We start from the raw sequence: 69,065 nt of genomic DNA on the forward strand, positions 1-69,065 counted from the left end.
TTTCGGACACGGAGGCAGAGACGTCTGGATTTTCTGCAGCTTCCCGGGTATATGCTGACGAGAGGCCCTCCGGCTTGTCCCAGTGCAGCGGGCAGGTGTTCTCTCTGCTGCCGCAGGGCTCCCGAGCCGCTCTGTGTGAGCTCTAGCGCCTGAGAGACCCGGTGGGCAGTGCTCATTCGCTTCCTCGTGTGCCGGGTGGCCTGTTGGCCAAATACCTGGAAAGATCTTAAAAGACCAATTTAAGGTGGAGCTATTCATCGTGAGGTGCATCGCAAGCTCTGTTAGCCCATGTTTTACATTCTTTTTTGACTCTTTTTCCAAACTAGATTTAGGCAAACACTAAGGGACATACGAAGAAAGAACAAGAAGCAAGGAGCAAATGCTGTTAGATCTGCAAGATATTGACTCAGAAGGCAGAGGATAGAAGCAGGGAATGGAAAAAAAAAAAAAAAAGAATGGCAATAGGAAAAGGATATTTTTGTGTCAACCCCTGGTCATCTTTGGGTTCTCTGCTCTTTGTCCCTTGGGGCCAGCCGGGGTGGGGCGGGGCGGATGGCGTGCAGGGGCTTCCGTCTGTCCGAACAGATGTTTATTGACGACAGGCCAGTTTCAATTTAGTTGGAAACTATTAAAAATTAAGCTTTATTGGCATCTCCGAAAGGCAGTGATTGTTCTGTTTCCCTGCTGGCACAGCTATCCCATGTGGCAGGCTGCAACTCGTTCTGTTTGCCCAAGCCCTCGTGGAGTCTGCAGGGAGGCGACAATGAGGCCTATCTGCTTCCTGAAAGAACAAGGCCCTCTGAGGCGGTGCTTTGTCAGCTTCTCCCCCTTGGTCCCCAGAGTGGGGGCCTCTGCTCTGTGCTTGGCACTTTCTTCTCTGTGGACAGTCGGGCCTTCTGGAGAGCTCTGACTAGCTGTGTGGGGGACACACCCGTGTTTGTATGAGGAAGCCGGAGTTTAATGGGGGGATGATTTCAGAGGTTCCAGAGCAGTCTTCCACAGACGACGGCTCAAACCTTTCACCACCAGAGAGTGAGTACAAAGCACAGCTCTGGTGTTCTTCAGACCCAAGCCCGGGTACTTACTGACTGGGTAACAGTGGGCGGGTAACTTGACTTCTCTGAGTCTCAGACTCCTGATTTTGCCGTCAATGTTACTGTGGAGATTGCATGAGAGGAGAGAGGACTGAGAAAACGAAGGCAACTCTGGCACATGGGGAGGGCTCCGAAAATGGTAGCCGAGGCCAGGACCAATGGTACCAGTATTGCCGCCATTGTGCAGAAACTTGGGACATGGAAAACGCCCCCCGGGCTGCAGGGATTCACTGCAGGGATTCGATCCTGTGCTTTAATGCCCTCAGCAAACAGGATTGAACGGTAGAGTCTGGCATAGGTGGCTTAAGTAGCTCCTCTTCACCCTGAATGACAGTTGGGCTTGTTCAAATAATCAGAGGCGGTAAACTCTGAAATTCAGTCGTAAACAACGTGGTCAATCGGCTCAACCAATCTGCAAAAAACGAGCGATGCAATGCACGTTTGACTTACTGCAGAAATTTGGAAATCTAAGGTAACAATGATTCCAAACTTTGTGGTCCATCAACAGTATGGAGGCTTTCAAGAGAAAAAAAAGAGCAAGTATTTGCCCAGAAAGTTTACAAAACAACACCTTGGACATGAAAAAGAATGATCTATGGGTTAATATTGCTGTAGGCAAGATGTGCCATTTGGTCATATTAATATTTCGTTGACTAATGTTAGATATGAGAAGCTAATGATTCATAAATGTCTTTCTCTGATGTGGCTCCAAGATCTACACCCTCATTTGGAGGTGAGGCTGCCTCCCCTTTTCAGCCATCACAGCTGTGTCCACCCTCCATCTCTACGGGAGCCGAGGCATCTCACCAAATTAAGATAATTTAAAATTCAAGAATAAGTGAGATTAAACTACTGAAAAATAATTGGTGATTTCCAGAATTAGTTATTATTCGAACCAATTGGAAACTATCAGAAAATTAAAAAAAATAATAAGCCAATGTTTAATAATACAAAATTTATTAGCTAAAAAAATTAGAATTTGTTCATTACATAGAAAAGTAAAACAACTGACCATTCCCTACAAAAATTGTAACTGTAAGCGTACAAAGTAGGAGTGGCACAGCGACCCGGTCTGAGGACTTGATAATAATGCGTAAGTGACCATCAGAACATTGCAAATGTGACATGGGAACCGGGCTTGTGATATTTTGTTAACAGGCTGCATACTTCCGGTTGTCATTTGGTGTGGCCGAAAGACAGAGATATTCACGCCATGTTCCAAAGTAACGTAACTGCTATTAACTATAGCAGATGTCCCAGTTTGTTCCCCTCTTATAGAACTCGCTGGCAGTGGCTGCTGAGGGGGCAAAGTTCACATAGTCTGCGCTGGGGTAGGAGAAGTACTCTGCGGCTCTGAGGGTGTCCAAGTGCTCGGCCTCGCAGGACGCGCAGTAGCAGACGGAGCTGCTGGCTGAGGAGAAGCAGTCGTACTGCGTGTACGAGAGCAAGTGCGAGGAGGCGTAGTCTTCCGGGGGATAGCCACAGTTTCTGGTGTCCAGAGAAGGGGGAGAAGTGTAATTCTCCGGCACACACGAAGATGCCTGCGCCAGCGAGTAACTGTAGTCTAAGGAACCAGACAGAGTGGAGGAATCCGAAGGCGATCCTGGGGTCTAGAGAAAGCCAAGGAACAAAGAACTTGATCATTCAGACAGGATTAAAAAAGCTGAATAGAGAGGATTTATTAACTCCGAGAAAGAACATGAGGGGGGAAAACACAACACAACACAACACCCAGCCCAACCCAGGGCTGCAGAAGTAATTTTATTTGCTGACTGCATGATTTCAGGACACCTTATTCTGTATTTGCCTTTTTCTTCCCCAACAATAAATCGCCTTGCTTCACTGGCTTCCTTTGTTATAACCAGGCTTTAGAGGATGCTTTGTTCTTAAGCCACAAAATCCCATTGTGCTCTAAGTCACCTGCACGTCCAATCTTGCTGTGGGCCACAATATAAGCGGCAGGTGGCCCCCTGGATGTTCCTCCACACCCTTGACCGTGGAGAACAACGTGAGCGCACACAGGTGCTACTGGGGTCTTCAGGGAGCCAGTGTCTGGGAGACTCCAAGACGTGCATCTACTCTTACAGTCGCGGAAGTCTTGTCCCCAGAGGAGAAAGGTACCTTCTGCTTTCTCTTAAGCAGGCCTCCAGTTATTACTGAGAAAGCCTTCTTTGGAAGCCAGAAGGGAACTCGATGACTGGGGTCCTGTGTGTGTATCCTGTGGAGTTAATTTCTTATACCCTGAAAATTTAGTCTGATACCTACACAGACTTTTGACAAAGCAAAAGAAAAAAGTATGTATGTTAAAAAAAAAGTTTAAAAAAACTATATGAGTATCTAAAAGACATTGCAAACAACTGGTGTCTACTAATGGAAATCCTACTCCATTTTAAATACCATATTTTCAAACACATGAGGTTCATCAAGAATAGAGAATCCAAATTCTTTGAAGTATGAGGGCTCCTTTTTTACTAGCTGTCTCAGACCCAAATGAGTTCTTGTGTCTACACCAGACCCAAACCACCAGTTAGTGGAGCCAGTTCAGTTCCAGAAGGAAACAAAAGCCCCTCATTGGAATGACGGTTTGGTACTGTGTAGACGCAGCCTTAATGCCATTTTCCAGAAAATCCAAGGACCACTGTTAAAATCAATGATTTCCAATTCACAGATGTCTTAACTAGAGTTTAAAAACATTCAGTGAATATTGCCAGGAAACCTCTTTTTATTGCCACACACCACTTGACTTGGGCGTAGCCGCCTTGGGAAACCATAATCACTCGTGTATCCAGAGGTTTGCCCCCTGCAATGTGTGGTTACCCCGACCCCCACTGAGTTTTCAATGGCTCTCTGCTCATTTCCTGGATGCCTTCCTGGTTGATAGTGTTCCTGTGATTTCTCACGAGATGATGCAAACCCTCTTACAAAGCATTACTACCCCAGAGTAGGCAACAATCAGGTTTTGTAAAGAACTGAGATAAATTACCAGGCTCTGGTTAAAGCAGAAAGGGGCAGCTTGGAAGCTGTCAGGGCAATAGTGCGGAGTGCTCTGCGTGGAATTGAACGAAGGGTCCAGGTGTGTCTCTGTCTGAAGGTAGGAATCAAAGATCTGGTCGAGGCAGCTTGTATTTTCTTCACAAGAAACACAACTGGAAAATTCTCGGGGTTGAAAATAATTGGGCACAGAAGAAACTGGTTCAGTCTCAAAATACATCCCTAGAAGAGAAAGGGGAAAAGAGATTTTTGTGATTGTTGTTGTTGTTTAAAAATTATACTTACGACTTTGAATAAAATTCTATATTCTGAATATTTACCACGTCTAGGGGAGAAGGGGGTCTTATGAAGTTCTAGAAAAGTTAACAGGCAGGCAATTTGTATTTTTTCATTGCCCTCGTGAATTTGAGTCCCAGTGGATCGAATCTGGTTAATAATGTGGAAAGTGGCTGTAAATGTGGCCAGGGCAAAAATCAAAAGAATGACAATCCGACCTGTGTCCAACTGTCACAGTCAAATAATGGCTCAAGGCTCTATTTTCTTGGACTATGAGGCATCAACATCCCATCTGCAGTTCAAGTAAACCTCACCTCTCAGAAGTAACATACCACACTGTGCGAGGCTTTAGGAAAGCTTCTGAGGTCATGGGAATCAATTCTCTTGATTTAGGCTTATTGCTTTCCTAAACTTTTCATGCTTACTCAGTAACTTAAACTTCGAGGAGTGATACAATGGCAATGCAAATGATAAAAACAGAAACCAAGAATGTGAAGTGAATCAGTAGTACTTGCTACAAATTACAAAAAGCAAAAATGTTTCCTTAGGAAACATGTTCACATGCTAACAAAATTAAAATAAATTGTTAGCTACCAAACAAACCTATTCTGAAAACAAGACTCCTCTGCCTTTTTATTATTAATAGGTTCGCTTTCTGATCGCTGGCCTTAAATGCTCAAAGAAGACAGGCTTAGAGTGCATCCATCAGAGGACAATAGAACACTGCATTTTTTGAAGCCTCAAGGTTCCTTCAGGTTAAAAGAAAGTGGCACGGTCAGTGGCGAGCTACCATAAGCACAGATTTCCTTGTACACGAAGCACCGAACTGCTGGCTGGCACAGGTAACACAATTATTCGAATTGGGCTGAGAACACTCATAGTTGTTTGAGCTGCTTCCCGGCGAGAGAGAGAAGGGGAAGGAAGCCCCGTTGGTGGCTGGCTAGACACTTAATCAACAGGAGCAAAGGCAGTATTCTAGAACCCGAGGGTGTCCTGTATACCACCTAACAGTGCATTAGAAAGGATAACAAGTTTCTGAAAACGATTCTGATCTGTGAGTCAAGTTTAGTGACTCGGCGATGAGGGACTGCAGTACATGCGAAGAACCAGCTCTCAGGACAGGACAGGAAGCCGCAAACAGATGTTGCAGAAGCAAGGACAAAAATGTGCCCTTGCTGGGCTTGTATCTGGAGTCCCTATGCCTCGTTCACCTTCTGATTGGTTGGATTCCAATTAAATAGTGGTGTCTATCTTAACCCCCGAATCAAGCACTGAGAGACTTAGAGATGGACTTCTGAAAGAGGTTTGGGGGGAACGGTGATGCTGGTTGTACTGACCTGCAGGAGATGGTGGGACTGGGTCTGGAAGGCGGATGCCGTTGCCTCCGGGCAGCTGCGAAAGCAAGAACAGGACCACAGAGCTCATGAACTCAAAGTGCTCTCAGGGGAAAGCGAAGACATTCTCCCATGAACTTTGTTGCCTTCTGTTCTAAGGTAAGCCAGATTCTTTCTTCCAAAAAAAAAAAAAAAAAAAGGTGGCTATCGTGACATACAACCAATGTTCTGTTTTTTTTTAGATTCAGCTCTTATGTCGGCTTGGGGTTATTTCCCCCCAATATCAAATTTTCCCACTTAAATTTTAAATTTAAATTTAGATAAAAATGAATGTAAATGATTTGTATATTACAGAGAAATGGAATAGTTCGAGAATACCCAGTAAACAGCCTTTCTATTAAATGATTCAATTTAAAATGAATAAGAGCTAACTTATTTAATCCCAACCATTTGTGACTTAGTCCATCATTTTCTTCAAAATTTTCATATACTCTCTGGCTGCTTAGCGTTAGGAATTTGTTCTCCCAAAAGGACACAATTTCTAACTTTGCTAATCCTGAAGAGCTAAAACTATGCACGTGTTTACTAGCTACGAAATATTACAGTAGAAAATACTTTCTTCAAACTGTAGTCAGTGAGCTGAAGCCTCTCTACATTCTAGGTAATGCTCGGGAAGTATTTCAACTCTTTATATGAGTTGCTTTTTTCACTACTCTATCTGAATACCTGAGATTTAGTGACATTTATGAGATTAACCCTCTTAACTATTTAAAATAAAGCAGCCTGTCTCTTCCCATTGAACTGATAATTGTACTGAGTAATTCAGGATTTTTTTTTTTTTTTTTTTTTTTAGGGTTTCAGATGGTGCCTTTAAAGTTTAAAGGGACCAGCATTGCTCTGCGGTCTATGCTGGGAAGCCAAGCTCACCCCACCTCTCTCTGGGATCCCCAGCTGTACTCACTCCCACAGCGCTCCGCCAGGGCACCCCTGCCAGCCGCTGCTGAAACAGGAGGTGGTGTTAATTTTGAAAATGATCCATGCCGTAATGTCATGAACCAGGAAGCTGGAATCCTTCACCAGCTCTTCATGCAAATATTTGGCTGCAGCTTGAGCTGAAGACCTTGGAAGGAGTGGGTTTTTAAAAAATCTGCTTCACGGCAGAGCTCACATTAACCCCATTCCTCCCCGGGAACGGTCTGTTTGTCCGCCTACCCACATTATCTCCCTCAGGTATGTTTACAGTCTCCTGCTCGATATTATCTTTCTAGTCATGGGTTCACTTCCTACTTTGCTCCAAGAATACAAAGAAAGGCACCTTTCTCTTAGGTTTCAAAACGGCACAAAAATCCACACTCTACAATTTATAAAAACACATCAAGGCTGTTTTTAAAAAATTGGTTATAAAAGGGTAAAGTGTATCTTTTCAGAAATACTCAAGTTTCCCTTTCTCCTAAAGGTAAAAGAAGAGTGTGTGTGTGTGTGTGTGTGTGGGGGGGGGGTGTTTGTAAATTGATCTGGCCAAAATAAGGTTTTTTTAGATCAAATTTAAAAATCTGGCATGCACACATTTCTCCCGGCACTCTTTGTCACCTGGCATTTGCCTCGATCTATAACTTCCATTCATGATTGCCTTCTTAAAATTTCAAATGGTGGATACTATTCTGACTGTATAACAAATTAAGATAAATAGCTTCCTGCTTTGTATATTTGATAGAATTAACTCTCTCCTTGTCTTGAAGCTTCCCAGAGGCATCCTTTGACCACTGAACAAATTGGAGATCATCTCGGGAAACCAAAAGGTCCATACCAAGAAGCAGGCATACAATTTCCCCTGACAGCTGGCCTCCTTGAGGCTGAGTGTACCCTCACCGCTTTCCTAGAATCCCAGATCCTTCTGATGGTTCTGAGTGAGGGGTTTTACATCTGGCTCTCCTGATTAAATCATCTGTGTGTTACTTCTCTGTGCCTGTGAGGGCACGGGCCGATATAATCTTCCAGGAAGCCAAGAGCAGGCTTTCTGTGCATGTCCCTGCAAGGCATTGGTTCAAAAGTACTGCTTTATTATTTCTTGGGGGTGGTGGTGGTGGGGGGGAATTCAGAAAAACTTCGATAAATCACAGAGCTCCAGGAAACGGATACTGGTAAGACACACAAGTGAAATGTTTTACCCTTTGCTTTCATTCCCGCAGTTAGCTAACAAGGGGAACAGTGGCCAAACCAACCTGTAAGAGGCCAACAGCAATAAAATCACCATGCCCACGTGGGACTTCTCCAGGTGCATCGAAGCAGAATTCTACCACATACCAAACTCCTTAATGAAAGATTATACTTTGTTGTGACCATCCTGATGATTTTTTTTTTTTTTTGCATCAGAGGAATTTCCCAGTTCCCTTGTTCCTGGTTTTATTAATTTTATAACCATCTCTGTTACTGAAGGAAGTGATGGTTGAGACTACCAGACTTCCGCTCAGCAGAGCTGGATCTGCAGAAGGATGAATTTAGGGAGCCCAGAGGTAGAAATGGTTTTTGTTTTTGTTTTGTTTTGTATTTTTTACATTAAGAGTAAGACGACCTTGGCCCTATTTTTAGCTCTGCCTTTAGTAACTGTAAGACTTTGAACTTCAGCTCTAATAGAAGCATGCAGATCCCTATTTACCTCACTTGGTTGTTATAAGAACTAAATGAAATAATGAGTGTGTAAGAGCGCTTTCTCTTAACCACTGTAAAAACCCTCTGCAAATGGGAGGAAGCTTTATGGTGTTGGCTAGAATTCTGTACATGGAGGTACTAACTTCTCCAATGAATGTAAAAAAAAAAAAATCTGTGCTTTACAGGCTAATCACAGCAAGCTTACACCTGAGCTCGAAACTCTGAGCAAAGGGAGCGAAGGGCCATTACTGGATAGCTGGCTTTTAATTCTTGGTTGTAATTTTATTTTAGTTGCTTTTCACAAGTAATAATAATGACAGCTAAGATTTATTGAGCACTTGCTAAATGGAAAGCACTCTCCTAAGTGCTTAATATGCAATAACTCATTCAACCCTCAAAATCCCATCGTCTCCAGCTTAAAGATGTGGACACAGGTGATGAGCCCGAGGAGTTGCTCCAGGACACGCACATACCACGGAGAAGCTGAGACCTGAACCCAGTCCACTGGTTCTAGAACCTGTGCTCATCACTCCTGTATCATTTGCCTCTGCCCACAAAGGCCCATTTCAGGAAGCTGTGCATTGCATACAAACAGCGCCAGGCTCAGAAACCATTGTGGGGAGAATGCCAATAAGCTGGAGACGGGACCAATCCTAACACTGGCGATGTGGGCTCGTCTGTCACGTCCCACATCCACACAAGCAACCCACAAGCAACGGTACGATCAAGGGCTTTCAGCGATGAATTACCCTCTGTTGGAGGAAAAGCCCAACTAGGTTATTTAGTTTTGCTGCTGCCCTGAGCACTCTTGGCAGTACTGTCTGCTTTAGAAAGTATATACAGTGGCAGGGTACCCTTATGCCTGCCCATATCACCTCGTGATAACCTGGAACTGCTTAAGGCTTCACATGAAGGAGGTGGTTCTATACCCCGACTTGTCTCTTCTGCAGACGCATGGCCCATTTCTGCTGGGAACTTCCTATGCCTGGTGATTTACGGATAAATGTCCTCAGAGGCTGGGTTTCATAAGAATGAGAAGCAGGGGGCATTTCCACAGAGCTTCTCTCCTTGAAGGGTGCGCTAAATTGAAATGAGTTTCTGGGAGAGAGTTTCTTTGCGCGTGTGAGGGCACACGCACGGTCTTCCCACCAGAATAACACCCTGCTGACCTGCTGGCTGCTGCTCTCCCTGCACCTGGCCGACAAGCCCTTTACATTCAACTATGATCAGTGAGGGAGGAGCTCCCCCCAGATCCTGAGCCCCACAGCACGCTCTAGCTGTTCTTTGTGGCTTCCTGCGCTGAACTGGGAAGACATGCAGCACAAAAGTTGGCCAGGTCTGGGGATGGTGACTGAGCTTACTGTGACCTCCTACACCTTTCCAGACACAGGGTTAGATGAGGCCGAAGGCAAGGCGGGGAGCAAGGGAAGGGCTTATGCTTACGGTTCCCCCTGAGGCAGCCTGGTGGGCCCTTCTCTGCTGCAGCAGCTCCTTCACGGTTATCTTCACCCGGACACCTTGATACACCTTTGGTTTTTCTGGGGAAAGGCAACTGAGTCAGTGGTCAAATGGGAGGTTTGGATGTCAGACTGGGATGTAGGGGGTCCTCCTTATAGGCTATGAGGAGGGAGGCCAGGTTTCTAAGTTTGGAGAATGCTGAAAGACAGGTGGGAAGGAACCCCAAATTTCACCAACTTGAAAGGGTGAGGAGAAGCTGGGCAGGTTTCAGGGCCCTAGTGGGAACAGAACCTGTGAAGATCTGTGGGGCCACCCGCCCCAGGCTAGGCCCTATCCCTAGACCAATAGCACACAGGGTTTTCTGCTCAGGAATGTGGAGAGCAGCCTAGGGAAGCTCACCACCTTGGCTAAATTAGGGGAACCGTGGGCTCTGGGCCCAGCCTGGGAGAGGGAATTATGGGCCTGGGAGGGGCCCACGGCCAAAGCAGGGGCGCCTTCTCTGATCTGGAGCGGGTGACGCAGCCCACCCCACCGCGATGCTCCCACCCGTGTGTTAGATCTGAGTCCTCATCTTCCCCACCAGGCCAAGTGCGGCTTCTGGGGAGGCTCTAACCTCTACATGCCCTTGGTCTGGAAGCCAGCCCTGGGACAAGCGGCGGGCGGGGGTGGGGGGCGGGTTGGAGAGCCCTGTCCTCGGGCAGCTGAGGGACTTGCTAGACCGACCACAGGAAAGGGACCAGGCCCGGGGCACGCACTCCCCCCCTCCCGAATTTGTCTTCGGCCCTGTCTCCCTGGCCCCCTTTCTCCGCCTTTCCCGCTCTCCATCTTTTCCTCCTCCCTCCTTGGGCCCCCGCTCCAGCTCTCCCTTCTTCCCGTCGCTCCCCACGCCCTCCCCTTCTGGTGCAGGCGTCTCTCCGCAGCGCACCGAGCCTCCGGCCACGCCGAGCGGGGCTCTCGGGACGGCGCAGCCCGCGGGGAGGCCGCCCTCGGGGCTGGCGGGGCCGGGCCCGACTGCGCGGCCCGCGGGGAGGCCGAGCGGCGCCAGAGGGTTGGCGGGGAGGGAGTCCGGGCGCGCCAGGAGCGGGGCAGCCGCGGCCCCGGGTCGGCCCGGCGGAGCCGCAGTGAGTAGGTGAGACTCGGCGGGCTGCTGGGCCATGCGGGGCCGGGCCGGCGAGGTTTCGCGATCGGGGGCGGCCGCGGGAGCGCGGGCGATTCCGGCGCAGACCTCGACCCTGGAGTGAGCGCCGGGGCAATTGCGCGGGGAGGGGCGGGTAGCCCGGGCGCCGGGCCACAGAGCAGGGCCGCCAGCGCCGCGCCTGGTCACAGCCGAGACCGCAGCCGGACGGCAGGGAGCCCCCGCGCCGGGTCCGGGGAGCTAGGGGGTCTCCCCGGGAAAGGAGGCTGCGCTGTTCGCCGCCCAGACCTACGGAACCCCGCGCCTGGCCCGCAAGGCCTGGGCTCCGCGCCTTCGCGGCGGTCCAGTCTCGCCCAGCCGCCCTCCCCGAGCGGCTCGTGGCTCCGGTGGGCAGTGGGTGCAGCCTCGGGGCCGCAGAGGGGCTGCCACCGCCCACACCTGTGCGGCGGGCGGCGCGCGCGGCTCGAGTCCCGGGCTCACCGTGAGCCTCTAGCTCCGCCCGCCGCCGCTTCTGGGCACGCAGAGTCCGCGCCGAGAAGTGCCAGGGTCACAGCCATGGTGAAGTGGAAGGGCGGGTGGGGGACCGGGGTACGCGGACGTCCGCAGTGGCCCAGCGAGCCTCTGGGCCTCTGGCCTGGGGAGCAGGCGCCGAGTGGGAGCGGCCAGAGGTGGCCCGTGCCCTCTCGGGATCCCCGGCTCATACTCGCATGCCCTGACTTTGTGCCTCTCTGTTCTGTGCAGGAAAAGCTGTGGAAATACACCCGGATCGCAAGGCCCCTGGCTCGCGTGAGCCTACCCCAGGAGAAGCAGCCCAGTTACCCGACATGGTGGTCAGCAGACGCTGGGGCGCTGGCTGGATGCTGAAGCTGCAGGGACTCGGCGCCTCCCAGGGCTCCTGTGCAGGGAGAGAAGCAGAGATGCAGCATTTTTAAAGTTTCACAAAGCATCCAGCTGCACCCAGGTTCCTGGAGCAGGAGACAAACAGAATTAATGTTTTATACCTTCGGGTATAGGTTTGAGTTTTTTCCCCCTCATGCCAAGTATTTAAAACCTCTAGAAACCCATGATTTGACAATCAATGATTGCGCGATACTTTCAATTTGAATATTCAAAGGCTTCACAAAATGGACTATCTTCTGCAGAAATCCTGCACACAGCCTCCCCACAGACAGTCCAAAGAAACAGGGAGTGAGACCCCTTTGGGTCCTGGGCCTTGCTTTTAGTGTATTTTAAACATTTTGCCCACCTTTCCACAGACAGAGCAGGAGTCCTCAAAGATGCTCTGTATTTCTGCCTCAAAGGCAGCTCCGGGAGCCCCGAGTGACTTAGGGGGCCCTTCATGACCGCCCGAGCCAGGCTGGCCCATCAGACTGATTCCTGTATCCCTAGTCTCTGTTTTAAGGGAAAATCTCGGCTTTCGGGGAGTGAACATGGCAGCCAGCAGGTTCGGCATAGGAGGGAGTCACCCTGGCTCCAGGTTATAGGCCTCAGGCCTGGCAGAGGCCTCAGCTCTGTGTCTCATCTCCTTCTGGCCCCGCCTGGCCACCCGTGGCTTCCCTGCCTTTGGTCAGCTCTCTGCCTGGGCTCCCGACACTGCCGGTTCAAGTCAGAATGCCTGCCCATTCAGACCCTTTGCTCCTCCACCAGGAGCTGGGATGTCTGTGGGGCCTCACCCTCGAGATTTTCCAAGGCTGGCGTCTCTTGCACTGTGAGGTTCCCCCTCCTCTCCTCTTTCTCTGTCTTGAGCCGTCCCTGCCCTTTGTGCTGCAGGAACATGTGTTGAGAAGCAATGATTAGGTTGACTCCTGCTCATTTTGGCTGAAAGGACATGGATTTGTGTTCAGGCCTTCTCACTTTGCGTGAGAGGTAGGAAATTCTTGACACCAGGCTGCCAGGCTGGTGCAAGCCTGAGCCCCTCCCAGACGACACAACTGTGCTGGGTTATGTTGTCGGAGGACTTGTGGTGCCTCTTCCTTGTGATTGGAAGCTCAGGAAAACAGGAGTGGTCCAGAGAGGAAGTGAGTGCCAGGCCAGACCCCCTTCTAGTCCCTGAGGGAAGAGGGCAGCCCCAGAAGACAGAGAAACCGGCTGGGGTTCCCTTTGCAAATAAGCCAAGACATTCCCAGGATGCCAGGCCAGGTGATGGTTACGATGGTTACAGGCCTCTGCTCCCTGAGTTCTCTGAAATGCCAAGAGTGGAGCTGAGCCCCATAGGCCCCAGAAAAATCATCCGGATTCCGGTAATGGGTCCATTGCAAGGTAGGACAGGCCCAGATGGGGGAGTGGGGTTCTCCGAGGGGACCAGGCATTGGAGTCTGGGGTGGGGAGGAGCTGCTTGGCAGGGCACTGGGGCTGGGAACACTTGAGATGGCACCTGGCCCTGGAGGGCAGGACAGGGGTGTGTTTGTCTCTAGCCCAGCTGGAATCTGTCAGCCTCTGCAGTCTCTTTCCGTGGAGGCCTCTGAGCCTGTGTCCTGAGTTTTCCTGATGGGCTTCAGGCCTGAGGACCAGACTCGGGAGGAGGGGAAGGACACTGGGAGCTCAGAGACCCCCTGTTTCCTCTCTCCCTGCCCTGCCCGTCTGGGGAATAGTGAACAAAACTGTGGACACAGGGAGGGTCTCTTGTCCTCAAAGCTTCATCCATTACTTCTTTTCTCTTTTGTCTTTCTCTTTTCTGTTTTTCACTTATTTTTTGTTTGCTTTGTAAAATCTTTCTTTTGGACTTTCTATTTACTTTTTTCCAAGTTAGTTTCTTTCTTTCTCTCTTTCTTTCCCTTCCTCCTCCCATCCTCTCTTTTCTTCCTTCCTTCTTTTCTTCCCTCCCTCCCTCTCATTCTTTCTTTTTTTCTTTCTTCCTTTCATCCCACCTCCTGTCACTGCCTTCCCCGTTTCTCGCCTGCATTGCTGTTCCCCCCCGCCCCCCCCCCCGAGTGTGTCAGTTTCCCTCTGTTCTGGGTGCTTTCTCATTTCTTCAGGCTTACTCTCTTTGCTAACCTCTCCTTTTGCGTGGAGATGGGCAGCGGTGCCAGGAGGCCACTGAGCTCCCCCGGCCTCATCGCTGCAGCTGATGCTGATGTTTGGCTCCAGGGTATTCGCAGAAGGCGGGCGGAGGCTGGGGCCACGAGAGATGAGGTCCTTGGAAGTCACAGGGTCTGTGGAGACAACGAAGACCTCTGTCCCTTCCTTGAGAAGCCTCTGCCTGAACCACGGCAGCAGTTCTAGGGGCTTCCATGTTGGCCCCTGCGCTCGGCATGGGTGTTCCAGCGCCATTGCTGGCCGGCAACCTCAGAAAACCGGGTTTCCTCAGGCCTGAGCCCCGTTTTGAGAAATACGTCTCCCGGTTTTTACCCCGACATGAAGGAGTTTGGGTTTCTATCATGTGTTTCTATCCTTGTGAAACCCCAGCACAGATAGTTAAGATCCAGTCATCGTGCTTGTGGGTGCAAAGGAGAGTCCTTTCTAATGAGTTCCGTGACTCCTACAGATCCGTGTGTGTCATGAGCCTGGAGCAACCAGGTCTAGCCCGAGACCCCGTGGAGTTGGATGGTCCTCACAGGAGAATTTTCTAAGCCGTGTCATTTGTTGAGTGTTTACTGGACATCCGGCACTGTATTGTATAGACTCCGCGTGTCACGGAGGAGGCTCGAGGGGCGAGGGCCACGCCCAAGATTTCCGAGCACAGGAATGGCAGGACCGGGTCTCAAACTTGGTAAATCTGCCACCAAAGCTCTTGCTCTTCACCATCAATGCTGTCTTGCTGATCCTTTATAACAGAGGCTTTCGGCCTTTTTTGACTTGAACCCACGATCATAAGTCCATTTCACACGCTCACATACTGTATCACAACCCTTACGTGTTTATGTAACGAATCTCTCATGAAACAATGTACACCTATGTATACGAGGCATTCTGACCTTTCCTATCCTATTTTTTCCCATTTCATTCTATTTGTAAAAAATATATGCTGGTTGGGCATCATGAAGATAATTTGCTGACCCACGAATGAGTTGTGACCAGCACTGGAAAAATTCTGTGAGATGGGCAAACATGCTTGTCAGCTCCGTGCATGTGAAAGTATTTGGTTGTGCTGTTTGTGTTCCTGTCAGGGTGTGTGAGGAGACCCAGGCAGGACAGCATGCCGACTTGAAAGGACTCTGTAAGGATTGGGGGTGCCAGAACCCCTGAAGGGGAGACCGGCTAGAGGAGAGGGTGAGCTGTTCATTAAGCTAATTACAGTTTGTGCTTCTCAGACTAGGGACTTTTCCTTCTCGCTGGGGGCCTTGTCACCTCCAGGGTGTCTGCCCTGAAATCCTGATAATCAATCTGGGGTTTTAATAAAAGACTGAAAAAAAAATGTTGTGAGCTTTCAACAGGCTTTAACAGGCTCACTTGCTTAAAAATATAACACAGGGTCCTGATGTTTGGATGTTGAAAGGGACCTTTGAGCTGTTGAATGAGTCTTAGAGTCTTTTTCCAACATTCCTGCTGGTGGTCAGCCAGCCTCTGGCTCCCTCCACCACTTGGCTGAGCTCCTGGCCTATGGGGGACATGCGTGGAGGAAATGGGAGCCCTGTCTTTGTAAGCTAGCCTGTTCCACCATTTAAATAGAATGATCATTGATTGAACCAAAATCCAATTAGGTATTAATTGTGTACCAACTATGTACCAGGCATGATAGCAAGCACCAGGAACACAAAGGCAAATCAATCCTGGTTTCTGCCATCAGCTGCTCTGTAAATAACATGGGATACTGATCACCTCCTCTGGCCAGGTCCCATGCTAGGCCTGAAGAAGTCATGCCCAGCTCTGCCCCTGCCCCAGGCCATTTCTTTTTGAGGCTTATTATTTGTAGTTTCTCTAGTTTTTCACATATTCTAGTTTTCCAGGCCTCTGGGCCACTGAGCTCAGAAACCCTCTAGTTTGTCACTGACCTTCTTAGAGTCACTGAGTACCCAGAATAATGGGAATAGAATACATTTATTTTAAAGTTTTAAATGGAATATTTAACTGAATTTTTTGGCAGGCTTTCATATGCAAATGACACTGCAGAGCATTTTATTTTCCCCCCAAAGTAGGAGATTTCATGAATATGAAAAGACTTTCGGTATAAGGAAAAAGGGGGTTTATTCCCTCCAAATTTGACTACAGCTATAAAATTCTCTTTATTAATGCAAAGTTCCTTTGTCATTTTGACTTTGGGACACTGTTACCAAACCTTGTGGGAAATATCAAGTTCCAAAAACATGGCAGAAACAAGCCCTTCCTGGGCCCAGAGTGAACGTTTGGTCCATATGAAAATGACCAGGAAGACTCACAGATGGAAGGTGTTTAATGACTGGTGGTCACTCAGGCTCTTCCCGTAAAACATATCCAAAGTGTTAACTTTCCCTTAAGATGCTTCTGTAGGGAATAAACATTTGATAATTTATCGTTTAAGTAAGGAAAATACTGTCAGATACTGCTTGAAAAGTTTACCTTTTACTTAAAACAGTTTTATTATGCAATATTTGAGACATATGAAAGCATATGAAGATGACTGTACTAAAAGCCTATGAATATATTACCAAGGTTCAGAAGGAAAAAAAATGAAATGATCTTTCACTTATGACTAAATTAATTTACTAAGCATTAAGCTTTTGGATTATTCCACTCAAGTATTTCGTTAGGAAGAAGGTCAGTTTTCCTAAGACACAAGAGCTAATTCTCAAATATCATTTGTTTTGTCCATATTTTCTTCCTTTTGGAACTTGTAAAGATTTTTTACTGTCCCCTTCTTTTGGCCTGTAATGTACTAACAATGATAGTACGTATTGCAAACCCACACCCCTTATTTGTCAGAGGTTAAGAGTAGAGGACACTTTTGTATCCAAGATCAAAGATAATATGGTATCATCATTTACAGATAATATTATAAGATTTTCTTCTTATTTACTTAGCCTGATCTTTAGGGATTCTAGTTCCATATCTATTTATCATATTTGTTTTATTTACACCAGAGATAACACCCAACTTCGAATAACTTTTATTCATCAGATTTCTTAGCAACAATACGCGTAGATACTAAATGAATACATAAACATTCTTCCGTCCTATGTCAAAGTTCAGTAGTATTCCTTCTTAGAGGAATTTAAAAATACTAAGCCAATCATCTTAGATATAGTACCACTCCTACTATCAACATTTGCAGAGACTATGGCTAGTGTGAAATACTAAACGCGGTTGGGTTTTCTTACACATCAGTCTCAGAGAGATGTGACCCACAGTCAGGTTCTAAAGAGTTAATCATTTTTGTGGTATAATTTTAGTTCAATTTAACAAGAATTTTAGTGAGCACCTGTACTATGCTGGGCACTAAGCCAGATGCTGGAGACACATCGCTGAGCCATTCCTGAGTCCCCTGGTTGGTAAGTCTGGTCAGAGACTCGCTCTTCGGCTCCGGTGGAGATCCTGCATCTAGGCTGTCTAGGGTCGGTACTTACCAAATAGGGTCTGTGAAGGATCAGTGTAATGTTTTGAATAGAAAAGATACTTGAGACAGAACCCAACGGTAGGACCTAAAGAAAGTATGATTTTGGTGTGTGGTTGGTAGAATCACTATAATGTTAAGGTGACTTAAACCTGGGAACCGTCAATAGTTTTTTGGGGTTTTTTTAAATTTATTTATTTAACAGAGAGAGAGAGACAGCCAGCGAGAGAGGGAACACAAGCAAGGGGAGTGGGGGAGGAAGAAGCAGGCTCCCAGCAGAGCATGGAGCCCGATGTGGGGCTCGATCCCAGGACCCCGGGATCACGCCCTGAGCCGAAGGCAGACGCTTAACGACTGAGCCACCCAGGAGCCCCTCGTCAATAGTTTTTTAAGCGTTACTGATGTTTTATTTCTTGTGAATGTATTATTGAGATTTACATATTTTAAAAAAAGAGCACAAAGATACTAGTAATGCTTATTTTTTAAAAGATTTTATTTATTTATTTTTGTGAGAGAGAGAGAAAAGTTGGGGGGGGCAGAGATTGAGAGAGCACAAGCAAGAGTGAGGGGAAGGGCAGAGGGAGAAGTAGACTCCCCCCTGAGCAGGGAGCCTGACGCGGGGCTCAAGCCCAGGATCCCAGGATCCGGACCTGAGCCAAAGGCAGACACTTGACCGACTGAACTACCCCGGTGCTCAAACAGTTATATATATATATGTGTGTGTGTGTGTGTGTGTGTGTGTGTGTACATCGGTATGTATGTACGTGTATATTTTACTATTGGGATTAGGAATTCTCTTCCCTTTGTGGAATTTCTTGCAGAGAATTCTAGTACTTTAGAGTACTAGAGAATTTCCTCCCCTACCACAATAGTACCATTATATTCTATTATTAACGAAGCTGTAGCAAGTCATACTGCTCATTTAAGAGCATTTATAAAACAAACGAGGTAAAGATGCGGTTTTCTTTCATTGCCTGGAGTTTGCATAACATTACAAGAGGAACACAAACACTCTCAACTACATGCTTTTACTGTCTGTTTCCAGTGATTTTGGGGAGGATTGTGTATACTTCAGTGTTTGCAGGGGCAAATTCGCTTTCTGGTTCTTCTGACATTATTATCTAGCCAGCTTTCTTGGGGAACATGAACTTGCCACCACCATTTCTGCTTACCTTCAACCTTAAAGGACCTAAAAGAGATAGTGTTTTGAACCTGAGTTCTCTGATTTTCCCTGCTTTCTCCAGGAAAGTTAGGGATCTGAGGATAGCAGGTATAGGGAAGGAAAGGGAGATGAGGATGAGCATTTTTCCCCCTGATGCTGGCATCGTGCATTATTATGACCAGACTAAGTCCCCAGCATGCAGAGGGACATAGAGCATACTTGAGTGGGAAACAGGATAGAGAAATAGGATTCATTTCTGTGTCGTAATTTTGTAGCTTGGTTTCACTTTTTGACAAAGTATTGTCAACTCCCAGAACAACAAACCTGAACCAAACTGAAATATAGTAATAACATAGAAACACATTGTCAAGCTCACTAGAACTCCCCCAAATCATTTACCACTTGGAATTACTAACACCACTCCCCAGGCCTCCACCCCCTTTAGACCAGGTAGCTTAAATGGATACTTGATGCAATATAAACCTTTCTTGTAAATTAGTTCTGTGAAGCACCATGAAAGGGCTTGGAGGCTTTAAGAAGAACGCGGATCGCACTGCACTCCCTGCATTTACCTCCGCTCGGAGGTCTGGACACATGGTCTACACAGGAGAACTGTGTTGTGTGCTACTTTGTAACAATGGTCAGCAGCGGATGACTGGAATTATTATGAAATGTATACAACCAATTTAGAAAAAAATGGCTTTTGAGACCCAGATCTCTTCTTTCAGATGCAGGGACCTGGATGACAGATGCCTCTGCCAAAGATCCTGGGACCAGGACTGAGGAAGTCTCACTGGACTTAAAGAGTAGCTTTCTTGCCCACAGTGGAACTTGACCCTTTCCAGTGAAGAGCTAATATGGAGCAAATAGAGATCAGGCTGTGACAAGGTGTGGTGAGAGGGAGGAAGTAGGGCAGGGGACCCGGGGGAGGGCAGCCCAGTGTCTGGGGACCATTAATGTTCCTTCCTGACCTGCTCCTTTGGGAATGCTCTGTCCCATGAGGCTCCGTATCCAAGCATTTCCATGCGCACTCCATAACTTGGGAGTGTATTTGCTTAGCCAGAAGATATCCACTAAGGCACAGAGAAGGAGGAGTATCAATTAGCCACTTCTAAGTGTGAATTACTGTCCGTATTTGTTTTTTCTGGACTCCTACACCAGGGGTAGAGCATAGGACACTGTAAGAGAAGATGTGATAGAAACTGTATTGAGTGGCTTTAGACAACCGGGTGGAACCGGGTGGAACCAATGGGCCCCCAGGAGATGGAAGGAAAAGGCATTGGGTCAAGAGGGACCAGAGGGGTCAGGAAAATGTGATAAGGGAATAAAGGAAGGAAGGTGGCAGGAAAGTAGTAGAAGGCATGGGGATGGGACCCATGGGCCTTGACCTATGCTTTGCAAAGTCAGTGTGTGTGAGGTTTTATGACAGGCTTGACTTACAGCCAGGCCCGCTGTTGGGTGGGAGTTGCTGTCAACTCAACTGGCAAAGGAATCTACCCCGATCAAATGTACAGGAGACAGAGGGAGGCTCCAGATGTCAGCGTCTTCATTTATACGTGGTAAGAGCTGTCTGTTTTGGACCAATGAGCCACCAGCAAGGTCTTTCTTCAAACGGCACATGTTGTGGGTCAGGCTACTGGTGCACACCTGGCCATAGGTCCTTCTCCAAAGCCCCTGTACTTCTTGGTGTTTTGTGGTCTGTTGTTTCTTGCCAACAGCCCAGCTATGCTCTCGGCATTTTCTTTCTTTATTCTTATTGGATCACAGAACACTGCTTTTACTAATCCACTCTAACGACTATGGGTTTTTCCATCAGAAAAACAATGTCTGGCTTAATTAAGGCTACGATGGATCAAAGAAAGTTTTGGGCCCATATCATTTTTTGGATTAGACCCATTTTTGGACATCCTAGACTCTAGGGCAGGGTCAAAGCTATGTATTTACGAAGCGACAGTCTCCTGACCTCATCGTATTTTAACCACAATAAAGCATTTACATATGGTGCCGTATTTGTTGCTGGGCCTTTACAAGTCACTAAGGAGAGAAACATATAATAATACTTCCCTCTTTTTAAATAAATTTTTAAAAAAGATTATTTATTTATTTAGAAGGACAGGGAGAGGCAGAGGAAGAGGGAGAGAGAGATCTCAAGCAGACTCTGCACTGAGCACAGAGCCCGACGTGGGGCTCGATTCCCCGACCCTGAGACCACGACTGGAGCCAGAATCAGGAGTTGGACGCTCAACTGATTGAGGCACCCGGGCACCCCAATACTTTCCTCTTTAAAAAATCACATGGTATAAAATGAGTTTTGTTTTATGTGCCCTAATCTATATTACATCCTATGCTTTCTCTCTTATTATAGAACACACTTAGTTCATAACTAAGAAAAACGGAACAGGAAAATCAGTATATTTCACAATCCGCACAAACTTTTTAAATGTAATTTAAGAAAAATATGAGCGCTAAAAATGGTATTTCAAAGCTAACAGAAATTCAGAACGTAATGGGTTACTAAAGGTCCAACGACACATGAGTACCCGGTGTCTCACTAGAATACAGTCCCTGAAATCCTGAATTAACGTCTCGTTGTATTTCAGTGGGGTTGTGGAAGGAGGCTTACAAATGAATGCCGTGGTCCGCTTACAAAGGGTGGCATGATGGCCTATTCTAAAATCCAGCTCTGAATGAGCTGGAAACACCCTGCAAACGATCTGTGAAATACAGAACCCAGCTCAAAGAAAAGCACGCAGGAGTCCTTTGGGCACCCCTCAGTAAGCTCTGCGGCATTCGTACGACCCCCACGCCATGTTCCCCTCTTCTTTGGTCCATGAAGTAGGGTCCTGAAGGCCGGAGGTGTCTGCCCCCTCATCTGGGGAGAGGGGCACCACCTTGTGTGGTAGGTCATTGGACATCGTCATGAAAGGGGTGAAGGGATAGGGGGGTGGCGTGGGGTACCCCGGCACGTGGTACAGATCCTCCAGCGCATGCAGAGAGTAGGACGGAGCCCCAGCCAGGGGGGCCCCCCAGCTGGAGCTCCTGTGCGGGGTGGTGCTCCCTGACTCCAGCTGGGAGAGGCAGCCAGCGCTGGGTGGCAGGGTCTGCAGGGTGTCGGTGGGCACGGGGTCGGCCTGGCTGAGACCATCGGGCACCGTTTGCTCCCACGAGTCCCTCTGAGGAGAATGGAAAGGTCACTGGGGTTAGTCACTAGGGGGTACTCTGGTGCAGACAGATTTCCTCAGCAACACTGGCTGCCAGTTTCCAGAGCGGCCTCAGTTTCCGGTCTCCTCCCTCTGCCGTCCCCGCCTCCTTACCAGGTAGTTCCCTCTGGTGTTTGACACCAGCAGTGAGAGCTTTAGTTCCTTTCTGACTCTAGCATTAGACTCCCTATATACATTACAATTCCTTTCCCAGAAAACAACATTAAATGAGTAAAATGAGAGAACAACAGAATGAACATTTATACAGCATTTTACCGTTTCCAACAAACTAGGTCTTGCTTTCCTTTTGAGCCTCACAACACCCGGGGTCCTGAAATGCCCTTTCCACACTGGGGGTGTCAGCTCCGGCTACTCCCGAAAGAAGGAGGTCTCCAAGCTACATGATGGGCTTCTGCCCACCGTGAGCCAAGGGGTAGGAGCTTCCATAGGCTTGGAGCTGGAAAGATCTGGGTTCTGTCCATGTCTGTGCCAGTTACTACCTTCCTGACTCTGAGTACCTCACTCCGTTCATCTGTAAAATGGGGCTTTAATAAGGATATCTGGCGTTGTTGCAAGTTTTAAATGAACAAAGGCGCACAGAAGTTCCTGGCTGGAGTGGATACTCCATAATGTTAATTCCCAGCCCCTTCACCCCCCTTTAGTCTAAAGTCCCATCTTTAGAGAGTCATTCCTTTGTAGTTGAAGGCTTTACAGTTTTCCATAAGATGGGTGTCAGTATTCTTCAGATCTTTATGAACTCACCTCTTTGTTGGGATCGGGGGAGAACCAGATTCTATAGGGTAGAAATACGGTGGGGAGGGGCGGCTCGGGGACTGGGAGGGCAGAAGGCCTGAAGCGCCGGCTCCGGCGGGCAGATTACAGCCCAGTCTGCGGGAGATGGGACCTCAGTGTCTTCCCTTGTGTGAGGGAGGAACGATGGGGGAACATCGGGCAAAATCAGCAGAGTACTAACAAAACGGATACAAACCCTGCCATATAGTCGTCCCCTCCCAAGCCCCTGGGGAGACCCACTGGAGGTCGTGGAAGCGGGAATCCTTGAGGGAGGCCCCTCGGAGCCAGTCCTGGTGGAGCAGCCTCAGGGGTGTGCAGGGCGAGCAGACCCGGCCTCCACCTGGGGCCAGGCGCCCGGACTGCCCAGACGCGCGGGCCCAGCCCTCGGCTACCCCCTAACCGTGGCAGAGCTGCATACTCACAAGCACGAAGTGCGTCGTGGGGTCCCCGGGGAAGGGCGGCGGCAGGAGCGGTGGCAGGGGCGAGGCGCTGAACAGAGAGCCGGTGCTGGGGGTCAGGCCCGGGGGCCGGTGGTCTCCGTAGGGCTCCGGGAAGTAGGGATCCAGGAGGCCTGGGTGGCTCTGCCCCGCGGGGGCCTCGCAGGCAAAGGGCTTGGCCGCTGGGCCCGAGGTGCACATGTCGCTTGCGAACTGTTTAGTGTTGTGGAAGTCTGAGTCGGAGAGGAACGATCTTCTGACCCCATAGTAACCTGACATGACCGGCGAACCTGCGGCCAAAGGGAAAACAAATGGGCAAAAATTTCCACCATGGGAAGTCTGGGCATGTCTGTGGCAGCTGACACTCTCCACGGGGAAGCGGTCTGTCTAATGCAGGCCGGTCACCAAGACGAACATCTAAGTAGAGACAGGTCTTGAAAAGCATTAAATATTGCTGCATTGCCCCGTTTAACTGGTCCAGCCCAAATAACTAATATGTTTAACCTTCTCTCTGCCTTTGGAGATGAGTTCATTTGAGATGGTGCAGTAACTCTTCTCATTCACTCACTCAACATACATTAGGCACTTCCTGTGTTCCGGTTACTGCCCTAGGAAAAGTTTGGGCGTGAAGAGAAAAGAAATCCCTCGCCATTCACATTCTGTCGAATGAAGGGTCTTTTTCCCAGCGTCTGAGTCCGGTCCCCATATACGCAGGACGGCTAGCAGCAGGCTGCCCTTGGGCTCGGTGTCTGAGACTCAGGATCTCTAACCTCGCGGCTACTACAATCCCACCCCCATCGGAGGCAGGTTGCATGCTTCTACTTCTTCGTATACTGACCTTCCAACGTATGTCTCGTACCTAGCACGCATCAAGAAATGGCTCGCTTGCTTTGGGATGATAGAGCTTTTGCGCCAAGTCAGAGGACTACAAAAAAAAATGTGTTTTCTGGCTTTGAAGAGTCTCGTGTTATTTGCTGCCCTCTTGTGTCCATGCAGAGTCCCTGACTCAGTTCACCTGGGCCCTGGGAGAGTTTGGGAAGAGAAGACCTCGCACAGAAAGGTTCCCTTGGGGGAAAACAGGGGAAGAAGCTGAAGCTAAGAAGAGTCTCACTCATGGCAAGGCCAGTAAAATTGTCCCATAAGGGAAGAGAGGTGTTTGGTACAGCCTTTCAGACCCAGCAGCTCCGCGGTAGCAGGAAACACATCATCATTTAGAACACGTTCGGGGACATAGACTCAAGCTCCGTAAAGTGGGTGGGTTAATGATTCCAGCTGGTGGCGGACGTGGTCTAATTAGCTGAGACCTACACCTTGAGGTCACAAAAGGGCTGAGCGGGGAGGAAGATGCAGGCGCTTGTCTTTCTTACCTTCCCCCAACCAGAGTGGGCCACTTGTGGACTCTGTCCCCGCCCTCTCTGCTTACGCGTCCACAGGGAGAGAAGACCGTTCTCCTTTGTTATTACGACACAGTCACACATTACTCCACCTACACGGCTCTTTGGCCCTTGCCACACAGTGTGACACTTTATATTATGCTCACTGCTCCCTCACCTGAGTTACACCCCTCTTTCTAATCCACAGGGCAGTTCCACGGGGCAGGGCTTACGTCTCATACATTTGCTGTAAATCCAGCAGTATAATACTGTGTTCAACAATTATATGTAAATTTATGCATGCATTCAGAGGAAATCAAAACTCCCTATAGAAACTTACAGCAAATTCCACTCACTCTACTTTCATCTTAAATTCCATAGCCCCAAACTTCTAATCTGCTCATGAATTTGACAGCTGCGGTTAGGGGTTTCATCATAAGCATGCTTCCATAGAAGAAAAATATCTGTGCAAGTGAAAATTAATATCAATAGATAAGATTCTGTTTCATGCCATGAATTTATATCCATGGGAGTCATTAAGGCTGAGAAGAGAATGAGGAATAGGTAAAGAAGGCATCCAGGATCTCACATCTTCGCTTCCAATTTCCAAATAAAAACAACCACCAAGAAAAAAACCTGTGCTCTCTTAAGCATATATTTTTCTCCTTTAAAAGGGGAAGGACAATTTGAGATAGCAAGAGAAGCTGCAAAAATGTCCTTCTATAGATGGGAGCAAATGTAACCAGATTCGGTGATGGTAAACACGATTAGAACATACACCATGAGACATTCAGATACGTGAGATCTCCTATTGCTCTCATTCCTCTCCTTATCCAGCTCTGAAGCTTACTAAAATTATTGAGAAAGCCTATGCCACTTCTGAGTTTGGGATCTGAAAGGAGTGTGTGTGTGTGTGTGTGTGCGCACGCGGGCACACGCACATGCACACAGGTGGATGGGAACCCCCAACCCTATTACTAAGAATAAGAATGCCCCTTTCCCATCCCTGCAGGAGTATTTAATGGGACCTATGTGTTGAAATGAGGACCAGATGCTTATCTAAGTGCCTGACCTATAGAGAGCACCCAATAAATGGTAGTTCCTCCATCTGCCCACCAGTCTCTTTCTGTTCTAAAGCAGGTGCATAATCTATCAGATCACCGTGCCAGCATTTTAGACATTTTAAAATTGTATCAAGGGGCTGATTACTATTGCTTCTGCTCACTAAGCTTCTGCTGGGCAAGGGATGGAAAGGCTGCCTTCAAGACAGAAGGAACTTTGAATTCAGGAATGACTGAATTAGGTCTGTCTTCCCTGATTTTATATTTTAAAAATACCTAGTTTGAAAAAGTAAAGTTTCCAAAGTGCTGTAAGGCCGTTATAAAAGAATGGAAGCCCCAGTGCCTGACTTACACGCAAAAGGGAATTAATTAGCTGCTGGTTGGACTCAAGCACTCACCTGGCATGTGAGCAGACACAGGCGGGGCGTCGCGGGCGCTGCTCTGGAAGGCAAAGAGAGCGCAAGTGTTGTCCTTAGTTGCAAGTGTGAATTAAAAAAAAAAAAAAAGATTAGGAATACATTTTACAAGCTTTATTTTCTGATACTAAGAAACATATTGGGGGTTCAACAAGGAGGGCAACCAAGATTAAGAATTCAATACCACGGGGCGCCTGGGTGGCTCAGTAGGTTAAGTGCCCAACTCTTGATTTGCACTCAGGTCATGATCTCAGGCACTCAGCGGTGGGGGAGGGCAAGGGGTGTGTGTGCTCAAGATTCTCTCCGTCTGCCCCTCCCCCCACTCGCATGCTATCTCTCTCAAATAAATAATCTTAAAAAAATATTCAAGTATCAGAGAACAAAGTTTTATGAGAGACAGAGAGAAACCAAAGTTAGATTCTGGTAAACATGCTAAAAGTACAGGTTAGATGAAACGGAATAATTTGTCTTTCGTTTTTTATTGTTCGTGGGAATATCAACTATAGATCAAGTGATTTATAGCCATACAGGACCTTTGAAGATATAACTAGTTATATTAAGATGAAGTCATATTGAATTGGGGTGGGTTCTAAATCCAACATGACTGGTGTCCTAAGAAGAGGAGTGAGACACACAGAGACAGACACAGAAGAGAGAAGGCTACGTGAAGACAGGGACAGAAGTTTGAGTGATAGGACCTCAGGGTAAGAACCAGCAACACCGGCAGCTGGTAGAGGCAGGGAAGTATGCTCCCCTAGAGCCTTCGGAGGGAGCCTGGCCCTGCTGACACCTTGATTTTGGACTTCTGTCTCCAGATTGTGAGATAAAACATTTCCGTCACTTGAAGCCCACCCGACCATTTGTGGCACTTTGTTACTGCAGGCTTAGGAAGCCAACATAGCTACTGACGAAGAAACAGACAATGCAGTGTAGTGTGAGAAGTGACGTGGTCGGGGACAGATGGAGCGAGGGGGGCATCTAAGCTGGTGTCAGGGATAGGGCAGGGAACACATCCGGGGAACGGGGGGAGGTGATGCCAAAGCTGACCTCTGGAGGAAGGGTATCTAGGTGTGAAGAGTCCTAAAGTATACGATTGCAAATTCTGGCTCCACGTTGCCCAGGAACAAAGTCATGTAGGAAAAAATAGCTGTTGCAAAAGTTAAGAGTCCTCAACATCTGGTTCTTTGGATCTGAGCCCCTGTCCCTCGCAGTGCCACAGACTCTCAAAAGTTGGAAGAGATGTTATAGAGAGCCTTGTGTAACCACCCACTCAATGCAAAAATCCTGTCCATATTATCAACACTGGTACAGTTAGCCTCTAGGGCTGCAGAACCCAGCACCCTCTCCCAAAGCCCATTTCTTCTCTGGGCACTTCTGGCTGTCACAAAGCAGGCAGAAAAGAATCACTTTCTTCTTCTTTTTTTTTTTTTTTAAAGATTTTATTTATTTATTCAACAGAGATAGAGACAGCCAGCGAGAGAGGGAACACAAGCAGGGGGAGTGGGAGAGGAAGAATCAGGCTCACAGTGGAGGAGCCTGATGCGGGGCTCGATCCCACAACGCTGGGATCACGCCCTGAGCCGAAGGCAGACACCCAACTGCTGTGCCACCCAGGCGCCCCAGAATCACTTTCTTCTTTCTCATCTTTTTGGTCCATAGGTTTAACCCTTCTTCTATATATGGCCCTTCAAATATTTAAAGACAACTCATCATTTCCCAACTATCTTCATCAGTTTGGGCTGCTATACCAGATACTATAGATAGGGTGGCTTGACAAGAAACATTTCTCCTGGTGCTGGAGGCTGGAGGCTGGAAGGGTGTCCGTGTGGTCGGGGTCTTGGTGGGGGCCCTCTTCCTGCTTTGTACATGGCTGGCTTCTCACCATGTCTTCGTGTGGCAGAAAGAGAGATTGTCTCTGTCATGTATCTCTCCTATGAGGGCACTAATCCCATTCACCAGGGCTGCACCCTCACAACCTAATTCCCTCCAAAGGCCACATTTCCAAATACCATCATGTTGGGGCTTAGGGCTTTAACTTAGGAATTCTGAGGGGACACAAACATTCAGTTCATAGCACCAAAACGGATTTCACTCTTCTCCAGGCCAAATATTGTCCAACCACAGGGCACCTGGGTGGCTCAGTCAGTTAAGGGTCCAACTCTTGATCCCATTTCAGGACTTGATCTCAGGGTTGTGAGTTTAAGCCCCACACTGGGCTCCTTGCTGGGTGGGGAACCTACTTAAAAAAAAAAAAAATCCTCCAACCAGTCAGAAGGAGCATGGGTTCTTTAAGTGAAGACTCTGGAGCCAGAGTGTATGTGTTTGAACCCCAGCTCTGCCTCTTACTAGCCGTGTGATCTTGGGAACCTGAGATTAAATGATATCACGTATGCAGAGCGCTCCGAATCGTCCCTGCCCTAGAAGCATCAGGAAGTGTTAGCCCTAATCCCTCAGATGCATCTCTATGCCCCTTCAGATCTATGGCATATTCCTCTAAACCCTTCCTGATTTATGTGTCTTGCTGTTTAAGAAACTGACACTTTTAAGTGGGAGAAGGGGACCTTGGGCAGGCAGGATCAGAGGTGGGTGTAGATCGGGGTGCCCTACATCTTACCCGGGAAGGAAAGGAGGCGGTGATTAAACATAAAGCCCTGGGGTGGGGGCACATTTCCCCATCTTGCCAGGGCCCATCTTATTCAGCTCTGTCTGGCGGGGGGCGCACACCCTCCGGCTTCCGCCTGGGTGTCCTTATGTATGTACAGTGTGTCCTGAGTGCTGCCAGGGCGATGTCCTGTTGCTCTTCTCCCCCCTGCTCTCTCTGCCTGCTCCCCAGAAACGGCTCTGGCCTAAGCTGGGCCAGGCTTCTGTGAGATGCTGGCACATGCCCCACCCGATGGACAGAAGTACCAGCACCCTAGTCTCCCCTCAGCATCAGTGGGCTGCGCCTGTATTTGCTGGAATGGCTCTGCCTCCAGACTCTTCCCCCAGGCGGGGATAAAGCTCAGTCTAAGCTGACATGGTCCCTTACAGCTTCCGGCGTCTCTGCTGAGAAGGCTTTCCTCTTATTCTCTTGTACGACCCTCAGTCTCTGGAATCTTCTTACACTCCTGCTTCTGTCGAGGCTTCTTTATCACTGTGGGACAGCCAGTGCTGCCCCTGCCCCCAGCCCAGCTCTAGCACCTGAAGACCCTACAGTGATTTCCCGATTGCGAGTCTAGTTGATTCTATTTACTATTTGATGAAAAGAAGCCTCTTGTGTTCATTTCTCCTACACGGTGTTACCTTCTACCTGTGGTGGAAATTGCAACCCTGTTTTCATTGTTTATGGTTACCCGTAACGTTTTACCTTGCATATGTAACAAAGACTACAAACGATATCTGAAAACTCCCACTGACAAAATCCTTAGAACGCTAACTCTCACTATGCCTCTCATAACCCACGTGAGTATGCTGTTCTCTTGTATTTTAGCTTGTTTCTCTCTATTACATCTTCCCAAAGTAGACATCATAATTGTCATCATTTTATTAAGTATATCTGTATTAGATTTTCTTACGTGTTCACCATTTTCTTTGCTTACTCTTTTTTCAGGCTTTTTTTTTTATTATTATTCATTTTCCATCTTCTAAAGTAATCCTTTAGAAAATTCCTTTCCTGTAGGTGATGGTGATGGTAAAATGTTTCAGTTTTCATTTATCTGAAAATACCATGTCTTTTTCTCTCGTACTTGAAAGATAATATTGCTACATTCACAATCGTAACTTTATAGTTATTCCTCTCTCAGCACCTCAAAGATATCGCCTCACTGTCTTTTGGCTTCCATGTTGCTGTTGACCTTGCAGTTATACTTTGGACAATTTTTCTTTCCTTTCTGACTGCTTTCTAAAAAAAATTATTATGGAAGTATAGTTGACACACAATGTTATATTAGTTTCAGATGTACAATGTGGTGATTTGTCAATTCTATACGTTACTCAATGCTCAACCGTGGTAAGTGTAGTCCCCATCTGTCACCCTACAACGTTACTACAATGTTATTGACTATGTTTCCTGCGCTGTACTTTTCATCCCTATGACATTTATTTTGTAACTGGAAGTTTGCACCTCTTAATCCCCTTTACCCATTTCACCCATCCCCCCATGGCAACCACCAGTTTGTTCTCTGTTTTTAAGAGTCTGTTACTCACTCAGCATTATACACTCTACCTCCATCCATGTTGTTGCAAATGGCAAGATTTTATTCTCTTTTATGGCTGAGGAATAGTCCACTGTATATGTGTGTGTGTGTGTGTGTGTGTGTGTGTGTGTACACATCGTCTTTATCCATTCCTCTATTGAAAGACACTTGGGCTGCTTTCATAAGTTGGCTATTGTAAATAATGCAGCCATAAACAGAGTAATGCAAATATGTCTTTGAACTGGTGTTTTTGTATTCTTTGGGTAAATACCCTGACATGGAATTACTGGATCATAGGATAGGTCTATTTTTAATTTTTTTAAGGAACCTCCATACTGTTTTCCACAACGGCCTCACCAGTTTGCATTCCCACCAATGGTGCACGAGGGTTCCTTTCTCCACATCCTCGTCAACACTTGTTGTTTCTTGTGTTTCTGATTGTAGCCACCCTGACAGGTGTGCGGTGGTATCTCAGTGTGGTTTTGATTTACATTTCTCTGATGATGAGTGATGTTGAGCATCTTTTCATGTGTCTATTGGCCATCTGTATATCTTCTTTGGAAAAAAAAAGTCTATTCAGGTCTTCTGCCCATTTTTTAAAATCTCTGTTTTTTATTATACTCCCTTTGTCTTCAAGTTTCTTCAAATTAATCTCACCTTACCTCTGGAAAAGTTTCAACTGTCCTCTCTTTATATATCGCCTTGTCTGTATCATCCCCATTCTCTCCTTCTGGGACTCTGTTTAGACGTATGTTAAACCTTTTACCTTTATTATCTATAACCCAAATTTCCCATTATGTATTCTCTATATCCATGATTCTCTGTTCTGTATTTTGCTATAAATTGCTATAGGCTTCTTCAGATCTACATCCAATTCACTAATTCTTTCTTCAACTGTAGTTAATTTGTTGTTTTACTCATATACTGTATTTTAAAAGTTATCAATGAATACATATTTTTTAATTTCTATAAATTCCATCTGATTTTTAAAAAATCTGCTTGGTAACTTTTGATAGACTCTAGTTGACCATTTGCTACTTATTAAGTTACTGTATATTTTGTATTTGGTAATTCTAATATCTGAAAGTTCTAGGAATGTAAATTTATTGTTTATTGTTTATGCTGACTCTCACTCATAGTGGTTGGTTTCCTTATGCATTTGGTGATTTTTGGTTGAAGCTTATAGCTGGTTAACCTTAATCTGTAAAAATCTGGTGTCCTAATTTGAGACTGCTTTCCTTCAGAAGATTTACATTTATATTTCTAGGGAGCCAGCTCCCTTCCAGTTTCCCCAGGTTAATCCTGGAGTCCCAAGTTCAGCTCCCCAACCTTGGCAACCATTCAAGGACCAGTTGATGCATAAAGCTGATTTGGACATCTGTTCTCAGAGGAACTTGCCTTTTTGGTGTAATCACCTTCTCATCACTCAACGGCTTAATTTCTGATAAAATCTTTCCCAGCCCCCCATGCCAACACTCCTTCCCCCACATCCCCTGCCCCTCTGCTTTGGAGATTTCCTTTACTTCCTGCCAGGTCAACAACTTATTAAAATGTGTTTTAGGCAGGACCCAGTTTTGTTGTGGGTGAGATCTCCCCACCCCCAGACCATCTAGTCTGACCAAAACAACTGAGTAGCTAAATATCGCAACTAGATGTAGATACCTTTCTATTTTTGCACAGCATAAAATATTTTATTTTCCCATAATCTTCAAATTCTCTTGCAGAGATTTAAATTATAATAGAAGTAATTCATAAACCCATACTTCTGATTTCATAAGCAAACTGTTTACCACATGCCCAGATGTGTTATACATATTATCTAATTTAATTATCACCACAATCCTCAAAGATAAGTAATATTATTCTCATTTTAATGATGACGGACTGAAGAACAGAGAAATAAGCCACGTTATTGAGTAGGTGGAACTGATAGTGATGGTGGTGGGTGGGGTCAAATAAGGACCTTTGGAATTTCAGAGTCCGTTTCTTAACTAAAGCACCATGCTGCCTCCCAAACGTTTTAATATCTCAAAAATGAAAATAGGAAAATATACGTAGCTTAAACTTTTTTTTTAGTACACAGGAGACTTAGGGACATCCAGAGAGAGCATGTAATTATGCGAAAGCTCACAAAGAGGACTTAGTGAGATTGATACTTCCCTGTCTGATGCATACATATCCTTAGTCCTTCAGTGGATACACTATTTGGGGAGGGGGGTCAGCTTTATTACAGTACAATTTACATATAATAACATTCCCAAATTTTAAACATACAATTTGATGAATTTTGACAAATTTTGATAGACTCCTGTGACCCACTACTATAATCATTTCTATCAAATCAATTATTTTACAGCTCTGAGTGCTGCCCTCTCTATGGTGACCTGGGAAATACTTAAGGGGGTAAATATGAAGGGCGATGATAACGCACCACGTCAGTTTGCCTCACAGAACATCGAACTGAGTTCTAAAGGCCCTGGGTACGGACCGGGAAGGGCTTCACTGGACAGATTTCAGAGCTGGTACTTACTCCCCCAACTCATTCTCGGATTTTATAAGTTGAGAAAGAACAACCTAAAATATGAGTCTTTAGCATGTCACTAGTTGTCGTTAGACATACGAAGGGAAAACTCTCATTCCTTTCTTCCTTGTTCAAAATATTATGTTCATACAGTTGCCTCTTATCATATGAATCCTCCAGGAATAATACTGAAATTAATATTGAGGAGCCCATAACTTTTGACCAAGCAAGATGGTATATAATTTTTATTTTGCATACTGCAAACAACAGGATCTTGCAATGCCAGGTAGCCAAATTCGGAGGTTTATATTTGAATGAAATTTGCCAGTCTGCAACTTCCTGTAGCTAACACAGCAGCCTCGCAGCTGCCCCAAAAGCCCCTCCATGAAAATGAGTTAATTTGAACTAATGGGTCACCGAGGTAGTAAAGTGATAAGATTAGGAGTTTCACCTTGAGTACATTTATCATCATTTTTATGACCCTATAATATTTTAGGTGCCAACGGAGTTAAAGAAATATATTGAAATGTACTAAGGAAAAGATCTCCAAATAGCATTAAGATTTTTCATACTGGTATATAATTTATTTTTAAATTCTAATGACATAGTTTAGAAAGCATCTCTTTAATTTTTGCTACTAATGCTAAAATAATAGTAATCACAGCCCCTTATGAGTAGCTGGGCTCCCTTTTAAAGGAATTCATAGCACTTTATATATTTAATATCTCACTGTCATCCCACCTATGGTTGAGAGATGGGTCAAGATGGTGACACTATACTGAACATTCTAAAACCATGTTTGTTTGGTTTTTTAGATTTATATGTTTATTTATGAGAGAGAGAGAAAGAGAGAGAGAGAGAATGGGTGGGAGGGAGAGGAAGAAAGAATCTAAAGCAGACTCCATGCTGACAGCAGAGCCTGACGCAGGGCTGGATCCCACGAATGTGAGATCATGACCTGAGCCGAAACCAAGAGTCAGATGCTTAACCAACTGAGCCACCCAGGTGCCCCTAAAACCATGTTTTAAGATCTGGATTTAGACCCACCATAAGTCATATGATTTTCCTCCAACTTTGAAATGAATGTACAGTTAATGCTGGATGTAACACAGTGAGTCTTCAAATGGTTATCCATGTTAGGTTGGAATACCTTATTCTTCCAGAAGAAAATGGGCATAGAGAATCAGATGCCTTTGTTAATGTTAAAGCATGTAGTAGAAGCAGGGGCATTCTGATTGGTGTAATATCTTATACCGTGAATGAACTATGCCAAACCCATTCTAATTTTATTCGTTTTGCAACATTTGAGGAAGGTTTTGATTTATGGGCTACTTATCTGAGCTACATAGTAATTTAACCATAAATAAAAAAAAAATCGTCCATGATGAATGGGAACTATAGTTCGAAGCATCTATCTACCATGTGTCAGGTGCTTTATATGAGGTTATCTTACTATAAACTAGATATTGCCACCTCAGGTTAACAAATAAGGAAACCAAACATCGGAGAAGTTACGTAAGGTGCCCAAGATTGCCCATCTAGTAAATTCCAGAGCTAGATTTAAACCCAGAGTCTCTGACTCCCAAATTTCTGCTCCATCAAGCTCTTAATGATGGAACAAGAAAGTTCTCTGCACCTGCCCTTCCATCAAACCAGACATTTCCTGGGCACCTCTGACGCGAGAGGCATAGTGCCGAATGTTGCATGTGCGAGACAAAAATGCAACCCCGGAGCTTCGACTGGGATCTACCTGGGGAGACAGGCCATTTGTGGTGGATTAACTATGGCCCCAGTTGCTTTGCTGCCTCTTCCACCGAGAAGTGAAGTCTGTCCCTCTACCCCTTGAGTCTAGGATGGTTTTGTAACTTGATCTAATAATGTAACAGAAGTGATGTGTATACTTCAGAGTCTAGGCCTCAAGAGGACTTGCAGCATTCACCTTCTCCTGCTTGAAATACTGCCTTATGATCTCTTAAGGAAGTCAGTCTCGAATCCTGAAGGATGAGTGACTGTGGAAGTGAATTCCAATGCTCCTGCTGACGGCCAGTACCATCGGCCAGACATGTGAAGGAGGCCATCTTGAACTTCCAGCTAAGGGCAGCTGCGTGACTGAGCCCCAGGGACACCAGCAGAGGAAAATCCAGCCAACCCACAGAATTGTGAGAAATCATAAGTAATAGTTATCACCTACTAAGGTTAGGGTGGGTTCTCATGCAGCAACAAGTAACTGGTGCAGACATACCCCTACTCATGGTGCAGAGCTCGTGGATTCCAATGCAGGCTAGATCATATAATGTGGAGGTGCGCTGGAGGTGAGCTGCTGCCGGGGGGGAGGGCAACCAAACACATTATATAGTGGGAGATTTTGGAGTCCATGCACCTGGTTTCCAAGGGCATGGCCCATGCTCTACATACGCTGGAAGTCCGACAAGGGGGAAACAGAGACAGAGGATTTGAAACGGACACTGAAGGATGAGGGGATGCAGATAGGAGAAAGGAGGCTCCCAGGTGTGAGGAATTTTGTGAGCCAAGCACAGAAGTGGGAAAGTGCAACCCTTCTTCAAGAAATAATAAGCAAGTTGGTTTGTCAGGAGTAAGAGTTTCACTTAATTGGTTAAATAAAAATGTATTGTGTGCCTACTATGTATCAGGATTATGATAGTTTCCAGAAGTAAAAAGAGGAATAAGGCAGGGTTCTGTTCTTAGGGAGCACACAGTTTTATAGCGAAGACAGTAGCATAACTGTATAAACAGGGTTGAGAGGAAGCATTTCACGAATACTTACTTCATGCCAGATTCTATGGCAGGCATTTTGAGTATATTAGTGTGCGTTTCATCATTTTTATTAAAGATTCATATTTATGTGGTTTATGTACCCTGCACTGTGCTGAATGACGGACATGTGTTATCATCACATCCTCACTATTAACTAATGAAATAGATTGTTGTAAGTTATCTCTAGACTGTAGACTGGGAAACTAATCAGACAGTATAAAGGACTTGTCCAAGGTTGCAAAGCCAGTAAGTGACAGAGCCTGATTTCGTGCAGGTAGGGGGTGGGGGTGAGGGGCTGCCTTCTTGGGGGAAGGTGGCTGAACACACTTATTGTGGGAGAGATCTGAGTCTGGTTTTGAAGGATGAGAGGAAGTCAGGAAGCAGAGAGGATATGGGCCATTGTATTTGAGGAGAAAAGCAAAGGCTCGAATGTGCGGCCAGCATCGACGACATGGAAATGTGTGCAGGAAGCTGGCCGACAGAAGGCTGAAGAGAAGCTGGTGGAGGATGTAGGAGCCAAGTTATAAAGGACTTTTATGAGCCATGCTGAAGAGCTTGGACTTTGTCCAGTAGCAGGCAATGGTCTTTTAGAAGCTCCTCAGCCGTGTGGACATAGTGGTATTGGCATTCCAGCAAATTTAATCTGGTGCTGAAAATGGTGGGTCAGGAATGGATGATGGGTGAGTATATGCGCTACTGCAACTGAACAGAGATCCAGCGATGAGGGGGTCCGATGGGCTCTCCACGGGGGCGGAATGTCAGGAGGTCAGCAGGTAACGTTTATATCAAACTCGATCTGGCTTTGTTTTAGAGCCTTCCAAAGGCTGACACTCGCTGTGTGAGTGCTGCCAAGGGCTGCTGGCCACCTGTCCCAGTTGTACCAATTCCTGGGGCTCTTTCTGCCTTTTCTTCTTTATCACCAACTTCCCCGCTGACGCCTTTGTATGAAGAGGGGGCTGGCACGTCCCCCTCAGACTGCACTATTTACAAAGAAAACCCCCCTACATTCTTAAATGATTTAATAGTATATTGTATAGGTCCAATAAACAATGGTGAGGAAGGAATATCGACACATATATCCTTAAAAGCATCTGCCTTTTCTCCACAAAGCCCTCGACTGCAGGAGATGGACCTCACAAAGCACCTGCTCACCTGTTCTGTGCTTGGCTTTCGTTACCGCCGGTCTCTGGCGAAGTAGGACGTACTATGCAATTGGTATACAACGGAGACAAAAGCGGGTTAAATGATTTGCTTATAGTCTTCAAATAGTATACAGTTAACACTGAAGACTTAAAGTCTTGTTTAGATTCTCTCTTGGGCGAAGGGAATTTACCACGAGAACATTAATTTATGAACGTTTGTAATAGGGCACGTAAATATTGAACATAGATTTTGATGTTCATTGACCTGTTAGTACAACAACGTTATTTCTTTTTAATAAAATGTCACAGCAAAGTTCTGGAAGATCGTACATGGAGCTAAGTGTGTTGACCCTGGGGTAGTAGGACAAGGGGATGGGGAATCAGAAGAGGTCAGCAGACTTCTATTTTTACTCTATACCCTTTATTCTCTTGGAAATTTTACCATGCATTCTTTTGTAATTAAAACAGCTCCTTAGTAAAAGTTAACAAAATGGAATTTAGGTCATATCTTTATTGTAAATCTCAAAATAAAAAAAAAAACTATGATTCCAAGTGTCTTACATTTCTGTGTATGAACTATTTTATGTCCTTTGAAAAACTAACACAATTACAGAATTCTAAATTTCTGACAGTTTCTTGACATTCGACTGTTAAAACTCTCCTGCTGGTCACAAAATGATGTCTGGGCTGTCTCTGTGAGAAAGTGATTCCTGTTGCCTAAGTTACAAAATGAAACACATTTCTTTTTACCCCTGGTGCGCCTTCGGGACGCTCTGTGTATTTACGTAGCTAAGTTAGACAACAGGAGCCACAGGGGCTGCTCGGTGACAAATAGTCCAGTACACTGTGGCTAGAACGGCATATGCAGACCTTGAGCCCGGCCAGATGGACTTGCCATGGCTGTTTCACTGCAGAACCTGATGATTTTTACAAGCTGCAGGAAAGAATTCACCACTAGGAAATATTTTAGACGTCATGATATTAAAAAAAAGAAGAAGAAGAAGAACTACAGGACCAATAGAACAGCTGAAAAAATAAGTTGCTTGCAAAAGGTTCACCTTTATTATTGTTTTTAAAAAATTTTTGCAATTGTGAAAGAGCAGGTGGTTGGGTGGGGAACGTGGAAAACCCTGGAAATGTGGTTCAGTTCTACAAACAAGGCAGGATAGTGGGCTAATTAATGTCGGACAATGGGCTATTTTGAAAGGCCATTATATATAAAGCCTTCATTCAAGCGAATGCCAAGGACATAATATGTACGTCTGTATTCAAACGTGCGCATTTTGAGTTGACAAGGCATTGCCTGCTCAGAAAATGGTTTTTTTTTCTTTTTTAATTCTTTCTGGGCTCACAGAGGGGGTGAGCTGGCAACCTTAGCAAGCAATATGCAAAGCACTGCAATATAAGAGGAAGCAAAAGGTGTGGGGGAGACACTCCTGGGATAGACACTGATTACCTTGAAAACATTACAAATAAGTGGATCCTTCTGCTGGCAATTCAGGAAAAAAGTAGCAAGGGCAAGTGAGATGCACTTGTTAAAGAAAAATAATAGTTTTCCTAAGAGATTTAACAATCAAACACAAGAGGAAGAGGTATTTCTAACAAATAAGAAAATAAAACACTAGCAAAGCAGGAAGACAAACACTGGGTCATCTGATGACCATTTGCTGTGTCCAGGCAACCAGGAAAATCTTACTAAAGCCAAATCACCTTGTAGGATGGGTTCAGTTCATGAGAGCTGAGATAAAAAGTAATTTTAAGAAATCAGAGAAGAGCATGGGTATTTCTTGTAATAGATGTACAGATATTTTTTGCACTTGTATGTCTTCAGAGCTTGGGACCACCGCCCAAATCTTCCCCTTCTTCAACCATGGATTCAATTTAACTTACAAGTGCTCTGTTCTTTGATTTGACAAGATAGTCACAGATGCAATGGCTGGGATTTTTTCCTTGAAAAAGGAAAGTATGGCCGACTCCCTAAATTTAAAGCATGGGTAATCAGTTCATAGTCTTCTTTCTTCTTTTAGCCTCTTCATTATTGTAGCACCACATCAGAATACCAAAGAAAAGTAGCACAGTCTATAAACTGTCCAAATTTCAGCAGGTTTTGGGGGGTATATCTTGATTAAAATTGGATTTTGATATCAGTAAAGGCTGCCATCTGTCTTTAGCATGGAACACTAAAAACTGGCTTAGTGTCTAGGAAATGAGACCATTGGTGGTCCACCTCTCTTCATCTTTTCCCAACCTTTCATAGGAAGTTAAGAGCATAAGGAGAATACTCTCCCTTTCCTTGGTGGCTGTTATATTTATCAGGCATATGCATATGAGTCTTTAGTGTGTGAGATCATGAGAGAATGCTGGACACCGTGGAGACTGGAAGAGTATCTAAGAGGTGGATCACCAGAGACAGCAGGTCAACTGAGCTGGTAAACTCTGCATTTCCCTGGGCTCAGGCATCTGTCTCTTCCAGCCCTCAAAAGGGAGCCGATATGCTGTCTGCCTTCTCAAGTGGGAGAAGTGACATTTGATATCCATTCCCAGGAGTGAGCCATGGGCTACCAGCTTCTCAGGAAGTGAGGTAGTATTCAAAAAAGAAACCGCACTTCATCAAAAGGCATAGCAGGAGAGTGAGCTATCAGCAAGAGGAAAAGCTCAGCGAGAAGTAGGCTGGGTGAGGTAGACCCTAGAGATCTCCAGGAGAGCAGCAGGGAGGCGTCTGCAAGGTCTGTGCGGTTCAGGAAATGTTTTCCTCTTTTTATAGAGAGGCCAAGAGATCAGAGGTCCAGGAGTGGTGGGGAATGACAGAGAGGAATGACAGTCTGGAAGCAAGTTCTAGGACAGAGCTAGAGATAGGTTCTAGAAGGACATCAAGAACTTTTTGTGTCTAGTTCTTTCGAGGATGTCTGCGTATCATAGAAATGGAGGGTGCTGGTTCTGATTGAGACTGGGTGTGGCATCATCAAACAATCTGTGGAATCACTGCAGGGACAGGAGGGTTGAGAGGGATCAAAGGTCATGACCGGCACCCAACAGCATGCCTGGAATCTGAAGGGTGACAAGAGAGCTGAGTGGAGGTCCTGAGGCAAAGTGGTTATTCCAAAGCTAGTCCTTCCTTGGACCAGAAATGTAGATTAAGAAGGCAAAACAAAGGCAATCCAACAAACCTGGGTCAAATCTATGCTCCGCTGCTTTCTACCTGATATTTATTTTCCTCATCTGAAAAATAGATATGAGGGCCACCCTTCCAAGGCTGTTGTGCTTCTTGCTGATAAATGGCATATACTGTAAAGTATATAAATGAAAATATTTGTAAGTCCCTATTTCAGAGCTAGCAGTAGTAAATGATAACTATTATTATTCAACATTCTTATCTACCCCAGAAAGAACCGAGGTGACAGGAGGAGACCCAGGCTTCAAAGTCACCTTCACGGTGCCACCCATACCAGTCTTTGACTAGACATTAAAGTTAGTGTCAGAACACTTGCACTCCACATAATTGGTCTTGTGCTTTATGTGATTTTTCTGTTCCCCATTTCCCTTGCAAACTCAATCTGCAAAGCTCTGCTTGAACTAGAGGAAAGGGGATTTAACTTTCTCAGAAAACAGAGGGGTTCAGCTTGGCCTTGGAAGTTGGGGATAGTGTTGTCAGTGCGTGGGACATGTTCCGAGGTCAGGAAAAGCTATCAAGCCAAACTGAATATTGAGATGGACTCTCTACTTCTATTCACAAGGACACTGAGACCCAGTGAGAAGAAAGGAGTTGCCCATGATCACTGAGAGCCAGGAGAAGGGGTTGAAACAGACAGAGGAAGGAGCATTTTTCTTTTGGTGTAGAAGAGATGTCCTGGATGTGTTTTTCAGAGCTTCAGAGAAATCAAAGAAATCTTGAGATGCTATGATATACGGTTGCCAATTGCCTATTTTTTTAACCACTTCATGAGAAATCCAAATGCAAATTGCAGATACAGACATCGCAATGTTTACACTCGGTGGCAACTGAAGTGTGCATGTGATTGGTACTGCAAAACAGCAGCTGGATATATAACTAAGCAAACCTCTAACTAGCAGTCTTGATAGAAAGGCAGGCAGTTATTATGGATGGAGCTAGGCAATACACATCTGTCTCACAGTTAGAGTTTTGCTATCTGTCAATAAAGATCAAACACTTTCAATTACTCTAAGCCATAAATGCACTCTATGGCACCCATTTACCTTCTGTTACTCCAAATTTTCCCATCAATATGTACTGTCATCATACTTCTTTCTGTGTTTACAATGCTTTCCTTTCAGAAATAATTAGGAAATATTATTAACCAAGACACCCAGCTGACAATATGGCTTTTCCTATGTGTTCTTGGTATGGAGATTTCAGCAGGTAATTCAAATGTAAGGATTTGGGAAAATACAGAAAAAGAAAATAAGTGTAAGTTGTTACGACTTGGGAAGCAAACAACCGAGGTTGATGTAAAAGAACCATGACAAGTGGAAACAGCTAACTTTTGGTCTGTACGTGTATCTGCTATTTATAATTCAAGACTGATACAATCCAAATATATTTCCCACTTGGGCTGTCTCACCTTATCATTTTCTTTCATTCACGCTTTCCAAAACAACCTAGAAATCTTCATGTATTTCCCTTCATATTTATGTAGAATATTGATCTAAAATAACTTTACTATTTCCTTATTGTGCCTCACTCTAGCATTTTGATGAATGGGCAAGCTAGCTATTAGCATGCCCATAAACCGATAAAAGAAACTGAACAGCGGACCCCAAGCACAGGCTCATCCCTCACGCCAGCTGTTGTGTACTCAAAGATTTTAAACGAATCTTTATGATAGCTCAAGAAAAACCTGATTAGAAAGCTCAAGAGACTGCAAATCCTTCAAATAATTTCAAAGCAAAATGAATAATTGTGGCTATTAGCCTTACTGCTTCCTCTTGTTATCTCTTTTTGTTCTTTACTATAGATAACTGAGAGTTCACTGAATTTTATGATGTTTTTAAACTTTTTCAATAATCTGCTTTTATGAAACTCAACTGAAATCATGTAATTGAAAAAAAACACGTGACAAAAATCTACATCAAAGGTCTAATTATATATATTTTCTGGTATTAGATGTGGGTGAATGGCTCATATTTTAAATATTATGATAGAAGATTGGGTAGTGGAGTAAAGAATAACACAGAAAAAATGGAGAAAGAAAGAGAAAAATCATTATTTAAAACCAGATGTCTACAGTAATAGTGTGAAACCACAGGCTCATGGCTAGGATGTATAGAAGTGGTTTTAAGTCCAGTCTTTGGTGAAAGGGATTTCTCTCCTTTTGATTTGCATTGTGAAGATGTGAAAAACATTTCACGGTATCAAAAACAGATGTTCTTGAAGGAGATTGTGGTAAAGATGGATTGACACAGCCTGCATAAACTTATCAAAGTGTTGTCACAAAGAGTAGAGCACCAATTTGGGCATCAATGGATACTTTCTGAAGGATACTTATCCAGAGGGATGTACTTTTCATCATAGATGTGTACTGACTTCCTAGGTCTCCTGTAACACATTGCCACAACCTGGGTGGCTTAAAAAAACTGAACTGTCTATCTGTATGGTTCTGGAAGCCAGGAGCCCAACTCACCGTGTTGGCAGGGCTGTGCTCCCTGTGGGACTCTAGGGGAACATCTACCCTTTGCCTCTCCCAGCTTTCGGTGGCTGCCCACATTCCTTGGCTTGTGTCTGTGTGACTCCAAGCTCTGCCTCCTGACCGCCCTGCCTCTTGCTGTTTTGTGTGTCTTCTCCTCTGTGTGTGTGTGTCTCTCAAAGCCTGTCTCATGAGGATGCATGTAATTGCATTCAGGGTAATGCAAGGCAATATCTGCTTGGATAATCTAGAGTAGGTGCCTCCTCTGAAGGTCCTTAGCTGAATCACATATTTTGCCATAGAAAGGAACATTCACAGGTTCCAGGGTTTAGATGTGGGATCTTTGGGGGTCCCCAGAGTGGCCTATCACACTCTGTATGGCAGAACTGCATGGTGGGATCTCTAATCTCCTCAAGCTGGCCTCTCACTGGTTATTACCCATGCTGTCAGTAGCAAAGTTTGAACGTGCCTAAGGATGGCTTCCCCATCTGAACTTATTCAAGACATTCAACTCACTGTTGCCTGGTGCACTGGCATGAAAAAGAGAAGGTAGGTTCAGTATTATCCATGCAATTAGAATCTCAAGTGCCACCAGCAATGTGATTCTCCATGATTCCTGCTCATCAGGTTTCCCTTGCAACAGGGACAGAAATAGGTCTTCTAAGGATCATGATGTCTCTCTTGAGATAGACAGATAATCTAGACTAGCGGTTAGCAGGTGGACAGTAAAATCACTTTATGGAGATACCTTAAGCCCAAATAACCATATTTTGGGGAAATATGCATTTAATTACCTAAATTTAACAGGGCATTGGAGTGAGGATAAGAATACGATACTATGGGGCGCCTGGGTGGCACAGTGGTTAAGCATCTGCCTTCGGCTCAGGGCGTGATCCTGGTGTTCTGGGATCGAGCCCCACATCAGGCTCCTCTGCTATGAGCCTGCTTCTTCCTCTCCCACTCCCTCTGCTTGTGTTCTCTCTCGCTGGCTGTCTCTATCTCTGTCGAATAAATAAATAAATAAAAAAATCTTAAAAAAAAAAGAATACGATACTAGTGTTGAGATATCAGGTAATATATGTGAACCCGTAGACAAGGTTAAGTTCATGCTGCCTGTGCACTTGACGCCTGAGAATAACTATCCATAGTTAGGGCGCGTTTGTACTTTCCTTGTCCTAGAAGTTCTTTCCACATGATATATTTTCCTGTGTTTTGATTTTCCTTGTTTGCACGTGCTATGGTCTGAATGTTTGTGTCCTTCCAAAATCCATGTTGAAATCCTAATGCCCACTGTGATGTTATTAATACGTGGTGCCCTGGGGACGTGAGTAGAGTAGGTCATGAGGGTGAGGCCTTCACGAATGCTATTAGTGCCCTTATGAAAGAGTCCCCCAGAGAGCTCCTTAGGCCCTTCCTCCATGTGTGGGTACAATCAGAAGTCAGCAGTCTGTACCCCAGAGAGGGTCCTCATCAGAATCTGGTCGTGCGAGCTGGCACCCTGATCTTAGACTTCCAGCCTCCAGAGCCGTGAGAGATAAATGCCTGCTGTTTATAAGCCACCCAGTCTGTGGTATTTCATTACAGCAGGCCAAACGGACTAAGACAGTGTGAATCAGAGATTGTTCCACCCCAGTCCACATAGATCTGTCCTATGTGTTCTTGGCATGGAGTTCTTGGCATGTGTTCTGTCCCTTTTAAAGGAATTTTGAATTGGGAGCCAGAAGACCTGCCACCTGCTAACTGTGCAGCCTGAGAACCATCACTTCCTGCCTCTTCTTCTTCTCAACATTTCATCTGTAAAATGGAAAACCAAGTAACTACCAACTTCACAGGATTAGTGTGTCCATTCAATGAGACAACACGAGGAAGTGCACTTTAAACTGTCTCTATGTAAATAGTATTGTAGTCTTCATATCACATGGCTATCTGCCTGGTCTTTTGTCTTTAGTCTAGAGCTTGGTTATGTGGTCTTGTCTTTTTTAAATGTATAAATCTTCTTTTCCACCAGGTTATTTGGTGTGTAATGTCACAAACTGTGTGTTATGTGTTTCTTGTCTCCACTTTCACTATATCATTGTCAGTATCAATGGGCCAATAGCAATAGCTCAACAAATTATGATCAGGGTAGAGATGATGTTGACAGGTGATGTTGGCTGTGTGAAGCTTGAAGCCCAGCTCTTTGGTCTACGATCAAGTTCTCAAACTCTGATGTGCAAAGGAATCACCCCAAGGAACAGGTTAAAAATGACCATTCCTTGGCTCCAGTTCAAAATCTTTATGTTAACAGGCCTGGGACAGAGATCAGGAATCTGCACTTTAAAATAAAATCAAACACTATGGTTTATTATGAATTATGTGTATATGTTACATCTCTGAAAGAGTAAAACATCAAAAAATAATGAAAATGGATTATGTGATAATTACAGATCTTAAGCAAAAAAATGGTAGGTTATTTTTAAAAGAAGAATATAGTTATACCCACCATTTGGACATACTATGCTTTCTTGTCTTTTTCTGTAATTCTGTCTGGCATTGTGCCTTATCATTGTATGTATGTATTGATGATGATGCCAAGGAGTGAGTTAGAGCCTCACTCACACTGGGCAGATACAGTATCTGCTCCTTGACTATGTCTTTAATCTGTGATCCCTGCCTTCCCCATTGGCAGTATGACTGGAACGTCCATTAGATCTCACAATTCTGGCTGTAGCTGTGACCAAGCCACATTACTCCCATGAAGCCATGACTCATTTGGAGTAGACTCTGAATTCCCTCTCTCAGGCACCTGGGTGGCTCAGTCGGTTAAGTATCTGCCTTTGGCTCAGGTCATGATCTCAGGGTCTTGGGATCGAGCCCCCAGGTCGGGCTCCCTGCTCAGTGGGGAGCCTGCTTCTCCCTCTGCCCCTCCTCCTCCCTCCTCATGCTCTCTCTCTCTCTCAAATAAATAAATAAAATCTTAGAAAAATAAAAACAAATCCCCGCCCCCAGCCCGCCTCTCTGTGTCTCCTCCTTTCTCTCCCTAAGACACTAAATTGGTAGGGATATTTGTAACGCACGCCGCCATGACTCTGAGCAGACGGTAAGAAACGCTTCGCTAACAGACAAGGAGCCAACTACTCCGATTTTATTTTTATCAACTAAGCTCCATTTGTTGAACTAGAAGAGAGGACGTGCTTTAAAATAAAGGAAGACAGAAGATGTGCAATAAAAGTTCTTGCATGGGAGGAAATAGAATCTGGAGTTGGTTCACTTGAAACATGTCCCAGCAGTCTGATCATGGAGTGGTGTTGAACGCCGAGCCCATGTTCTGAGCAGCCCCCCAGAAGAAAGGGTGCCCATGGCACGCCAGCCCCTGTACTAGGTGCTTTACATGCTTACCACATTTGCTCTTGTGTCCTGCACCAAGCAACACACGACGGATGCCTGACACTCATGTCGTTACATCTTACCAATAGACTAAGTGATCACAAACCCATCTTGGCAGCCAACTGCTACTCCCTCCCTAGAATCATTTTTGGAGATATGGGTGCAAATACTTAAACATTTTAAGCATAGGGCGGAGCTATTTATGAAGACACGGAGGGCAGACAGAAGTTTCAGATGGAAAACATCTCCAACTAGGATGTTTCAATCCAATTTTGCATGCTACAGAGAGGCTTTTTCTACGCTGTCTCTACCAGATTTAGAATAACATGTCGATGACCGTTACCATTATCCCCACAAGCTGAACCTTAGTTAATTCATGATTGGGAGAAATGAAAAAGTTAGGACATAGCATCCTTTCCTTGCCACTAGCTGAGGAAGCCAGCCCATAAGTTCACAGAGCTCTCGAAGGGCTCGCTCATATATCGACACCTGTACCACGATATCAGTGATCACCATTATGCATTGTGCGCCCACTCAAGAAAGGCTTTGCTCTCCAGAACATCAGACTCAAGAAGTGAGACCTGGTGTCTAGAGAAGGGAGAGGGAAATAACGAACCTTAAAAGAGGACTTATGCTCACAGAGACTTCAGGATGAATTAAATCGAGACTTACATTAAATCTTGAGCTACTGGTCTGCCTGGATCGTTTTTCTGCCAGTAGATCTTTGACCGTGTGCTTCACTCGCACGCCTTGATACACACGTTTGCTGTAGTCTCCTGGGACTTAAGCAAATGGAAGTAATGATCAAAGGTGGGTGGAGTGATAGGATACCTGCCCGGGGGATGTATTCAAGGGCTGGTCATTGTGATGCTGTTTGCTCATTAGAATGGCGGACTTGAACTTGAAGTGGTTTCAATAGAAGCCACTTAGCGTCTTTCTTTTGATAGAAACTCATCCAAGCTCTGCTTACCTGCAAAACCCCCCCACCATTCCACCTTTTACACAACAGCTCTTTGTACCCTGATTGGTCAAGACTTATTCCAGGAAGGTTTACAATTTATGCTTCAGGCACAAGATCAGGAATCGGATGCACCTTGAAATAATGCTTCTTACTACCTGATGCAAAAGTTAGATTTGCATGATTCAGTTTGCAGAGTGACAGCGTTCCTGCCATATCATATTCCTACCTGAGGTGGGTGAGCTGGTTAACCGGAGTGCTTTAACATTATGCTCCTCAGAAGAAAGCCAACTGTTTCTGTTTACTGCACTAAATTAAGCAGTTTTTATTATTGAAAATATGGTGTTTGGACATGGAGGGGTGCTGCTTTGAAACTACGCCAAGTATAAGGGAAGAGTCATTCATTCATTTAACAAATGTTTATTGAGCACTTACCGACATATTAGTGTGCTTGGTGATTTACCTGTATTATTTCATTTGATCCATTTTATGAATGAGGAGACTGAGGTCTGGAGGTAAGTTATTTGCCAACGTCTCATAGCTGTTAGTAAGCAATGGAGCTGGGATCCAGACTTAGGTTAGATTGTAGCTCTAACGACTGGGAGCATTTGCTATTTTTACCATGAGGAAACTACAGAGAGATACCAGACTATAGAGAAAAATGTTTCCCTAAGGTTCTGAAATTGGCAGCACTGCTCCTAGGGATAGCGAGTTCCTTGTCACAGAGGACAGTCAAGCAATGACAGGAAAACCTTCTGTTTGGACAATTACAGAAGCGTTCAAGCACTGAATCGTAGCAGAACTGCAGGAACTATAAGATATGTTCTAACTCTGAAATCACTGTTCTGTAGTAGGTTGGATGGTTTCAATTCATTTTGCGTGAGCCGTTGCTGGCTTACTAGCGATTTCAGCTGGCCCAGAATTCAGCATCGGTGCGCATGGCAGAAGGTACACACATGTATATGCGTGGGCATATCACCAAACAAATCCTCTAATCTGGTGAAATTTGTGGATAGTCTAGGATATATTTGACTTCTGAGTCAAATCTCATTACAAAGAGAATAAAAGGAAGGAAGGAAGGAAAGAACCGCAACCCAAACCAGAGACCTAGAGGCACATGGGATGGAGGAGGCTGCGGGCCCAGCGGGCAGTGCCTGCATGACTTCGTGTTCCTCTGCTCACAGACTGGGGACCATCACACCTCTTAGCCCCAGCTTCTTTGTCCGTAAAATCTCTCTGCAGCATTTTCTAAGATGGGCGTGTGAAAATACGCTGAACTATCAAGTTTTATCCAAAATGCCTGGACAAAATGGAGGAAAAAAAAATCTAGATTCCAAGGCAGTGTATTATTTAGTTCAAACAAAGTGACACACAAACCTGATCTCAGCATAATAAAGTTATTTGAATAGTCCTTTGGGTCTAAGTTCGACAGGATCTAATTTTGGTCTATATATCTTTTAATTAAAGAGGCTTGAAGTACTTCTTTCAAATCAGCCTCCAGTTTAAAGCTTGATGACTTTTTGTTTGTTCCGAAGGAATCTAGGTGCTGCTTCTAGAATACAAGTGATTCCTTCAGTTTTGGAAAAGCCTAAGGCCACATTTACCCATTAATGATTTATCGAAGTATTTTCTATGTCAGGCACTGCGTCAGAACTGGGCATTTAAAGGAATTTGCTGTCTAGTGGAAGGAGAGAAAAACTTAGAAGATCACTTTAATGCAAAGGTGCTAAGAGCAACAACAGAATTATGCCTAGGATATTCTGAAAAACACAGATGTGTCAATTCCTTGTGAGGGTGGGGGGTCTGGGGAGGGCAGAGGCGAACCCAAGCTGGAGGGAGGGCTGTGTGGTGAGGATAACGTGGGCAAGAACATTCCGGGCATCGAGGACCTCAGGGAAAAAGTCCTGGAGGCAGGAACAGAGCACGCTGTGTGAGGGAGGAGGTGAGGCTGGAAGAGGGAAGGAATAAGCTCAGTCATGAAGTTTCTGGTGGGCAAAGGAGTTTGGACTTCATCCTGTGGGCAATGAGTCACTGGAAGCTTTTAAGCAAGTGAGCAGTATGGTTAGATTTGCATTTTAGATAGACTTTTCTGGCAGCTGTGTAGGGGGTGGATTTAAGAATCACAAAGCCACAGGGAGATGAGTCAGGAAGATTCTAGAAGAATGCATACAAGAGATAATAGGTTCGTTTTGTTGTTGGTTTCGTTTTGTTTGTTTTGTTTTTTTAGTTTTTAGAGAGGGAGGGAAGGGAGATGAGGGAGAAGGAGAGGGAGAATCTTAAGCAGACTCCACGCTAAGCGCAAAGCCCAACTTGGGGCTCAATCTCATGACCCTGAGAGCGTGACCTGAGCTGAAATCAAGAGTCAGATGCTTAACCCACTGGGCCACTGAATCCCCCCCAGCACCCCCCCCCACTCCGCCCAAGAGATAATGGGTTCTGAGTAGTGATAGATAAGAGGGCAAGGAGCATACATCTGAAAATTACTTTGGTGTGGGAGAAAAAGAAGAGGGAAGATTCAAGGGTGATTCCCGAGTTTTCCCCATGGGATTGGTCTAGGTACGTAAGTTTTGGAGCCATCATGATATGGTGGTAATGAAACCAGGAAAGAGGATGGAATTGCCTGGGGGAGTATTCAAAAGGTAGAGTCATGTGACGGCTCATGCAGAAACAGTACCGTGTGTCCTGGACACCAGGATAAGCAGGCCAGGCTGCTCCCAAGGCCCCAGAGGATCGATATCTTGGGAACTCCCATAATGCTGACTCCCAACACACTGGCTGGGGAAGCTCTGGAGTAAAGATGGAAGTTACAGATGAAAGCCTGGGGAATGTCCACATCTGAAGCATTGGCAGAGGAGGAAGAGAGAAATGAAGAAGACAATGAAGAAGAAATAGTTGGAGAAGAACCAGGAAACTCCAGCGGAATAAGACATCCACTGCATTCAGGGGAAGAGATTTCAAGGAAGAAGGGAAAAGTATGAAAGGCAGGAGAGAATGGTCCAGGAAGATAAGGAGAGCATGGCACCCACTGCTTTCCATTCAGTGGTTGATGTCAACTGTAGCAAGAGAAGCTTTGCAAGTGTAGCTAGAAGCCAGATCATCATGTCAAGTGCCGAACAGGGATGGAGATTTCTTCTTGATGTTTGAATGAGAAAGGGAAGCAGGAGTTGCATGATAATTGGAGAGAGCTACAGAGTCAAGGAGAGGTTTGCTTATATTTTTATATCTCCATATTTATAGAGATATGAGGATATTTGAACAGGTCAGAGGAAGGGATTAAAGATTTAGGAAAAGGGGGGGCGCCTGGGGGGCTCAGTCATTAAGCATCTGCCTTCGGCTCAGGTCATGATCCCAGGGTCCTGGGATCGAGCCCCGCATCGGGCTCCCTGCTTGGTGGGAAACCTGCTCCTCCCTCTCCCACTCCCCCTGCTTGTGTTCCCTCTCTTGCTGTGTCTCTCTCTGTCAAATAAATAAAATCTTAAAGAAAAAAAAAAAGACTTAGGGAAAAGGGAGCGATTGATGGAAGGAGATTGAAGAAAAAGCAAGAAATTGGGGGCAAGGGCATAAGTCGGCTCTCAATCCCTGAGACTGGGACAAAGAAGGGCTGGAGAGGGGTGGCAGCCAGGTGGCCTGATCCGTGGTTGTGACAGCCGTTGTGTGTAGGAAGAAGCCTGCACTAGGAGAGTGACTCAAGCACAAACAGAACAAGACAGGGGGCAGAGCCAGAGCGACAGGTCCAAGTGAGAAGGCACCCCAGTGATCCTCACAGTGTGATCCCTGGGCAGCAGCACAAACATTGCTAGGAACTTGCTAGACGTGCAGAGTCTCACGCCCTACTCCAGATGTACTGAATCAGATTCTTTAGGGCTAGGGCTTAGCAAACCATGGTTTAATAAGCCCTCCAGGTGATTCTAATGTTTTCTGAAGTCTGAGAACCACAGATATACATAATAGGGAGGACTTTATCGGGTTCCCGTTCAGGTGGGGGCCAACTCTAACCTGGGTCCCCCTGGCTGAGTGAAAAGGGGAGCATCTGGTGACTGACGGTGGGCATGGATGCAGGTCTGAGAAAGAGAGAGGGGTGGGAGCCGAAGAGGTTCAGCCTGGATCCCTTGTCTGTCTACAGACAGTCTTGGCTTCACTTTTTCCTGCAGGGCTTTTGAGTTGATGATTTCAATCTGATTCATCAATTTGTGCTTTATGTGTATGCCAAAAAGCCTAGAAGAAATATACCTATTTTAAATAAGTTTAACAAATAACCACATGGTAATTGATAGAGGGATAAAGTTCACGAGACAGCAAATAACCAGATCAAGACTTCTGAAGTTTTGTCATAAACAATCAGTCTTATGTACCAGTTGGCACCGACTTAGTACAAAGTACGGGCCAAATGCCACAGGGGATGCAAAATAAGTTGAGAACATATAGCAGATGTCCTCAAAGAGATCCTATTTTAGGGAGAGAAATGATATATTCACATGTGAAAGGGGAGGGGAGGGGAAGGGAAGAGTACAATTTGGGTGGTCGGTGACAGTTTTGTGGGAAGAGACGGGATTCAGGTTGGACTTAGAAGGATGTGGATGGGTTAGGAGCAGGGACAAATGTCTCGTGGGCATCGGGCATGGCATGAACAAACACAGAGGCAGAAAGGAATAAGGCACATGTGGAAAGGGAAGGAACTAGCATAATTGGAGTTAATGGGCTTAAATGCGATCTCCATGTACATGAATTTCAAATAGATATCCTAGAGCCCAGACCTATCCTGGCCGGACTTTAGACTTGGGTATCAATCTCCACTCCTATGTCCAGGAGACATTGCAAACTCCACATGTCCAAACCCAAACTCCATTCTCCCCTCCCCATTTGCTTATCTGGAAACCTTCCTTTTCTCAGTCAGCATCTCTACCCTTTTAGGTGCTGGGTCCCAAAGCTATAGGCATCATCCTGGGTTCTTCTCTTTCCGTCCTACTTCGCAAATTGTCCTTTAGGAATTCGTGATGTGGCTACCTACGAAATACATCCAGAAGCTGCTGACTTTCCTCCCCCTCCGCTGCTAATATCCAGGCTCAGTCTCCAGTCATCTGTCTGTAGATTACTGCAACAGCCTTCAGTACCATTCCCCCCAGGCCTGCTCTATTGTCAGCTCAGCACCCAGGGCGATCCTTTAGAAAAGAAAGCATAATTGTGTCACTTCTCCTCTCAGAACAATACAATGGCTCCCCATTTCGCTCAGTGTAAAAGCCAAAGGCTCTATGGAAACTTGTTTCATGATCTCGCTGATCTCACCTCATAATACTCTCCCCTTGCTCACTGTACTCCACCAGTCTCTGAAATGCACCAAGCACACTGCTTCTACCTCAGGACCTTTGCATTGGCCGTCCACTCCATCTGGATTATTCTTCCCCCAGTTATCCTTTTTGTGGGGGGCAGTTGAGGTTAATGGACATGCTGAAGATCTTGAAAACCAGAATGTAAAAAAGTATGGTTTATGTTGTAGGTGATGGAAACCACTAAATCTTCTGAACAGGAGAGTACTGTGACTTTGTCATTTTGGGGGAAGATTTAGATACCGTTTTGGAAGATTAATCCAAGGATGGAGCCCAGGATGGGTTGATGCTGAGGAAGCAGGTAGGAAGGGAAAAGGCAAAACAGAGGCTAACCAGATACAGCGGAAATGACAGGGAAAGCACAGATTTAAGAGAACTTTCAAAAGAAAACACACACACGTACACATACACACACACACAAAATGACCACCAGGATCAAGAAGAAAAGTCAAGAAGACAGGGAAGAGAGACGGTTTTCATGGGGAAATGAGAGTTCAGTTTTGAACATGTTGACTTCGAGGCTGTGGGGGTGTTATCAGACTCAAATATCCTACAGACAAGATGGGGGCTCTGCCGAGCACGTCTAAGAAACAACCTTAAAACTATGGTAATTAGAACTACAAAAATAAAGTTCTCTAGGGAAGACTCTGCAGCAATAGAAGAGTAGACATCCAAGCATGGAGCCTTGGAAGCCGCTACAGCTCTGATGCCCAGGGGAAGGCAGGGGACAGGGAAAGTGGGAGCGGGGACGAGCGGTCAGAAATGGAGGTATGGAACGTACCAGGGCCTTAGCATCAAGGAAGTGCGAAAAAGAGCTTAGAGAAAGGAATAATCTGTTGTCAAGAATCTGCCACCTCGGGGGGGGGGGGGAGAGGCGGGGCACCTGGGTGGCTTAGTCGCTTAAGCGGCTGCCTTCGGCTCGGGTCACGATCCCTGAGTCCGGGGATCAAGCCCCGCACCGGGCTCCCTGCTCTGTGGGATCCTATTTCTCTCTCTGCCTCTTCCCCTCTGCACTCATGCTCTCTCTCACTCACTCTCTCACTGTTGCTCCAGCTCAAATAAATAAATAAAATCTTAGGGAAAAAAAAAGAATCTGGCACCTCATACATGCTTGATAAATACTTGTGGAGTAAATAAAATGTCTTAGGGGCAGATGAAGGCACAGAAAGACCGTAGGATTTGGAAAGGTGCCAGCTATTCAGAATGTGGGGGACAGCATTTTCATAAGAGGGGGTGGATGAAATCCTTTCTCTAGGGCTTCACGGGGGTGTGGGTGGTAGGGAGACAAGGACACAGGGGCATGAACTCTGCTCTGAAGCAGTGTTACAAAAAAGCAAATACTTACCTGACACAGCACAAAAGATGAATTCAAATACGTTTTAATTAAGCAATGGAGCCCAGCACAATTTCTTTAAACTATCACCTGGAGTATGCTTTGTGTTTCGAGAATTCTGAAAGTTCTTTAGCCTGTCCCATCCTCCCTTTTTATAGAGGAGTTAAAAATTCTACCAGTATTCCTTTTACCAAACATTTCTTTCTCCCTGTGCATTGTGTCTATTTAAAGAATCCACACCTGCATAAACCAGGAGATGCTTAAGAGTTTTTATTCAAATACTCTAGATACAAACTTGCATTCAGATCAGTTGTTGAGAAAACAAAGACCTGTGTTTCCGGAGAGAAAGCACAAGCAAATTTATTAAGAAGAATCAACTTATCCTTTAGAATTTGGGAAAAAATTTTGTACTGCTCTATTGTGATTACGTACACTTGGCAAACTGTCTCAGTCACCTCCTTGCCTTCCTGCTGCTTATTTTGAGAAAGAATTTGGCCCATAGTATGCTGAATAGTGCTGTTGCTTTATTGTTTTTGAAAATTAAACATTTTTTTCCATCAAAACAGACGCATGTATTCTGAAATAGAATATTTAAAATGTAGGCGATTCGTAAACTGTTTTTAGTTATTAAATATCAAATACATTTATGGTGTTTACTTGAAGCACTTTCTTATTTTACTATTTTTGATGACACTCTCTGGAATACATTTCCTTGTGTTCTCTAAGCAGGTGCTTGTTATCTAAGGTAAGGGAATGGAGAGAGCTTGAAACAAAAAAAGAATAGAACAGAAAACCATCCCATAACTTTAGGAGAGAGCAATTCATATTTCGAGTCACATCATTCGACAACAGAAAAATTAAGATAATAGATGATGTCTCTCTGAATTGTAGTCCCTTGTGGTATGGATTGGTACATTCTCACTCAAGACAGATTAGAATAAAAATCCTGAATGATGGAGCGTTGATGGACAGTGTCCATGTTTGTTCCATGTCTCGGCCTGCCAGGGAAGGGCCAAGAACGAGGACCCGGACGGTCTGGTGTCAATACGGTTGCATTAGCTCACCCTCTGGCTCGGGTGCCCCTCTCTGCCCCACTAGCCAGCTCGGCCTGCCTTGCTGAGGACGAACGCCCCCTTACCGAAGGGAGGCAGATCCCCACGTACGCATACCATGTGCTAGCTCTACACCCACTAGACGCTTGGCCTTCGTGGTGCCATTTCTGATCTGCGGGGCTGATGTCATATCGGTTTCGTTATGCGAAACCTCCAGGAGAATACAAGGAAAGGCAAGTTCCGCGATTAATGATAAAATGTGCAAATATTAATTACTAAGCAGAAAATAATATATACTGTTTATGAAAGCTTCAGCAGGAAAGAGAGACTGAACTTTTGAAAGTGAGGCCGGATTAGTTCTTGTGTTAGGATTCTGTAGCAGTTTGGTTTGCTCACCGTGCAGGGGCCCGCAGCCCCCTCCCTAGGGCGGCCTTCCTCCCACCCGCAGTCTCACAGCCGGACCCCAAACTTAGCACTTCCGTCAATTACCCCTCCAGGCTGCAGGTCACAGAGGCCCCCATGTGAAGGCTCTATCATCTTATTTTTCGGCTACAGACTTTGAAGAGCTGGGGCATTTTTAAGAATATTAATTTTTTTCAAGGTACTTTACGAGGCATTTTTGAAATACTCGGTCATAATTTATTAACACTTAAAATTCTAATTTTTTGGTCTCAAATTCGTTTCTGTATGGGTGGGTTTTACTCTATGTGGACACTAAAATCCACATCCTCAGAGTGAAAAAATTGGGAAGGATCTGTAGACAGTCTGAATTCATGAAATGACCCCTCAGGCTCTTCCTTATCACATGCACGTGGCACGTCCTTCATTCTCAGACTAAGACCCTAAAACAAGATGCATGAATAAAAGATATTTCAAGTTCTGTATAAATGTGGATTCTTCTCCTCCTTTCCTTATAATTGAGAGCCTACCAGAAGTTGTGCCTTTTAATACAACATTTCCCTAGCCTGGAATGGAATGCCTCAATAACGTAAGTCTCCGTTCTATAAAAATCACTTTCAGTAGAGTTGATTCTAAGTAAACACCTGCCTAAACTCTAGGCACAAAGGTAAACCCAACAGTTAGTATTCAGTGTGACCAGAATTATGAAAATGCGACCAAGAGCTCTAAACTGCCAGTCTCTGGTCTGTGTTTCTGTAGCTTTACTTGCTCCGGCCAGAGTTTAGGGGTATCTCTTCTTGTCATGTTAAAAATAAACATTAGGACTATTAAAGTTTTTTTCAACATTGTAATAATTGACATTGACTCACCACTTTCCATTCTGGATGGTTCTGGTGAATTTCCTTCTTAGCAGCAATGTAGTGTATCGGGTGAATGTCGTGTTCTCCTTGATAAGGGATCCTGGTCTCTGGCAAGGTCAGCCTGATCCTGATGCGAAAGGCTTCTGTACATGGTAGTGATGCTTCTGAAATGACTTGCTTTAGATTTGATTACATGCAAATCCTTCGGTGTCTGTTTCTCTACAATTTGCATCCCCAATGTAGATTATATATAAGGTACTTTTTTCCTTCCCAAGAAGATTTTTATTAGTAACAATGAATTTCCATTAGGAACAGACTCTTAAAAGTTTATTATGGAAACAAGGAATCCATTATTTGTTTTGTGAATAGCAGTGGCATTTTCTATTTCTTTAATTAAAAAACAGCGCATATGAAAAAGCTCTTAGGTTCTGGTAGGAAATATAGGTTCTATCTATGCCTGTAATATGCAGATCGTGGGTATATAATTTTTAAAAGCTAGGCATCTTTCAGATATAGATAGAATTCTAGGAAGAAAAAAAATCAAAATGAATAAAAAATGAATACGTTTTAATACAATTGGCTAACCTTCCTATTATATATAAAACGTAAGTATATGATCTAAACCAGAGGCTCCGAAACCCGGCAGTACCTCTGAATTTGCAGTGGACCTGGTAAAAATACCTATGCCTGGCCCTGTCCAATTCTCATACAGAAGCTTCTGAAATACTGGGCTGCCTGGGTGTCTCAGTCAGCTGAGCATCTGACTCTTGGTTTTGGCTCAGGTCATGCCAGGTCAGGCTCTGCACTGGGCAGGGAGCCTGCTTAAGATTCTTCCTCTCATAAGATGAAATCAGAGAGGGAGACAAACCATAAGAGACTCTTAACCATAGGAAAGAAACTGAGGGTTGATGGAGGGGGGTATGTGGGGGGATGGGGTAACTGGATGATGGACATTAAGGAGAGCACTTGATGGAATGAGCACTGGGGGTCATACGCAACTGATGAATCACTAAGTTCTACCTCAGAAACTAATAATACACTATATGTTAGTTTAATTGATTTCAAATAAAAAAAAGATTCTCCCTTTCCCTCTCCTTCTGTCCCCCCTCCCTCTAAAAATAATAGAAAAAAACTAATTTTTTTAAAAACAGTCTTTTTGAGGACTATTTAGTGTCATAAACTCCTCTAGAGAAAAACAAAAACAAAAACAAAAACCAAAAACCCCAAACAACCAAATTTTCGGTACTTTCTGACATTTCCCTTATTCATCTTCAAGGAACTACAATGGCTGCTTAACCTAATTTTGGTTCTGTCTCCCAGTCCTAAACAGAGTTAGTGCAGTCTGGATTGGTATGAGACTTGGAATTTCAGGGCTTGAAATAGGTATTGTCTGGCAGACCTCCACCCTGGCTCTGTCTCACATGCTCTCACACCATTTCAGATCAGTGGGATCTGGAGTTCCCCAGGGGTCCTGGATACTGACTCAGGAGGTCTGCAAAGTCTAAACCAATTTCAGAAACTAATAACTTTTTGCCTTTTATTCTCTTTTTCTCTCTTGAATGTATGGAAGAGTTTCCAGAGGCTACATGGCAAGTGATATATGAACGAAGGAGCAAATCTGAGAGAGTGTAGCTGTTTTCTGTGAAGCCAGACAATCAGGAAAGATTTGCAAGATCATAAAACAGTGCCGCTCTTCTCAATAAATTTGTTTGTTTGCTTGGGAAACATAGTTATTTTTAATTAAAAGTTTTTTTTTACATCAACATGTAATGGTTCATTATTGTTACTTTAAATAAATAGTAAATATCTTTTCTTAATTCTTAGCTTTAATTTCCAATATAAGCATATATATGTTTATATATATTTTTTAAAACATATATATATTTTAAAAAAGCATTTAGGGTTCTCAGTAATTTATAAGAGAGTAAAAGCGTTCTGAGACCACATGGTTTGAGACCTGATTCTCTGGAAGAACATCTGAAGTATAAACGGGTTTCTAGACTGTTCCAATGCACAGATTTGAAAACTTTGTATCTGCACTTCTCTAACAGAGAGAATATACCTCTTATGGTCTCTACATTTCTAAACGAAAACCAAAAACACAAAATATGTCTCAATTTCCCAATTACCTTTACTCCTTTAAGTGAACGAGACGAGGAAGTGCCATAGCTACACTGATCCTATAGCCCCGTGATTTGTATTCTTTTTCAAGCAGGGGTCATCCCAACTCATTCTTTCTTACTCCTCGAACAGAATAGCTCTATAGCAAAATAAAATAAATGTTCTTAAGTGAACTTTACTATTTCTGCAATACATTCCCCAACCATGTTGTTTCTTCTCAACATTGCACTGGAAGATTTTAAACCTTCCAGTAGAGTGCAACCATTTTAAGACACACAGATGTGACATGTATTGCTGGTGGAGTCCAACCTTCTCACACAGCACTCAGGCACTCTGTGATCCTGGCCTGTCCTACCTTTCATTATGCCTACCGCTTCTTCCCTCACACAGTCTCTATCCCAGCGTACTGTGGGGTCTTGGACCGCCCGCCTCAGAGTCACCTGCAAAGCTTAGGGAACGTAGTCTCTCCTGGATTTGCTGATTGGGACTATCTGACGATCCTGCCGGGCAATCTGCATGTTAAGCAAACTCCCTTCCCCATGTGGTTCTTAATAAATACTGAAGGTTGGGGGCCCCTGGTCTAGCTATAATGGTTGGTTTTCAAATAAGTCATCGACTTGCACATCTGTCTACCCTTGTTTATAGTATTCTCTCAAACTGAAGCACCCTTCCCTCACTTTGTGTGATGGCAATTCTACAAACCTTTCAAGATTCAGTGCCAAGGCTGCCTTTACCAAGGTGGATTTAATGGCCCATTTCATGGTGCTTCTCGCTTCAATCTCTCTAATGGCACTGATTTCATGCTGCTTTCCATGCCGGTCAGCGGTTTACATATCGTCCTTCATCCCCGACCAGGTTGTCTTTCTCTTCTTCTCAATATCCCCACAGCACCGAGCTGTGTTTACGGTGAGTGATCGCTACAGTAGGTCGCCGCTATAGTAGGTCGCCGGCCACGCAGAACCCGGTTGTAGAATCCATCAGAAACAACAGTTTCTGGGTACAAGCAGCAGGACAGAAAAGATACAGCATATCAGAGGCGATCCCATTATTTTGCATGGTAAAGAAATGTCACCACAAGTATACCTTTCTCTTTCCACGAGCTGAACACACCACTGAAGAGTTTGTAACCATTTCCCTGTAGGCTGGTCCTGTATCCAAAACTCAAAGACATAATGATTTTCTAGAGGAAAGTTAGTGTAGAAATGTCCAGAATCCTGCAGAGGCATTTTGGACATTAGATAGCATTGGGAAAGCTGGAAAGCATTCATTTGCAACAGACACTTGCTTCTGCTTTAAAATATCCTTTATTTAGTATGCTTCCAGTATTTGCTTATAACTCCAGAATTGCTTACATAGAATTAAATACACTTTTAAAAAAGACCCCAGAAAGGTTGTTTTCTTATCCCAAGGAAACAAGTCTTTGCAGATTTGAGTGGATGGTTGTTGCTGGAAGCGTGTGGGTCGGCGATAAGTTTTGTCTGTGTTTGCTTCAGTTGCTGGTGAGTTCAGAAACATGGCACAGACAGGCAGGTTGTTGGGTCCAAGCAAGACCTGATGATGGTCTGGGGCAGCCTGTTAAGGAGGGTGAAACAAGGGTATGTTTTGGTAGAATAAACACAAATCCACAGAGCACAGGCACGATTAGTATTTGTCTCCTTTATCTCGTATCGGGAACAGCCCTCAGATATTCCAACCACAATGTTTCTGTATCAGCTTTTTTATTCACTCCAGGGCTGGGCACCTGCTGTGTGGTTGGGTAGCTCCTGACAGCCTGGCAGAGACTTCACTGATAAATTTGCTACAAGGTAGTTATGGTGGGCGAGGGCGTACAAGGCAGGTGTGAGGGACCCCAGAACAGGCATGCCAAAGCGGGGACCAAGGCACCCTCTGTTTCCTTCCATCCTGCCTTTATCCCAGGACTTTCCTATTTCTCTGGCCTATCCTTGAGGGATGGTTGAAGGGAGCAGGTGATTCAGTGGTTGAGATCCATAATTCATAGTGGCCTGGGGGCACCTTTATTACAGGGGTGCGGGAGCAGAAGGGGGAGGCTTCTACTGGGAAACAGAGGAGATATGTGCTAGCAACAGATGCCTCTTAAGTGGAGAAAAGAATGGGCACTGTGACATAATATGAAATATATATTTGGTCTCTGCCCTGTGTTCTTGACACAGAGCTCCTAAAACCTTTGTAATTTCTGGAATGACAGGGGTGCTAGGAGCATTTTGCTTTTTCTAATATCGGTCTTTGACTCCGGTTCTTGGCCTAGAGCTCCTAAATCCCTTTGAATTTCCTGGATGACAAGAGCATCTTTTACTTTATTTGAGGTGATGCTTGGTGGGCTCCTGGGTAGCCTCAGGATAGGGGCTGGTCACCAGGAAGACCAAGCCATGATGAGAAGCTTGGAACTTTCAGCTCCACACTCCGTCCTCTGGGGAGGGGAGAGGGACCGGAGACTGCGTTAATAATCCGTCTTGCCTACGTGATGAAGTCTCCATGAAAATCCCTAAGTTATGTGGTCCCAAAAGCTGAAGGGTTGGTGAACACATCGAGGTTCCTGGAAGGGGACACTGCAGAGAGGGCACAAAAGCTTCCCACTCCTTGGCTTATGAATCTGTTCCATTTGATTGTTCCTCAGTGGCATCCTTTATAATAAATCAGGAATAGCAAGTCAACTGTTTCTCTGGGTTCTCTGACCATTCTAGCAAATTATTGAATCCAAAGAAGAGGTCATGGGAATTCTTGATGGATAGACTGTCAGTCAGAAGTACAGGTGACAGCCTGTGACTTGTAATTGGCGTCTGAAGTGGGGGGCAGTCCTATGGGACTGAACCCTTAGCCTGCGGGCTCTGCAGGAACTCTGGGTAGTTAGTGTCAACACAGAGTTAAATTGTAGGAATTCCAGTTGGCATCTGCTGAGAATTGGAGAATTGCTTGGTGGGTGAAAACCCACACATTTGGTGTCATGAGTGTTGTGAGTAGAGAAAGGAGAAACGTTTCTTTCTTTTAGGCATGAACCAGCACCTGCCCAGTGGGCCCAGTGGGCTTGTCACATGCAGACAGACGTTCCTTTACTCCCTACACCTAGATGGGTGTGGGGACTGGTGTGGCTCAGGGTGGCTGCGTCTTGCTCCTGTGGCATGAAGACAGCTTTCTGGGTTCTGCTTCGCTCCCAGTAGAAGAAGGTCATAGTGATCCGGATGAAGACTGAGCAAAGAGGAGGGGCCTTGGCCATCATAGTTTACCAAGTAATGATGCAGATGGCTTGAAGTAGACCTGATGTGCAGAGGACAGGACAGGTGCCCGATAGAGCCACTCTGAGCCAGCTGGATTGACCTTTAGAGAGATCTGCCTGGGATCTGTAATGAGGACACCTGGCCACTCATCATCTGGTCCTTCTACACGTGGCCAGTTTCATGGCTGTAGCTTTTCCTTCAAATCTGAAAATCGCTGTTTTGCAAATACTCTGGCAGTGGGCATATGGAAGCTCAGTTGTAGATGGTAGACTGTTTCCACTGGAGGGGACACTGAACAGGCAGCTTGTATTCCTCGATTTGCATGGAAGAAAATGCAATCCTGGGCCTGCTCGGTCAGAGAAAAATGATTCAGTCCATCCTGGCATTTTGCTGGAGGCATGTTGGGTCTGGAGGCCCCACCCCAGGGGGGCTACTTCAGCAGGACAGGCTTCCGGGGGAGGCTGAGCCCCGGCCACAGGAGAGGGTGAGTGAGATGGTCTGAGAAGCCTTCGGGCATGCAGTTATTTTGTTTCTCAGGCTGTACCATCCCGTGACAGCCACTGGACCATCCAAGAAGCACGAGATTGCTGAAAGTATCTCTTTAGGGCAGGGGAGGGGGATGGGTTTATTTGCTGAGTGGCAGCACATGGGGCCCGAAGGGGGTTCTTGGACTCTGAGCCTTACACTTAAACAAATGAGTCAGTTCCTTGCGCCCATTCCAGAATCTATTAGAGAGGGGATTTTAGGAATTGGGGGAAAAGCTGAGCGAGCTGGTATACTGGTGCTGAAAGTGAGTTCCTGCCCCTAGGAAGGGAGGTGAGCCCACTCGGGGACTCCTGCTCCCTGGAAGGAGCCGTGCCTGAGCATACTTCTGGGACGAGCTGAGGGGACTGATAAACCGCCATAACAAGCAGCTTCTTGTCAGATCCAGCCTGGTCTGCAATGATGAGAAGGTCTTTGCATTTATTTGGACAAAGTATCATATCTCACTGAAGCTAAGCGCCAGTGACTGTAAGACACACCATGATTTTGTGTTTTACTGACACTGTGTATTCAACCAGTTGTCAAATCTTGTCAGTCCTGCCTTCTTTGTGGGTTTCCTTCAGGCTTCTTCTCTGTACCTTTAGCCTGTTTCAGCCCCTGTTTTCTCCTCCCTGGCTGTTGTGCTGGTTTTCTGGGTGTTTCTTCATGTGTTCTTTCACTCTGCCTTATCTCAACCAACCTCAGAGCTATGATCATTCATCCTCCAACCACAAATCCCAAAAGATACCCAATAGCCCACCAAATGCAGGATAGGTTCCGCATCGGGTCTTTTGCTGGGGGCTCTGCCCTTCCCCCTTGGAATCTTGTTGGTTTCGGACCTTAAACTCTTATGCTCACCACTTCCTGGTTTTCCCACTTTTCATTAACTTCAAGCTTTGTCTCCTCCTGTTCTCTGCCCTGGTAACATTTTGTTCTCCTCTTCTTTATCTCCTGAGATTTTGTGAGTTCTTCAAATCTCATCTCCTGTCCAGCTTCCGCAGTGAAGGCTTTCCTGTTGCCCTGACTGGAAGGTGATTCCTCCCTCCTTTCATCCCTACACACTCCATTGTGCTTGTTTCTCTTTTCTGAACATACTTCTTCATTGACTTGCTTCTTCTTCTCATTAGATCACGAGTTCCGAGAAGGCTCAGACTGTGTCTCCTGCAGAACATAACCCAGAACCTTTTAAATAGCAAGTGCTCAAATATTTATTGAATATATGAGAATTCTACAAAATGTGGGGAAGAAATAAATTAGAGAGTCCTCAAATGGCCGTGTGCAGTGAACAGCTTGCTACCTTTCTGAACTGTAGCATGAAGAAGTAAACTTGATTTTTAAGCCACTGAAATTCAAGGTCTTTTCTACAGTTTAGCCTTTCACACAAATCCACTGGGGAACATTCACAAGTAGGTGATGCCATTGACATCTACAGAGCAAGGCTCATCCATTCACTGATCTCAGGGCATGAGATCATTAGCTCTCCACGACAAACAGATGATGGCTTCGGGGTGACTCCTCTGGTTGGAATGAGTTTAGGGAGCTCTTCAGTGGTCTCAGCCTTTGCAATGTGAGGGACAGCAGTCTGGCAGCTGTAGGAGGGGTCAGATGGAGGTTGGAGAGGCTCCCAATGGGACAACTTGACCAGTAAAGCCACATGACTACTGGTGAGACAAAGCCCTGAGCTCAGTTTGGAACAACAGGTGAAGAAGCCACACTTTACCTTAGAATAGAACCAACACTGAAAAATGAAAATAAAGGTGAGCCAAAGTAGACAAGAGAGAATGGAGTCCAGGGAGCCTGGCGCTTCAGGAACTTGAGTAGAGAGGCTAACAGGAAGGTAAAGGGGTGGACAGATGTCAGTCCAGATGTGCCGAGGGGCAAGAACTCTTGAGACTCAAATAGGGAAAATATTATCCTCTGCCTTCATCTGAGTCCTGGGCTTGCAGGGGCTGGGGTGCCTGAGAGTAGCTATAATAAAGTCCAGGGACTGAAAAGAACATTTGGAGGCTCATTTTGAGAAAATGCTCCAGAACCTTCGTTCCTGCAGTCAAGAGTCTGTTATACTGAGCACAACACTACCCTAAACAGACTTGGGACCAATCTGTGTAGATGGCCCATTGCTGAACCTGGCATTGCCGGACACTACATTCAGCTGCTCCCTGAATCTACTTTTGTCCGTGCAGACCTCTCCTGTCTGATCCTTTGCTTGCTTGGAATTTCTCCATCCTTTAGGTTTCTGGAGGTAGGGTGGAGAGCCCAGTCGGCAGCCTGCTTCCTGGGGCTGGGCCCTACCACTCTGCATCGACTTCACCAGTTAACAGCCTCATCCGTACCAGGCACCGGGGGCATTGACCTGACCTGCCAACCCCTCTCCTGCAGGAGCATGTGGGCAGCCGTGCTCCTGCTTGGTCTGGTCTCCTTGGACTGCTCCTTAACTTGTGCGAAGTAAGGGACAAGGGATGGATACCCACTAACAACTTCTGAAATGTCAAGGAAGGAGCCCTTCTGATGCAGGGACCCCCTTGCAATAGTGCCCTCTGCTCCCCTCTCTCTGTGACTCTGAGGTTTCTGCATAAACTCAGCAGAAACTGTTCTTTGAGAAGAAAGAACCTCTTTCCCATTTCCCTTTCTTTTCCGGCTCCTTCATCGGCACTAACTTCTCTACTGAGTCTCCCCCAGATGCTGAATATGGCCCGCAGCTATCCAGAGGGGCCCACAGTCCTGGGGAGAGATCTTAGGAGACACAGTTTTCCAGTTTGTTGGACAGTGATGGGGGTTCAGGTCTCCTGGATTCAGGTCTCCTGGATTCTAGCTCTTCCTTTGTTCCCGATACGCTAGGTAAACCCTTACACAGGCTGGCATGAAAAATACCTTTTAATGATGTGTGGCTATCAGCTACGGGGAATGCAGAAAGTCTTTGGGGGGGGGGGTAGTTTTGCTTTCTAGTTCCCTTTTCCTGCCATGGACAGAGCACTGTTTCCCTCCTTGCCTCGGGGTTCTCCTGGGACATCCTTTGGGGGTATTTTCAGTTTTAGCCACTAGGTGGTGCCTCAACCCTATCAGTCACTCCCCAAAGGGCCGGCTCTGATAGCTGGGTTTATGAGCAGATTTTTGGGGGTGGAGGAGTGGGGAACTGCAGTGAGATGGAAGGAATGTTACTCTTTTCTTCCTGAAAACCCTGGAAGTCAACCTAAATATTCCCTCCATGACTGCCTGTGAAGAAGGAAGTCATTTCCCCAACTTCTCTCTTTTCCTCTGACTCATTCCACCCGCCCTTTGCGGCTAATTTGAGTAGGAAAGAGCACATCTGGGAGGAGCCTCTTTCTTTGGGTGGTCCTGGGGTGGGAACTCTTCTCTTGTTCATGAGAGACAGCAAAGCCAAGTGGTTAAGAGCACAGGCTCTAGATTAAACCTGACTCCACTTATAAACTATGTAAACATGGGCAAGTCACATAACTTCTCCCTGCCTCAGTTTGCTCATCTATAAAATGGGGATAAAGAAAGTGACCTGCCTCAGGATTGTTACACTGTGGTAGTGTAGCTTTTATTTATTAACACTGTCCAGGTTACCTACTAGTCAAACCACGCAAACTTTAGTTTTTGGTAGGTTCAATCCGCCATCTTGTGGGCCCTGGTGAGAGACTATGTTTTCTAGTCTTTTCTTTAAGAGGGACCTTTGGTATGCCTCCTGTCCCCAGGACTGGGAGAGCCTTACCTCTGACCACAGGGCTTGTAGAAGACAGTTCGCCTGCTCCTCTGGTCTTGAGCTTCTTCTAGTTGTCCATACCCTTGGAGGCAGTACATCCAGACCATATGCCAGGGCTCCAACTCAAGGCTGGTCCTCCTACTCCTGTCAGCCAGCCCTGGGCAATTCTCTCTGTAACTATTGTGTATCTAACTTAGTATTTTTTCTTTACATTTTTGGGTCCTTTGCTAGATATAAAACTTTTAGTCAGTTTGGTTTAAAAACATTTATTCAGTGGCTCTTTCGGCCAGATACTGGTTAGTATGTTTTGTATCTGTTGGGGCACTGTTCCTGGAGTGTGTGTCTTCCAGCAGCCTGGGAGTAGGAACAAGCCCTCTGCTCCTAGTGAACAGTAGGCAATGCAAAGTCATCATCAGTTCGTTGGGTGACTGTGGGGATGCAGAGCTGTGAAGAGAGAGAATAGCCCTCTGGACACACCAGCCCTTTCTTTTCTATATCAGGCTGTAAATTAACACCCACATCTCCTCAGGGGTCTACTCTGAAAATCACAGAGGGAATCTCCTATGCTCTGTTGATAATAATTCTCCTTACCTCAGTCGTATCTGAATTGTCTGTGTTTCATGTTCTTCAGATTTGTCCGATTATTGGCTTATCGACTGAATTTGGGGGTTAAGTGGGGACTGGAGGATGAGGTGAGATTGAATTCCATGGGCTCAGGAATTTTGAGCATGACCTCCGTCAGGTATCAGAGGAGGCACCGGAGGGTCCTGAAGCCTTGAGGGTCTGTTCCTTGCCACCAAGCAGCCGTTTGGCTTCTTCAGCTGGGCAAACAGTCCTTCCTTCCTGACTGGCTCACAAGAAAATGAACTTTTTGGATAGGAGAGGATTTCTGTGCCTACATGAAAGAGACACACTGTCCCTCTCATCCCTGACAAACAGATTTGTGCCTTGGATTTGGTGGTGAAAATATTGTGTGGTTTGTTTTTCTTTTTTTTTTGGTTTTTTTGGAAAGCTTGTGCATTTTTCTGTTGAAGGCTGTTGAGTGATCTTTTTGCTGATACCCCCAAATGGGAGCTGGGGCCTATAGCTGAAAACAACAGGTGAGAACTATCTGCCATTGTGGAGACAGCCACCAACTAGTGGAGGCCCCGGAAGCCACTTCCTCTAAGCTTATTAAGAAGTAATGCATAGTCCCTCTACCACCAGCCACTTGTCCCCCACCCACATACTTCCCGCACCCCTCCATCTATACAAGAAAACTAAGGAGTGAAGAAAGAAAGAAAGAAAGAAAGAAAGAAAGAAAGAAAGAGAAGAAGAGGCTATACGTTTCACAATGTACGGTAATGGACGCTAAATACACACGCATTCACAGTCATTTGCGGTTTTCTCAGCAAAATGCGCACTTTACATGCCCGCCAGCCAGCGCCGCTGCAACATAGCCAGGCGTAACGCTGTGCTGGCACACCACCGAAATAGTCAGGCGGCAGATCGATACCACTGCCACAGTTAATATGATTTCATTGCGCAGATATTATGATTTCTTTAGGGTGCCTTATAGATTATAATAGCGGCTGAGAGATAGATGCGATAGCGCCGATCGCTCTGGCTTCAGCTTCCTCGATTTCAAGTTTCCGACAGCTTGCCCGCTACGACAGTTGATATTATTGGGCATTCATTCATTTTTTTTACGATTATTTTGATGAGCTATTGATATAGCATTTTCTTTTTCTCTAAAAAAAGCTCAAAATACCTTAGATTTTACTAAATGGCCACACATTATTTCATTTCAGTATTCTAGAATGACGGACTATTACCTACAATATCGGTATTCAGCCTCCTAAAGTCATCGACGGATTAATACAGTAATTGAAGCTCACTCGAAATCGGCTCAGCAATGCCCTTAATACAATATGGCCGTGCCTCGTAGCCAGGCCCGCGCCCGGCGGCTGCATGCTGGCGCCACTGCTCGATCAGGCATTCTGGCGCCAGGACGAGTTCTGCCATCGTGCTCCACCCTTACTGTCGGTGCTTTCATGTCGGCCGCTCTCTCGTCAAATAGCAATAAAAATCCTTTAAATGGTGGCTGAAAAGCTTCCACAAATTAGATGCAGCGCTTCGTCGTAAGTTTCTCGGTGCCATTCTGAAAGAGCATTTTTCATCGCACATGATCGAAAAGCCTGCATGCTACAGGTTATTTCATGCCGATTGGCGGGATATATTGACGCGCATTCTCGCATTTATCATCGAGCCCACTTACACATATCGCGCCGCATTCAGATTTAGGTTTCATACGCATGTTTTTACATTTTGCGGCTCGCATTTCGAGGCTTTTCATGATTAAATGATATAATCGCCGCGTCGATATTTATTAGTAGACATGATTAAGCTCATTTCATTACCACGCAGGCTTTCACAGCCATGATTATTTTCGTAAGCAGTAATGGAGAGAGCAGCCACAGAGCTTCTTCGATAGATTTTTGCGGCCATTTCGCACATATGCCATTTTGCATTATTTCCTTCTCTGCAGAGAGTTATAATAGCCTTCTCGCGCATACTGTTTTGTACTACAATGTATTTGTCATGTGCGCTAGTTTCCTCATTTCGATGATATACATTTTTATCTTCTTTGATTTACATACTTTTGCCGATTTATTGAGCACATATAGCTTAAATAGGCGGTGCGGCAGTCGTTTCCTCTCACAAAGCGTCAATGTTTGGCAGATACATACCGGCTTCTCGTTTCGTCGCGATATGACACACGCGGCGCAAAATTCTTACACGAGCTATGCTTCTCGTGTTTCGATAAATATTTTATTTCAGCCGCATGTTGCGCCGCATTTTCTATATTTCAGACGGGGCTTCACACCAAAGAGCGGAGAGCCTCACGATATTTGGCATAAGATGAGAGCCGCTGCGATTATGACATTATTATTTTCTTTCACACTTCACACAGCTGGGTGCCTAAGCTAATATTATTATTGTTGTTCAGGCGCTTATCGGTTTCGAAATTTGGCTTATTTCACCGGCAATATCAGCGCTGCTCACGATGACGTTTATTTCGCTCGCGCTTTCGAGATGGCTCGATCGACAAATGTACTTCGCGCCATTTCGGTCACTTTGGCTTCTCTGGTTACCGACGATCATCAGCTACGATTTCTTTAGATAAGCGTCATATAATGATAAAACATGTATTGGCCTTTAATGTGATATTAAAATACAAAAATGCCTTTAAAAATGCCGAGCGTAAAATGGCCGAACAGACGCACGCTCACTCATAGAAAAGTCATATTATACCAGTCGTCGAACGCATTTCGCATATCAAGTTTCTTAGATATTTTTACTCGGCCGAATGCCGATTGATATCACCGATCAAATTATTTCTGCTCCAGATAAGTCACTTACAATAATAGTACAACGTGAAATAAATATTTCGGCATTTCTCGGACGAATTTCGCTTATCACAGGCACCGGATTTAGAAAGAAAGCAGCTCCATTTTTCTAATACTCATGATATTACGCTACCATATTCAGCATCTGGCGTAGTCGAAAGTGCAGATGCCCCGTGACAGCATATGTAATCGCTGGCACAAAGTTACTTAAAGTCGATTTATAAATTAATACCCTGTATTTACATTACCGAGTCAAAAATGCTTTTACTCGAGAGATTGAGGTTTACTTTTGTGGTTTGATTTTGCTGGCTTCTTCTAAAACAGTTTATCACCGGCGCTTGCAGTGCTAGGCGGCTTGTAAAATATTCTAAAAGTACCATCATGGTACAAAATTCGGTAATTTAGCAAGCAATAAAACTCCCCAAAATTAAGTCATTTTTGTGTTGGCTGGCGCGCCGGCTTAGGAGTAGCGTGAGCTCGCCAATGCCTCTCGTAGATACCAGAGCAAGAGAGTTAGGCGATATGCCACACCACGCCATGGCTTCGCTTAGGCATGAATTTTCACGACATAGCTGGATTATAGAGTTTGTTTTCATGCTTCCACGCCAGCTCATTTCAGCGGCTTATACCACGCTTATAGCATTTTTATGCTTCTTTTTATTTCGCAGCATAGGCTTTATTTTCTTTCTTTCTTTCTTTCTTT

General features: G+C 45.3%; 2 protein-coding genes across 4 annotated transcripts; both read right to left on the minus strand.

Annotated features, from left to right (window-relative positions):
• Nucleotides 1-2,040: 2,040 nt before the first annotated feature.
• Nucleotides 2,041-10,591, minus strand: COLCA2 (colorectal cancer associated 2). 3 transcript variants are annotated; one of them, XM_008690102.2, is made up of 4 exons: nucleotides 9,788-10,591; nucleotides 5,699-5,866; nucleotides 4,078-4,307; nucleotides 2,041-2,704 (listed from the first exon to the last, which is right to left on the minus strand). In XM_008690102.2, exons 2-4 carry the CDS (start codon nucleotides 5,784-5,786, stop codon nucleotides 2,333-2,335), a joined length of 690 nt encoding a protein of 229 aa, XP_008688324.1. In that variant the 5' UTR covers nucleotides 5,787-5,866; nucleotides 9,788-10,591; the 3' UTR covers nucleotides 2,041-2,332. The 3 variants fall into 3 exon arrangements, with proteins under 3 accessions (XP_008688324.1, XP_008688322.1, XP_008688325.1); XM_008690100.2 differs by having other exon boundaries at nucleotides 5,699-5,870; XM_008690103.2 differs by having other exon boundaries at nucleotides 5,699-5,753; nucleotides 9,788-10,587.
• Nucleotides 10,592-20,866: 10,275 nt separating this feature from the next.
• On the minus strand, nucleotides 20,867-49,459 carry CUNH11orf53 (chromosome unknown C11orf53 homolog). The gene is made up of 4 exons (XM_040630709.1): nucleotides 49,450-49,459; nucleotides 46,138-46,247; nucleotides 22,980-23,333; nucleotides 20,867-21,738 (listed from the first exon to the last, which is right to left on the minus strand). Exons 1-4 carry the CDS (start codon nucleotides 49,457-49,459, stop codon nucleotides 21,337-21,339), a joined length of 876 nt encoding a protein of 291 aa, XP_040486643.1. The 3' UTR covers nucleotides 20,867-21,336.
• Between the last annotated feature and the right edge of the window lie 19,606 nt (nucleotides 49,460-69,065).

This window comes from Ursus maritimus, unplaced genomic scaffold, assembly GCF_017311325.1.
Source record: "Ursus maritimus isolate PB19 unplaced genomic scaffold, ASM1731132v1 scaffold_16, whole genome shotgun sequence".
Lineage (NCBI taxonomy): Eukaryota > Metazoa > Chordata > Mammalia > Carnivora > Ursidae > Ursus > Ursus maritimus.

Bases quoted from the DNA above. Each gene is read 5' to 3' on its own strand.
- COLCA2 (XM_008690102.2), bottom strand. From the start codon at position 5,786: ATGAGCTCTGTGGTCCTGTTCTTGCTTTCGCAGCTGCCCGGAGGCAAC. The intron at 4,308-5,698 runs GTCAGTACAACC...TTTCTCTTCTAG, and splicing joins AGTCCCACCATCTCCTGCAG to GGATGTATTTTGAGACTGAA. The intron at 2,705-4,077 runs GTAATTTATCTC...GGCTTTCTCTAG, and splicing joins TCTGCTTTAACCAGAGCCTG to ACCCCAGGATCGCCTTCGGA.
- CUNH11orf53 (XM_040630709.1), bottom strand. The intron at 23,334-46,137 runs GTAAGTCTCGAT...AGACATGCCCAG, and splicing joins CCAGTAGCTCAAGATTTAAT to ACTTCCCATGGTGGAAATTT. The intron at 21,739-22,979 runs GTGAGTATGCAG...CATTCTCCTCAG, and splicing joins CCACGACGCACTTCGTGCTT to AGGGACTCGTGGGAGCAAAC.